Source organism: Durio zibethinus, chromosome 25 (genome assembly GCF_047325235.1).
Source record: "Durio zibethinus cultivar Kanyao isolate XHJ-2024 chromosome 25, ASM4732523v1, whole genome shotgun sequence".
In the NCBI taxonomy this organism is placed as follows: domain Eukaryota; kingdom Viridiplantae; phylum Streptophyta; class Magnoliopsida; order Malvales; family Malvaceae; genus Durio; species Durio zibethinus.
The window spans coordinates 14,689,079-14,761,167 of record NC_143186.1 but is presented as its reverse complement, the minus strand read 5'-3'; the positions used below and the strand labels follow the sequence as shown (position 1 = coordinate 14,761,167).

General features: G+C 30.7%; 2 protein-coding genes across 13 annotated transcripts; both read left to right on the top strand.

Moving 5' to 3' along the window:
* Window positions 1-16,620: 16,620 nt before the first annotated feature.
* Window positions 16,621-25,617, top strand: LOC111275861 (putative disease resistance protein At1g50180). 12 transcript variants are annotated; one of them, XR_016333456.1, is made up of 5 exons: window positions 16,621-17,939; window positions 19,600-21,489; window positions 22,113-22,159; window positions 22,550-22,778; window positions 22,940-23,286. XR_016333456.1 is itself a non-coding variant. In XM_022861438.2 (3 exons), exons 1-2 carry the CDS (start codon window positions 16,910-16,912, stop codon window positions 21,474-21,476), a joined length of 2,907 nt encoding a protein of 968 aa, XP_022717173.2. In that variant the 5' UTR covers window positions 16,623-16,909; the 3' UTR covers window positions 21,477-21,489; window positions 22,940-23,286. The 12 variants fall into 12 exon arrangements, 1 of the variants encoding a protein (XP_022717173.2); XR_016333455.1 differs by having other exon boundaries at window positions 22,550-22,794; XR_016333457.1 differs by having other exon boundaries at window positions 22,550-22,822.
* A 4,447-nt stretch (window positions 25,618-30,064) lies between these two features.
* LOC111276236 (putative disease resistance protein At1g50180) lies at window positions 30,065-58,042 on the top strand. Its single transcript, XM_089754039.1, has 4 exons — window positions 30,065-31,364; window positions 32,295-32,622; window positions 55,580-57,445; window positions 57,549-58,042. The coding sequence occupies exons 1-3, from the start codon at window positions 30,504-30,506 to the stop codon at window positions 57,430-57,432; spliced, it is 3,042 nt and encodes a 1,013-aa protein (XP_089610165.1). The 5' UTR covers window positions 30,065-30,503; the 3' UTR covers window positions 57,433-57,445; window positions 57,549-58,042.
* The last annotated feature ends 14,047 nt before the right edge of the window (window positions 58,043-72,089 follow it).

Sequence of the window (72,089 nt, the reverse complement as noted above, 5' to 3'; positions counted from 1 at the left end):
GAAACAAATGGTGAAAACTGGCAGTGAAACTGAATACTGGTGGGAAACTTGTGAATTTTAAAAGTCAAAACTTTTGGTAACAAAGTCCTCTGTTTATTTATTTTGTTGGAAGTATATGCACCCTAGTCCATTTACTTTTTATGAGTAAAGTTCAATAGGAATTTCTATGCATCTAAGTTTTCTGGAAATATTTCCTCTAGTTCCCATTTGCTTCCTGCGGATATTTGCATGCTTCTAACCTGTTAAAACAGTTTCATGTAACGTTTTGGAATTTGATTTAGTACTTAATACATTAGTTCCTGGTAAAAAGTATTGGAGATTGTTTATTGCTAACGTCCTATAAATATTTGCATGCTTCTAACCTGTTAAAACAGTTTCATGTAACGTTTTGGAATTTGATTTAGTACTTAATACATTAGTTCCTGGTAAAAAGTATTGGAGATTGTTTATTGCTAACGTCCTATAACATTCTATATTTTCGCTTTCCATTATGTACTTATGCCTTCTAACGTCATTATTGAATTGAGCATTCCAGTTGCCTATTCCCAACATTGCTTGTAATGCTGTTTCCTGGTAACATTTCGCATGCACGTTGTTATTCAGTATGCAGCTATTGCATACTTTTGCATTCTTAGCTCATCCGGTTATGCATGAACATATTTCTCTCTGATCAGCGAGCTGAGAAAACTTTAAAACGGATTATTGAAATCATTTTTTCAGAACATCTAGCTTTAACAAGAAATTCAACTTTCTAATGATTGAAATCAGTTATAAAATCACGTAGTCTATGGTGTAGAATTTTAATCACTGACCAGAAAACTTGGAATATGTCATCTGCAGAGCACTTCTGTTTGCATATATTATACAATTGAGGTTGCAATAGACTTTATACCTATCTGTAATGTTTGATATGATGCAAAATTGATAGTTAATTTCTCAGTATTTCACAATTTTTGCTTCAAGTACAAGGAATCATAGATATCTCTAGTCCTTGGATGAACTGCTTTCTGCTTTCCTCTACCCACATCGCTAGAACCTTCAATGAAATTCCATTTTGGCATACAAATCTGGATTAAGGCTCCCATACTTAAGCATATCAGACTATGAGTCTAACCTAGCAAAGAAAAAAAATCCATAGTTCATAAATATTGGCATACTCCCTGCTATCAACATATGTTAAAAACATGGTAGTATGGAAGAGGTAACTCAATTTCTTATTTAAATACTTCTCGTATCCTTGTACAAATGTTTACCCTTTTTACATTGTTATGGCAATAGGCAAACTAGCACAAGGTTTTTGGAGTTATCTGTAACTTTCTTAGATGAACTAGAAAACAACTAGGTTTTGTCGTTGCGGATCAACTCCCAGCTCTTTTCTACCTTGTAGTAGACAGAGAACAAATTTCCCAATGCCACCCATTCCGAAGAATGAACTGTTGCTGCCACCAGCTTCCTCATAACTGCCGTCCATGCATCATTTGCTAAATTGATCAAAGCTCTGATTTCTCGTCTTACAGCTGCATGCCTCCACAAATAAAGAAATGAAGAAACTGGAAGTGGGGATGAAGAAGAGGAGGATAGATGCTCTTTTATTAGAGATGGTAGAAGTTCCCGAGCTATGTTTCTTTGAGAAACTCTCTAAAATTTTTCACACAATTTAAAAAGCTTCTTTCTTTTCATCTTATCTTATGATTCAATTATATCTCAAGTTTGGCATCCAGGCATATGGCATTTGTGAGGGCATGGCACGCACATGGCTTTATGACAATTGCCGGCTATCTTCTTCTGACATTTTTTAACCTCATTGATAGATTCATCGATCAATGTTTCCTCACTTTTCAATGGCAGCTTTGGGTAGGGACAACAGTTAGGTAAACAGTATTAGGATCAAAGCTCACTTCCTCTGCAACAATGGTGTACCGATGATCCATTATTGGGATATAACAAATGTCTATAATATATGTCACAAAACATTTTGAAAATTGAAAATTGAGAGAGGGTAGGGATCAATGGAACATCTTGCAATAAACCCTCAATCTTGATTAGTCTTGTGCTTTAAATAACTGTTAATGACATTTAAAGTGTCTATCATGCCACTTTTAAGAGTTTTATACATCATGTGTTACAATGTGATTATATGATATTGTCACTGGATTTGACTTGAAAGACATACTGTGTATATATTTTAAAGTAAATTTGATAATTTATGTATTTTACTTTATATTCAATAAATATAAAATATGAAAATTATTGTGTTAAGATATCTATTCACATAATATAAAACGTATTTCTTAATTTTTGTCAAATACATTTAATTTTTATTAAAATTTTAAATATTAAAAAATTAAAATTAAAATATAACAAATTTGTATCAACATATTAATATAAAATATATTTTTTAATTTTTATCAAACACATTTACTTTTATTAAAATTTTAGACGGTCAATCTTTTTTGGTATTGTCAAGTCTACTTCAGGGTTCATAAAGTTACAAAATTGAATCCTAGTGCATGGACTTTGGGCTTTTAGCCTTTTCCTTGTAAAAGAGAACACACACAAAAGAAAATAGCATGGACAGTGATTCAAAAGTTCGTCTACGTCTCCAAATCCAATATAGCAAAACTCTAGCCAAAGACCAATCCCTAGAGGAACACTGAACTTGATATGTTTCCCTGTATCAGAAGAGTTTTATGCTTCCCGAAAGAGGGAAAGGTGCTCCATGAAACTAAATCAGAGATAGAGAAAATCACAACCCGAATCAGAGAGTTAACACCTCAACTAATGGCATATGATGGAACAAAGTTAGGGGATAGAGAAGGATCAAGTTCTTCAGGCGGGAGTCAAGGAGGCCTTATCCTCGTGTTATCGAAGATAATATTGTTGGATTGGATGATGATATCGAGAAATTGGTCTCAGTTCTTGTTGATGAGGAAAGTCATAGCAGGGTTGTTTCTTTATGTGGAATGGGTGGTCTGGGAAGACCACTGTTGCTAGAAAACCAGATCACCATAGCCAGGTTAGAGGTCATTTCAATCACTCGGATTGGGTATACATTTCTCAACAGTGCCAAAAAAATAAAAAAGAAAAGTTTGTGAAGACATTCTATCTATGGATGAAGATGGGCGAGAAGAAGAGGGATGAAGCATTAGCAAAGAAGTTGTTTAACTTCTTGAAGGAAAACAAATGTTTGGTAATGCTTGATGATACTTGGAGCATCCCTGCTCGGGATAGTACAAAACATGTTTTTCCAGCAACGGACACGAGTACCATGATGTTGCTCACCTTTTACAACAAAGAGGTAGTTTCGCATGCAGTTAGAATACGTAATTGGAGTGCTTAAAATGTGAAGAAAGCTGGGAATGCTTTCTAAAGATTGGGTTTTTTTGACAAAGATTCTTCAGGTAATATCTTTATTTAATCCTATCTTGAAATGCATAGAATCATTCTTCCCTCAACAACAAAACCTTCAATCATTGCATTTTTTTTTCTTTTTGCAGGAAAAAAAATAGGTCAAATTATGCCAGATTCCTGTATTATACGACGTCTTGAATTTTAATCATTCTATTATAATTCATAAAAATTTAGTCCATTTATTATTTGGATTTAACAATTTTAGTCTAAATATAAATGGTGCCAATCTATTACTGTTAAATTCGATAACCTGCTGACGTGTACATAATCGAGCTTACGTGATTGGATGATTGGTTAAAAAATTTATAATGCTGACGTATAAAAAAATTAATGTCACGTGGCAAAAGAATTTCCACTCACATTTCAAATTTTGTTTCTTTTATTTTTCCTAAATCACCATAATTTGGTCAAATTATGCTACAAATTCTTGTATTATTCAAAATTTTAAATTTTAGTTAATTTATTATAATTTATACAAATTTAATCCTTCAATTATTTTTATTTAACAATCATAATTCAAACATAAATGATGTTAATTTATTACTATTAAAATCAATGACAAAGAATTTAATCCGTTAACATATATGTGGATCAGGCTTTCATAGTTGGACGACTGGTTAAAAAAATTTGTAATACTAACGTGTAAAAAAATAATGTCATGTGGCAAAAAATTTTCCAACTCAAATTTCAAAATTTGTTTCTCTTATTTTTCCTAAACCAGAATAATTTCCTTTAACAACAAACATAACTTTTTCCTTTCTTAATTAACTTTAAAAAAGAAAAAACCCTTAAATCTGTATCCATCTAAATAGTAAACCAAAATATGAAAATAAAACCCAAATCCCTAACCCCATTTCCTAACCAGTTGAAGATCCCAATATTCAGTAATAATAACCCCAAAATATTTAGCAATAATAAAGAGTATTCGACGACTTCTGGTTTCGGTTTCTAGTATCTAGCTCTTAGGATTTCAGATTAAGGTGTATACTATTAGGGATTTGGGATCTTCAATTAGTTAAGAAATGAGATTAGGAATCTGGGTTTCCTTTTCAGATTTTGTTTTACAATTGAGGTGGATACAGATTTAGGGTTTTTTTTTTTTAAAGTTATAAGAAGAAAAGTTTTATCTTTTGTTAAAAGAAATTATGGTGGTTTAGGAAAAATAAAAGAAATAAAATTTGAAATATGAGTTGGAAATTTGTTTGCCATGTGGCATTATTTTTGTAAAATTGTAAACCCGTTTAATTAATCATCCAGCCATGTAAGTTTGGTCCAAGTACTCGTCAAAAGATCAAAATTTATGTCATCGATTCTAACGATAATAAATTGATACGGTTTATGTTTCGACTAAAATTATTAAATTTAAATAACAAATAGATTAAATTTATATAAATTACAGAGAAATTAAATTTAAAATTTTTCTATAATACAGGATCTGCGGCATATTTTGACAAAAAAAATTATGCTTTAAACCATAGTTGGTAGAAAAACACCTATTGTAAACACCTATTGTATCATAAGTATACAATGAATAAATTATTACACCCAATCTTAATGGTTCAATTTGATGAAAAATAAGGTCAAAATGTACTAGAGGTCTTTATATTTTAAGAAAATTAAAAATTTAATCCTAGTATTATAACTTATATAAATTTAATTTTTGTATTATTTTGATTTGATAATTTTAATTCAATAATTAATTTTGTAGACATCTAATTTGGTTTAAGTTCGAATTAATTGAGCTTGATCCAAATAGGTAAGTCCATTTGTATTTTTATTTGTATTTATTTATTTATTAATTTTCTATTAATATATATTTTATCTATTATTATTATTAGTTTGAATTTATCTTTTTCTTGATCAATTTTTGACTTAGATTAAGATAAAAAAAATTGGAATGTATTCTGCTGTGAATTTGGGACTGTCAGAGTTGAGATTGGATTCAAAGATTGAATCCAAATCTCAGAAGGAATTAGGATTGATCAGAAACTCTTCTGATCAATCCCTATAAATAGGTCCATAGATCACACATAACAGACACAGAGAAAAAAACACAAGGAGGAGGTGAAACAAAAGCAAAAAATGTTTAGAAGCAGTTTAGAATTTAGAAAATTTTTTCGAATTTTTTTTGGATTTTTTTTCTGGAAAATTTTAAGAATCCGACGAAATTTTCTGGCACTAGTTGAATTTTTAGACTACTTTTCTAGCACCAGTTGAATTTTTCGACGATATCCCCAGTTTTCGACTAGCTGCCCAGTTTTCGGCATAACATATCCAAAAATCGTTGAGCTTTTCGGTGAACTTTAGACGAAAAACCCAAATTTTGATCAAAAATTTCAAAATATGGTGAAATTCAACCGGTGTTCTTGGGGTGCCAGAGAGAGAGACAGAGAGAAAAGAAAGGGCAGAGAAAGAGCGGGGATGAGGGATCTGAGGAAAAAGAACTTAACTCAGCCTTTTATACCCCCTACGAAATGACGTCATTTTAACCTTCATAATCCTAAAAGATCCGTGCATTTTGCTATCGGATGACCTGACCCCGAGTGTGACCCACTTTTGGTTGACCCACGTTTTAGCCATCTTTAGTCGAGCCGAGCTGAACTGAGCCGTTTTCCTCGAGTCGCATTTTCGAGCCGATATTTGTGCCTAGAACCGAGTCGCGCCAATCCTTCAATATAGCTGTTTCATTTTTTTGTATTTTTGTTTATTTTCTTTGGTTTTTTTGTATTTTGTATTTATGTGTTTGTTTATTTTTTTTAGAATATTTTTTGCATGAATAAATAAAAAAGAATAGAAAAAATATAAAATAAAAAAATTTAAGAATAATATTTTTAGGAAAAAGTTGAAAGTATCAATTTTTCTTAAAAATAAAATTTTAAAAAATATTTTTGGGAAAGGTTGAAAATAACCGTTTTCCTTAAAAATAAAATTAAAAAAACGTTTTAAGGAAAAGTTGGAAGTATCAATTTTCCTTAAAAATAAAAATTATTAAGAAAAGCATTTTAAGAAAAAGTTAAAAGTATCAATTTTTCTTGTACAAAAGTAATGAGTTTTTTTTTATGAAAAGAAAAGGATTTATATCAAGAGTTGAATCATTATTTCTTTATATTTTATTCTTTTCTCTTTCTTTTCTTGAATTTTTTTTAAATGTTAAATAATACAACGACAAAATCTCTGCAAGTGAAACAATAGTTTTCTTGCATACTCTTGAGGTGAGAGAATTTTTTTAATTTTCTGTCAAAAGTATTAGAGTTAATTAAGAATAATTTTCAATAATTAATTACTTAGTAAAATTTTTAAGGCTTATCGGATAACACAAAATCAAGCTGGTACTATCTTTCGATGGGCGTTGTGAGGGTGTTATAACCTTTCTCACATGTAACTGAACTATCAAACTCTGTTCTGGTTAATAGACTTGATCCTATTTTTTTAGGGACCTTTAGTCAAGCTTAGGTGTTCCTTGAAATAATAGATTCCTTAGGTGACCAATCGTACCTAAACAAAAAATATTGGTGGCAACTCCTCAAGTTAATGTCTAGCGATAGATCCTCAGATCTAGACGTTATGACAGTTTGGCGACTCCACTGGGGACAAGCCGAGAGTCAGGCCAGTAAATAAATTCATGTTATCCAAAAGCCTAATAAAATTGAACCTTTTGTATAGATTTTTTATTCATTTATATTTATTTACTTTGTTAATTATGTCATTCATATGTATGTACATAACATGAGCTCTATACCCAAGTTCTGTCCCTTTAGGAGGGAGTAAAGTACCTATTGCTTTCATAAGGTTTTAATACCTTCGCAGTGGCTAGCGAAATACTCCCACTCAAATTGAATCCCTTTTCGTTGGTAGCCTGTGATGGGTGAGGATTGGATTGCCTTACTAGTCTATGATGGACAATGATGTAAAGAATAATTTAGGAACCTTTTATAGGTAAAGTCACCTAACCTTACATATAGCGTTCACTTAAGAAGCCAGCCTTATGATAGAGCCCTTCCTACCCAATTGATGGATGTAACCTGAAACTAAGACACAAGAAGAGTGTTTATCTAATCATTTTTATTATCTGACTTTATGCATCATTTTTATTATCGTATGTACCATTATGCATCCGTATCACTTTTATTTCATCCATAAAGCTAACCATGTTGTTTGTCTGATTTTGTGCATCTACATTATTTCATTCTATGCATCATTTTTATGATCTTGTTTTAACATTATCATTTGCATCATTTTCATTTCATCCATGAAGATCCATATTTTATTCATGCATCAACATATCCTACATAAAATATAGCATAGCATTTTTAATCATAATTGTGATGCTAAAGATCAAGGATAGCTCCACCAAGCAACCTCACTCACCAATACAATACAAGGGCTCGAGCTAGACAAATGGAGCAAAAAAACTCTCACCGATTTGAAAAATTAGAAAAGGCATAGGAAAAGCTAAAAAATGAGTTGAGTAAGATTCTCGATGCTCTCAACAAGTTAAACAAGGGGAAAAAGAATAGAAAAAACATAAGTCAACAAGACCATCCATCATAAGAGGTGGATGACCCACTATACCCTTCTGGTTTTGGGCCACATCAAGCTCAACCCGCACAAGGTCCATCACCCTAGTAGTTCACATATACTATAAGGTATACATACCCTGAAATACCATCAGTTTCAAATTCACCACAGTACCAGAGCTACATAAATCTTGTCTTTACTGAAAAGATAGTAGAACCAATATCAATCCCTAATTTGGATGATCTAGAGGATAAAAAAAATTGAGACCCAAGGAGAATGAGACTTTAAAAGCCTTAAAAGCTAAACAGAAAATGAACTTGTTAGAGAAAAGGCTTTGAGTAGTGGAATGAGTGAGTTTTTATGGTTCTGTCGATGCTGTTGGACTCTGTTTAGTCCCGGATGTGATTATCCCTCTGAAGTTCAAAGTGTCAGAGTTTGAGAAGTACGATGGTACAAAGTATCTGAAGATTCACATTACTATGTACTGTTGAAAAATGGTTGCCCATGCCAATAATGAAAAGCTCTTGATGCACGTTTTTTAAGATAGCCTCACTAACTCTGTTGTTAGGTGGTATATTCAGTTGGATAGGAATCGTATTCGTTCTTAGAGTGATATGACCCATGACTTCATAAGTTAATACCGGCATATCATAAACTTAGCTCCTAATCGTCTTTCTTTGTAAAATATAAAAAAAGAGAGACTAAATCATTCAAAAAATATGCTCAAAGGTAGAGAGACATAGCTACTCAAGTGTAACCTTCTTTGACTGAAAAAAAGACCATTGTATTATTTGTTAGCACTTTGAAATCTCCATATTATGAAAATATGATAGAGAATACCACAAAGAACTTCATCAACATGGTGATCTCAGGTAAAATAATTGAGAATGCCATTAAAAATGGTAAGTTAAAAGGAGGAGAATCTAAGAAGGCACCTGAAAAGAAAGAGACTGAAGCTCAAGTTGTAGGCTTTAACAGGCAGTTCAGGGGATACCAACCTTATCCACAGGGTTATTCCTCATACTATCTTGCTATGAATAATACCTTATCCTACCCATACCAGCCAACTCCACAACCATCTTACCTATTGACATACCAGTCCATTTTCAGCCCTCAAACTTTCATATACAGCCTTAATATTCAACCTCTCACAAGGCTCCAGACTCATCTTACTAACCCAACAAGTGGTCTACGAGAGCAATGAATTACTTGAGAAAAACTCGTATTCAATCCAATCCTCATGACTTATAAGGAGTTATATCAAGAGCTCTATAATAACCATTTGATTGCCCTCAATCATGTAGAGCCACTTAAGCTGCCTTACCCTAAGTAGTATGATCCCACAGCCTATTACGATTATCACTATAGAATTACTGACCATTCCATTAAAAATTACACTACTCTAAAGCATAAAATGCAATGATTAATCAATGATAGAATGGTAAGTTTTGATCAAGAAAGAGCAATAACACCTAATGTTAGTGGCAATCTATTGCTAAATCACAATATCAATGCTCTGAGTGAAAATCAAGAACATGTTAGTCAAAAAAAACCCAGAGAGTCACAATGAATGGAGGGGCAAGATGTCAATAAAGGTCCTTCACCTGATTACATAGGGGCACGAAAATGAAGATAAGGCTGACTGAAAGTTTCTTGTCATTTTAAGATTTTTTTTTTAGAGTAATGTTAGGTTTTTTTTAGGCAATAGGATTTCATTTGTTATCATTTCAATAAAAGGCAATTTAATGCATTTCATTACATTTTCTTTTTTATTCAACTATTATTCCATGCTTTGTCACCTTTCATAACTTTCAATCCCATTCTTGAATTTCAAATGTTGAACGTTTAGACAATGATAGCAATAATTTTAAGATTTAATTTTGAGAACTCATTCACATTGATTTAAGGAGATTATTTGAGCAAAAGAAGCCAGCTACTAGCAGATGTAAAATTAATATGACTTGAAGAAGTGCAGTCTCTTATAAAGATTCATGAGCTTATTTTTGTTGAATAGATGATATTTAAAGAAAGCATTCACATTTGAGATGAAAAATGACTATCTTTCTTTCATCGTTACCCCTTTAATCCTGTTATAATTTTTTTTTAAAAAAACCCTACCTAAGGATCATTCTCCATATTTGGGGGTAATTTTTTTAAAAAAAGAGCCCAAAGATCATAAAAGATCTAAAAAAAAAAAAGAAAAGAGAGAAAAAATGAACGCCATAACAAGTTGGGGTAAAGTAATGAAAGTCCTTTTGTGAAGAATGAGATGAAAAAGGAAAAGTAGTGAAATGGGGTAAAATGCCAAGTTACAAAATGATCTTTTGGTTTTGAACCTTTTAAATACATGTTTTAAGCTTATTTTATTCATTTCTTTCATGACCCCTTACCATAGCCTACATTATAACTTTTAAAAGTCCATTTAGATCAAATGTGAGTGCTTAAATTGAATGATCATATGTTGGGCTAAGATATGTTCGTGATGGAATGACAGAATTATGCTTCATTGCTCTAGAGATTGATGTGGAAGAGATATCCATAATGGGTGAAAGAATGAAGAAAATGAAAAAAAAATGAAAAAAGAAAACAAATGAAAAAAAAGAGAAAAAAATGAAAAAAAGATGAAATGAGAGAGAATGAGACTCAAATTGAAATTTCGAAAGGGTGATTTGGGTAGATAAATCTCTGAGCTGAAAGTTGGATGAATGTTCAAATATATAAAAGATCAATGCATCTAAAAAGTTGAGGCAAAGTTTGATGAGCTCAAAATGATTTTAGCAGTCAATGGAATGAGTTTTTGAAAAAGAATTTTGGATTAATGTTCAAAATTATCTGAATATACCACTCATCCCAATGACAAACATCCAATTTGTTTCTTTCTCCATTTGTTTTTGTACCAAACTTGTTTTCACTGATTACCTTTCTCCTAATTCACCCAATGCTATTTTATTTTCACATCTCCAGAATGAATTAAGAAAATGTATGATTGCATTATCTCTGTCATGATTTGAAATGATGATGAATGATTGATAATGTGCATAAAAGATTCTTGCATTCCTTTGAAAGAAATCCAAGATAATAAGGCAAAAATGATGAAGAGATGGCAGAAACTTGAAAAATGACACATGGGATGGCCAAATGATGAACATGGGAACAGATTACTTAACAAAATAAATATAGGGCAAAAATCTAGAAAGATGATGTGATCAAGAAATGTATATGATGATGGATTAGTTGACATAACTTATGAGTTGTGGTTAAATAATGAGAATAGTATGGGTCAATGGATGAAATTTATGCTAAAATTACTAGTACTGAAGAGCCTGTAATCACGATTAAATGATATAAGGCAATGGACAGAACTTGTCTTGGAATTGTTAGTGTTGAGAGGCCTATGAATGATGATCAAGTGATGAAAATGACAAGAATCAATTGGCGAAACTTATTCTAGAATGCTAAGAAGCTAGAGTTGGAAAAGAAAGATGAGAGATAGTGGAGTCTTGAGGACCATATTACCACGTTTTAATTAAAATTTCATGACATTGACATCTACATTACATGCATTACGTTTGCATTGTTGTTTGGAGATTGTTTGAAACTTCAGTTTGGATATGCATTTGCATCAGCCACTAAGCATTTTGATTATGGCTTAGAATATGGCATTATGAGAATCTAGGTTGTTGCATTTGTATTATTGATCATAACATTCATTACACATAAAATTTTGACTTTGGTGAAGGTTTGAAGCTCAACTTAAAAAAAGTTTTGAATATCAAATAAGAATCTTTGAATCTTTAAGGTGTGAAACCCAAATTTGTCGAATATGAATCTTTGAACTCAAATGAGAATTTTTGAGTTTCGAATGAGAATCTTTGAAGTGTGAAACCTAAAATTTGTTAAATGAGAACTTTTGGATGTGAATCCCAAATTTGTCAAACGTGAACCTTTGAACCTGAATGAGAAGCTTTGAACTTTTGAATGTGAATCTCTAAAATTCAAATAAGACTCTTTGAATGTGGAAGCAAGTTTTATAATTTGTGAATGTGAATCTTAAGATCTTACAAATTTGAATTCTTGTGAAACTGAAATTTTAAGAGTCAAATTTCAGTAAATTCTTATGAAGCTGAAAAGTTTTTGTGAATCTAAACCTTTGAATTTTGAACTCAAATTGTGAATCTTTGAGTTCCCATTACAAATTTCATGATCCATAACTCCTTTGGACATGATTGTCAAGGAACATTTATTTTTTCAAAAGTCATGGGTGCCTCTATTTAAAGGAGCAATTTATTTTTCAAAGTTGTGGTGCCTCTGTTTAGAGGAGCAATTTACCTTCAAAAGTTATGGTGCCTCTATTTAGAGGAGCAATTTATTTACCCCAAAGTTCTGTTACCTCTATTTAGAGGAGCCATTTATGTTTCCAAAAGTTATGTTGCCTCTATTTATAGGAGCAATTTATTTTTTTAAAGTTGCTGAGTCTCTGTTTATAGGAGCAATTTATTTTTTCAAAGTCGTTGAGCCTCTGTTTAAAGGAGCTTTATTTATTTCTCCAAAGTCGTTGAGCCTCTATTTAAAGGAGCTATGTTTATTTTTTTAAGTCGTTGAGCCTCTGATTAGAGGAGTTATGTTTATTTTTTTTAAGTCATTGAGCCTTCGCTTAGAGAAGCTTTGTTTATGTTTTTCAAAGACGTTGAGCTTCTGCCTAAAGGAGCTTTGATCAAAATTTTAACACAAAAAAGGTCAAGTGGAGTCTTGAATAAGTGTTTACGTCTTTGCACAATTCTTGTTTCACATAAAATGTGCAAAAAGGGGTAGCTGTAGACACCCAATTTGGTTCAGGCCCAGATTAATTGGACCTGATCCAAATGGGTAAACCCATTTGCATTTTTATTTTTATTTATTATCATCATTATCATTATTATTTATTTATTTATTAATATTTTTTAATTATTTATCTATGAATATTTTTTATTATTTATTTATTAATATATTTTTTTATTTATTAATTATCTATTAATATATATTTATTTGTCTATTATTATTATTATTATTATTATTTTTGACTTTATATTTTTCTTGATCAATTTTTGGCTGGGATTAGGATCAGAAAAAAATTAGAATGTATTCTGCTGTGAATTTGGGGGCTGATAGAGTTGAAATTAGATTCAAAGATTAAATCCAAATCCCAGAAGGAATTGAGATTGATCATAAATTCTTCTGATCAATCTTTATAAATAGGTCCATAGATCATACAGTACAAACACAGAGAAAAAAACACAAGAGGGAGGTGAAACAAAAGCAAAAGTGTTTAGAGGCAGTTTAGAATTTTTAAAAAATTTTTTCAAAATTTTTTTTGGAGTTTTTTTTTCTAGAAAATTTTCAGAATCTGATGAAATTTTTCGACACCATAGAATTTTTCTGCTACTTTTCTGGCACCAATTGAATTTTTTGACGATATCCCTAGTTTCAGGCCAGTTGCCCAGTTTTCGGCATAACATCTTCAGAAATTGTTGAACTTTTCGACAAATTTTTGACAAAAAACTCAGATTCTGGCCAAAATTTCTAGAATCTTATAAAATTCAACCAGTGTTCTTGGGGTGCCAGAGAGAGAGAGAGAAAAGAAAGGAAGAGAGAGAGCGAGGATGAGGAGGGATCTGAGGAAAAAGAACTTAACTAAGCCTTTTATACCCCCTATGAAACAACGTCGTTTTGACATTCATAATCTCAAAAGATATGCGCATTTTACTATCGGGCGATTCGATCCGAGCGTGACCCACTTTTGGTAGACCCACGTTCTAGCCAGCCTCAATCGAGCCGAGCCAAGCCATATTTCTTGAGCCGTATTTTTGAGCCAATATTTATGCCTGGAGTCGAGCCACGCTGCGCCAACTCTCCAGCCAAGCCATTTCGATTTTTTTTTGTTTATTTTCTTTGGTTTTTTTTTTGTATTTTGTATTTATGTGTTTGTTTACTTTTTTAAGAATATTTTTGCATGAATAAATAAAAAAGAATAGAAAAATATAAAATAAAATTTTCAAGAATAATATTTTAGGGGAAAGTTGAAAGTATCAATTTTTCTTAAAAATAAAATTTTAAAAAAATATTTTTGAAAAAGGTTGAAAATAATCGTTTTCCTTAAAAATAAATTAAAAAAAAACATTTTGAGAAAAAGTTGAAAGTACCAATTTTCTTTAAAAATTAAAATTATCAAGAAAAACATTTTAAGGAAAAGTTGAAAGTATCAATTTTCTTTGTACAAAAGCAATGAGTTTTTTTTATGAAAAAAAAAAGATTTATATCAAGAGTTGAATCATTATTCCTTTCTATTTTATTCTTTTTTTTCTTGAATTTTTTTAAAATATTAAATAATCTGACGATAGAGTCTCTGCAAGTGAAATAATAGTTTTTTTGCATATCTTGAGGTGAGAGAATTTTTTTAATTTTCTGCCAAAAGTATTGAAGTTAATTAAGAATAATTTTCAATAATTAATTACTTGACAAAATTTTTAAGGCTTATTGGATAACACAAAATCAAGCTGGTACCATATTTCGATGAGCGTGGTGAGGGTGTTATAACCTTCCTCACACGTAACCGAACTCTCGAACCTTATTTTGGTTAATAGACTTGAACCTATTCTTTTAGGGACCCTTAGTCAAGCTTAGGTATTTCTTGAAAAGATAGATCCTTATGTGGCCAATCGCACCTCAACAAAAAAAATTGGTGACAACTTTTCAAGTCAATGTCTAATGATAGATCTCCGGATCTAGACGTTATGACAAATTCTATCAATTTTTTGTTATGAAAAATATTGATATGATTGTTGACTTTACTCATATAATATTGACTTAGCTAACATGATGTTAACTTGCTAGTGTGACAATTGAGATTAATAAAATTAATTGTTAAATTATGTAAATGATTTTTATATTCATATGAAATTTAAAATTTAATCCTTATACTCCCACGAAATTTAAAATTTAGTTTTTGTATACACGAAATTTAAAATTTAATCCCTTTAGTACAAAAAAATATTTTGCATTTTTAAAATTTTTAGATTTTAAAATATTAAATTTTAAAAATTACCACAACATTCTCTTATAATATTTTATCACAATAATGGAAATTTTATTAGAATATTCTTTCACAATTTTCATGTATTGTCATTAAATCTATCACAATTTTTTTTCACCCTTGTAAAATATTATTACTAATTTTGTCACTATTTTATGTTACATTCCTTTATAAAATATAAATTTGTTATTAATTTTGTTACACTTTTCTATTACAATTGTAGTATATTGTGATCATATGAAAAAATCTTATATCAATCTATTAAAAATTTATCATAAATTTGTTAATATATGATACAAATCAATCACTATTTAATTTTAATAAACTATTATTTTTTATTAATTTATTAAATAAATTATAATTATATCTCATAAATGTAAAATTATCCATGAAACAATGTTCTTATTCCTTTAAATCAAACCTTATTTAAATGATTTTTTATAATTAAATCTAGTTTAAAGATTCTAAATAAATTAAAGTAATTTAATAAACTTAATGTGTATTAATTTTAAAATTAATCATATTATTTATTTTAATATAATTATTTAGATAAGTTTTTTTTTTTTTTGTGAAGACACAAAAAATTCAAAATTCTCATTGTAATACACAATATTGATGTTTTGATTTATCAAAAAAATCATTTTTTCTTTTTGTTTTATTAGGATTTAAAGTTTTTCCTTCCCAAACAAAAATTTATATGTTTGAATTTTTTATTTTGTTTGGTTGGATGGAATGAACACTTCGTTCATAGTCTATTTTAGATTTATTACAATGCAACTTAATTTAATAGTTTGGTTCATATAAATTTTGTTATATGATATATTTAAACTAATTAAATTAATATTAGCTTTGATATATTAATTTTAATTATTAATATTATAATTGATTAATATAAATGATAATAATATTATTATTAATATGATATTATAAATTAATTATATATAATAAAAATAATATATTTTCAAAATATTTTTATATTAAAAAAATTAAAATATTTTTAAAATTTAATATTTTTAAAAAAATTAAAAAAATTAAATTAAAGGGATTAAATTTTAAATTTTGTATGATATAAAGATTAAATTTTAAATTTTTTATAAATATAAAAATTATATTAAAATTTTTGTATAAATATAAAAATCATTTTCATAATTTATCAATTCATTTTCTTTATTTAAATTATCATATCAATAAATCAATATCATATCAATAAAATCAATATCACATTATTACAATCAACGGTCACGTCAATGTTTTGGAGGATAAAATTTTAACAAAATTTGTAAAAAAAACTAAAATTATTAAATTAAAATAATAAAAAATTAAATTTTTATAAATTGTAGTACAATAACTAAATTCCGCCAAGCACATAGACCCGGCACATTTTGACCAAAAGATAAAGATAACTGGTGATGATTTCTTAGTCTTCCACTATCTCCTTATTATAACTCTACTTTTGAAGATTAATTTATTGAAAGTTTGTCTCTATCCTTGTTCTTTTTCCCACAACTTACCCTGAATTTTCAAATTTAATATGAATACAGTGTTTGAACGCGTTTACTCTGCACTTTAATAAAGATTAATGGCGATGTTTTCTTAGTCTTCCACAATCGCCATATTATAAATCTACTTTTGAAGATTAATTTATTCACTGTTTGTCTCTCTCCTTTTTCTTTTTCCACAACTTTCCTTGAACTTTCAAATTTAATATGAATACAATGTTTGAACGCGTTTACTCTGCAATGCTTGAACGCGTTTACTCTGCACTTTTTCTCTGTTTCTTTTGGTAAAAGCTTTGCTCAGTTTTCACCTGTTACAACTTAAGAGATATAGTGAGAGAACTCATTCACCATTGTTAATCAAACCATACAAAACAAAGTTTTTTTTTTTTCTTTTCCTTTTTTCAGGATTTACATGGCTTGGTCTGCTGTCTCATCTGCTCTCCTAAGAATTAGCGATCTGATAGCTCAAGAGGCAACATCCCTATGGGGAGTAGAGGAGCAAGTTGATCGTTTGCAAAGGGAGCTGAGATGGATGCAAAGCTTCTTAATTGATGCTGATAAAAGACAGGGTGAGAGCAAAAGGATTCGTCTTTGGGTCTCTGAAATCAGAGATCTTGCTTATGATGCTGAGGATGTTGTCGAGACTTTTGTTCTGAGGATTGGGTCCAAAAGGGAAGGAGCTTGTTTGAATTTCGTCAAAAGATCTGCTTGTATCCTGAAAGAAGGATGGATGCTCCACAAAATCAGGTCAGAGATGGAGGAAATCATAAGCAAAATCATTGAATTGACGCGACGCTTGCAAACGTATGGCATAAAGGAATTAAGTAATGAAGAAGGATCTAGTTATTCCCATGAAAAGCAGGAGTGGAGGCAGTCTTATCCCCATGTTGTTGAAGATAATATTGTTGGATTCAGTAAAAAAATTAAGAAACTGGTCTCGATTGTTACTGACGAGGCTGGAAGGAGTTACCAAGTTGTTTCCATATGTGGAATGGGTGGTCTAGGTAAGACTACTCTTGCTAAAATGGTTTACCACCATAGCCTGGTGAGAGGTCATTTCAATCACTTGGCTTGGGTCTATGTCTCTCAACAATGCCAGAGAAGAAAAGTCTGGGTTGACATTCTATCTGGTCTTGGCATTATGGATAAAGAGGACAGAGAGAAGAGGGATGAAGATTTAGTAGAGAAGTTGTTTAGCTTCTTGAAAGATAAAAAATGTTTGGTGATAATTGATGATCTTTGGAGCATTCAGGCTTGGGAAAGTATAAAAGCTGCATTCCCACTGAGGGAGACAAGTAGCAAGATATTGCTCACTTCACGCAACAAAGAGGTAGCTTCACACGTACATAGAAGAGGTTATCTGTATGAATTGCAGTGCTTAAATGAAGAAAACAGTTGGGAATTGTTTCAGAAAATTGCATTTCCCGACAAAGAGTCTTCAGGTATATAATATATATCTTTCCTGAAAATTACGCATGTAGGTTCATTTGCTTTATTACGGCTCCGATTGATTCGCTGAAATTGACTTTAAAAAATAACTTTTGATAAATATTTGTATTTTAAAAAAACGGAGATTTTTTGTTATTTAAATGAATTTTTGAAAAATAATTTTTATTATTTAATTATTTTTTGAAAAATTTATTTTATTTTTTAAATAATATTAATATATCTATTAACATATTAAAAATTATTTATTATTAAAATATTAATATTAAAAATAATTGTATTCTAATAATAATATTTAATATTAAATTATTATATTAATATAAAATACTAAAAATAAACTATTTATTATTCTTTATATTAATATTTTAAAATACTTAAAATACTATTGTTATTCTTAAAATATTATTTTTATTAATTTAAATGTAATATTTATTATTAAAATATTTATACTATTAAAATATTTATATTTTATATTAAAAGTATCTATTATTAAATCATAACAAAATTTTTTTAATTTATATTTATTTTTAAAATAGTAATATAAATGCCTTAATAAATAAAATATAAAATTATACATTTTAAATTTAAAAAATTAAGAAATTATTAAAAATATTCATATTAAGAAAATAATATTATTATATTATTTAACATTAATTATTAAAATAATAATATAATACTATTTATTAATGAAATACTAAAAATATTTATGTTTAATACTATAGAAAATAAAAATTTTTAAAAGTGAAATATCAAAAGACTTTTAATGTTAATATTTTAATTTTTTTAATTAAAATTAAATGACATATTTTTATTAATATAATATTTTAAATCGAATCAAATTAAGTTCAAACTTAAAATATTATGTTTAAAGTCTTGAATAAAATTATAAAAATATTTAAAATTAAAATATTAAAAGACTTTTAGTATTAGTATTTTAATTCTTTAAGTAAAATTAAATAAAATATTATTTATTAATATAATAATATTTTAGATTGGGTTAAATTAAGTTTGAGTTTTAAAAAATCATGTATAAGGTTTGATTTAAGTAAAATTAGACTAAAACACATTGATAATTAATTTTACTTATAAATAGCTTTTTTTCGGAATTGTGTTTCATTTTTCAAAAGAGTAATACAATTTTCAAAAAAATAATTTTATTTTTCATTGATCAATAAGTCATTTTTCGTTAATCAATTAATTTTTTATCTAATAAACACTGAAAAATACATAAATAATTTTTTGCGAAACAAACGAAACCTTCATCTCATAACGTTTGCATCAAATAAAAAATTATTTCTCTTTGTCAATTGTGAAATTATGGTTATTATGTTTTAATATCTGGAAAGACCGGCAACAATTGTTTTTCAATTATGGGTAAAACTAGGATTTAGATCATCTTATTTGAACTTTGATGGATGTAATGCGTTTTTAAATGTCTTGTTTACTCTGCCATCTTTTTTGTAACTAGTACTTTAACTATCAAACATATTTTCTATTGCTTTTGTATCTTTTAAATTTTGACCATATTTGTTTAGAATTTCAATGAAGGCAACTGCCAATGACCTGTGCACAAGAAAAAAAGTATAAACTTACCATTTATACCGACTAAGTTGATATGATGCAATACTGATTAAATTATTTTAAGTTCTTCTACAGGAAATGGAGTTGATCCTAAAATGGAAGTGTTAGGGAAGGACATGGTTAGACATTGTGCAGGGCTGCCCTTAGCCATCATTGTGTTGGGAGGAATTTTGGCCACAAAGAATTCATTAAATGAATGGCAAATGGTGTCTGAAAATGTCAAGTCATACTTGAAGAGTGGCAAAGGCCAAGGAATTGATGATGTGTTGGAATTGAGTTATGAGGATCTGCCACCCTATTTAAGACCATGTTTCCTTTACTTAAGTCATTTTCCTGAAGATTATGAGATTCGTGCGGATAGATTGATTCAATTATGGGTGGCAGAAGGTATTGTTTTATCGTCAAAGCATTATGAAGGAAATGAAGTTATAGAAGATGTGGCAGAAGGTTACATAATTGAGCTTGTAGAAAGGTGCATGATTCAAGTAGGAAAAAGAGATGCATTATTGAAGATCAAAACTTGTCGCATGCATGATATCATGAGAGATCTCTGCTTGTCGAAGGCAAAACAAGAAAATTTTCTCTACGTCATTGATCACTCAAGTGAAAATCAACGTTGCACTAATTCTTTCTCATCTACGATTCGTGGTGTCCACAGGATTAGCGCACATGTATTTCCAGGACTCCAATGCATTAAAAGTCTCCATCTTAGATCACTTTTGTTCTTCTTTGAGATCAGTTCTCCCAAGCAAATTAAAGCAATTACGAATCCAAAGATGTTAAAGATGGTAAATTACATTTATGGACGTGGAGAGGACGTGAACATTAACCTAGTGTTCGGGATCTTCATATTTCGGCTAAAATATGTATTGTGGAGATCTTGGGCATACATGTTCAACAATTTCAGATTGCTCAGAGTCCTATCTTTTGAGAGGAAAATATGTGATGCGGGATTGAATTTATCAAGTGATATAGGTAATCTAATCCACTTGAGGTTCCTGAGTTTAAAGGGTTTGGAATTCTATATCTCAAAGTTGCCATCATCTCTAGGCAACTTAAGATGTTTGCAAACCTTAGATCTAAGAGTTAATAGATTTATGAGGCTAAACGGAACCTTTGGTAGACCTGTTCATGTACCTAATGTTATATGGAGGATGAAACAATTAAGACATCTATATCTCCCCAAGCATTGTGACCCCGAAACCAAGTTGAAGTTGTGTACTTTGAGAAACCTTTTAACACTTGTGAACTTCAACACGAGGAATTGTTGTATTGGAGATCTTCTTAACATGATAAATCTTAGAAAGTTGCTGATATTTGGGCCATTCAATATTAAAGATTTTGAGGATTTGGGTGAGAATATTCCTCCTATACTCGGAAATAATAATACTCTTCGGTCCTTATTTATAAGGAGTGATGACAGAATTGATTCAAGGCATTTGACACGCCTCCTCTCCGATTGTGCTAATATCTATGAGTTGAGTTTAGTTCTGAAGATAGGGAAGTTACCAGAGCACCATCATTTCTCTTCAAATATTGCTCACATATACTTGTCTCGGTGCAAACTTGATGAAGATCCAATGCCAACACTAGGGAAGCTGCCTAACTTAAGGATTCTCAAATTCAATTATGAAGCTTTCACTGGAAAGGAAATGGTTTGCTCTGCACAATGTTTTGCTAAACTTGATTCTCTACGCCTTCGTGGGATTTACAATTTGGAGGAGTGGAAGGTGAATGAAGGAGCCATGCCTGCTCTACGCCATTTGGAGATCTATAACTGCTTAAAACTAAAGATGCTTCCAGATGGATTGAGGTTCATTACAACACTCCGGCAATTGAAGATTAATTGGATGCCAAAGGCATTCAAAGATAAAGTTGCGGAAGGAGGAGAAGATTTCTACAAAATCCAACACGTTCCTTCTATCATATTTCAAAATTGTGATAGGATATAACGATGCTTGTCAGGTAACTTTGTAATCTCTGCTTTAAAAATTGCTTGTTCTTTGTAATTACAACTCTTTTGCTTTTGCATATCATTTTAACTACAAAAATGTGTGAAATTGATACTCTGTTTTTCAATAAAAATTTTAACTTCACGTTAAGTATATTCGTGAGTATAAATAGTTAATCTCAAGTTAATATACAATTGGGACAAAACTAATATTTATTATCCTTAATATTTCACTGTTATTATAATTATTATATTTTTGGATAGGCAAAACCAGAGTGTATGTTGTTCTTTTGCAAAGAATTGTAAATTTTATTTTACATTCTGTTATTTTCTTTATTTTCTGCTAGAAGTATGGCATTGTATCTCAATTCTATATTATTACATGCTAGAAAAAATTACAACTGCACTAAATCAGAAGTTTTGTTTTTTATAGTATAATGTCAAATTTGGAAATTGATTATTCTTTGTAATTACAAAATGTTGCGTTTATTTAACTTCAATTAGCTGGAATGTAGCAAGGCATGCAAGTATTTGAATTAATGGTAGGTGCATGTATTTTTATCTGTACCGAAATAAAAAGAAAAAAAAAAGGGTAAAGCTACGCACAATGTAGTGGAATTGATATTCTCTTTTTCAGGGAAAAGAAATTGAGTGTTGTGGATGGATTCAGATGCACCAACAAAGGTAAGGAAAAATGGAACCCTTTTCCAACTAGCTTTCTTAAACCATGACTAACAGCTGCTGTATTTCAATTTTGGATGTATATATTTGATAATGTTTTGGTTAAAGATTGAGTTTTGGAAGCTAAATTTGCATCTTGATCATGGTTAACTTTAAAAGTTGACGATAAAATATAATTAAGAGGCAATAGAGATCAAAGATAATCATCTCATTTTTGTTATCCTAAATTTTAATGCCTTAGACCTTGAGCATAAATCAGTAGTTCTCTTATGCTGAATCTTGATTTTTTTTTCTTTTCCTTTGCATTGGGTTCTCTTTCTAATTTGATCCTGTTAGGATTTGAATTCTTATCACTAAAATTTTTTATTTGTATTACTATGTTTTTGTTGCAAGATTGAGTTTTTGTCTGAAAGAATTTCAGCATGCTGTATTCAATAATCAAATCAAGTTCCATTGGGATCTTACACAGAATTTCAGCTATTTTCATGATATATATATATATATATATATATATTCACTTTTTCCTTTTGGGAAAAGAAGGCTCCTAGCATTTCTTCACATGCTCTTCATAAGGGGACCAAGTAAAGTTGTTTCAACAATAAACAACTGTGGAAATCGTCTGGTATCTTCTATATATTGTATGGATTGTTGTTGACATGGGATATGGTTTGACGTTGTTTCTTATTTTATTTAATTTCAAAGTCTGTTTCAGATTTTTGGCTTAGTGACTATGGATTAGCTTCTATGTTTTTACCAAGGCATGATTATTTTTCCTTGTTGCAGGAAAAGTGGGAGATTTGACAATGATACTCTCTGATCTGCTTTGGCATGATATGATAGAAGGTCCTGATACACACAGGTTATGTGTTCCATATGATAACTGAAACCAAAGTTCAACAAGGGGGCTAGAAAAGGGATCATGCCGCTAGGGATCTTGGTGCTTATTATTCCTGCCGCACATCCTTGCAAGAGCCTCGTGTATGTCTTATTTTTGCTTCTTTCTGAATGATTTTGGAAAAAAGGTCTTGAATAAGAAGCCAGTAGCTCGCACTGCTGTTTATGTTATTTAGCAAGAACATGATGTTGATGACTCATTATTTGATCCAGTAAATATTTTCACTATTCTGCAATGAAGCATTACATCCATGGAATGACTCTTTGATACCAATATATTATTTACAACAATCTGTATGTTCACATACAAACACACACAGAAAACATGCTAAATTATGGAACTTCATGGTGTTTAGGATAATACTATCAATAGTCAGTTCTTCATGAATGATGCTGTAATTAATAGCAACTATCGAAGAAGACAATCTGACCTTCCCTCAAATTGATTCTTCTTACGTGGAGAATTGCATGTCCAATTTCCCTTTCACTTCTGTATTATTCTGTTTTTTTTTTTTCTTTTTTCGAGAAGCTGCTAGAAACATATGTACAATTTTACTGTTGTGCAGTAAGAGTCATTTTGGAGGCAGTTCTGAATGATCAATATTCACCTAATAAGGAAAGAAATAGAATGGATGAGATAAGATAGGGAAGCATGGATTCTTGGGATTATGATTTATGATGAAATATGAAACCTGAAGGGGGAAACAAATGGTGAAAACAGGCAGTGAAACTGAATACTGGTTGGAAACCTGTGAATTTTAAAAGTCAAAACTTTTGGCAACAAAGTCCTCTGTTTATTTATTTTGTTGGAAGTATATGAACCTACTTTTTCTGAATAAAGTTCAATAGGAAGGACTATGCATCTAAGCTTTCTGGAAATATTTCCTCTAGTTCCCATTTGCTTCCTGCAGATTTTTGCGTGCTTCTAACGTGTCAAAACAGTTTCGTGTAACGTTTTGGAATTTGATTTAGTACTAAATACATCGGTTCCTGGCAAAAAGTCTTGGAGATTGTTTATTGCTAATGTTCTATATTTTCGCTTTCCATTATTCACTTATGCCTTCTCATGTCATTATATAAGTGAGCATTCCAGTTGCCTCTTCCTAACAATGCTTGTGATACTGTTTCCTGGTACAATTTCGCATGCACGTTGTTATTCAATATGCAGCTATTGCATAGTATTGCGTTTTTAGCTCATCCAGTTATGCATGAACATATTTATCTCTAATCAGCAAGCTGAGAAAACTTTAAACTGATTATTGAAATAATCAATCTGTCTTTTGCAGAACATCTAGCTTTAACAAGAAATTAAACTTTCTAATGATTGAAATCAGTTATAAACTCTCCTAGTCTAAGGTGTAGAATTTTAATCTCTGACCAGAAAACTTGGAATATGTCATCTGCAGAGCACTTCTGTTTGCATATATTATACAATTGAGGTTACTATAATCTTTAGACCGATCTGTGAAGTTTCATATGATGCAAAATTGATAGTTAATTTCTCTTTATTTCACCATTTTTGCTTCAAGTACCAGGAATCATAGATATCCCTAGTCCTTGAATGAACTGCTTTCCGCTTTCCACTACCCACGTCGCTAGAACCTTCAATGAACTTCCATTTTGGCATGCAAATCTGGATTAAGTTTCCCATACTTGATATAAAACTACAAGTCTAAACTAACAAAGAAAAAAAACACTGTTCATAAATATTTGGCATAATCCCCCCTATCTACATATGTTAAACATGGTAGTACGAAATATGTAACTTAATTTCTTACTTGATTACTTCTCATAGCCTAGTGCAAATGTTTAACCTTTTTAGATTGTTATGGCCATAGGCAAACTAGCTCAAGGTTTTTGGAGTTTTCTGTCACTATCTTCTTAGATTAACTAAAAACAACTAGGTTTTGTCGTTGCAGAACAACTACCAGCTCTTTTTTACCATGTAGAAGGTAAAGAACAACTTTCCCAATGCCACCCATTCCAAAGAATGAAGTGTTGCTGCCATCAGTCTCCTCATAACTGCCTTTTGCATGCATCATTTGCTAAATTGACCAAAGCTCTGATTTCTCACCTTAAAGCAGCATGCCTGCATAAATACAGAATGAAGAAGATGCTGGAAATGGGGATGGAGAAGAGAAGGATAGATGCTCTTTTATTAGAGATCGTAGAAGTTCCCAAATTGGGGAGCTATGTTTCTTTGACAAACTCTCAAATTTTCACACCGTTCAAACGGCATCTTTCTTTGCATCTTATCTTGTGATTCAATTATATCTTAAGATTGGCATCCAGGCATATAGCTTTTTGTGAGGGCATGGCATGCACATGGCTTTATGACAATTGCCGTCTATCTTTTCTGACCTTTTGTAACCTCATTGATAGATTCAGCCATCAATGTTTCCTCACTTTTTAATGGCGGCTTTGAATAAGGACAATATTTAGGTAAAGGCACACAGTTTTATGATCAAAGCACACTTCCTCTGCAACAATGGTGTACCAATGATCCATTATTGGGATAAAACTCGTTGCTTCTTAATTGTTTAATATCCTTTTAGTTGTTAGCTTTTCATTGTTCCATTTGAATCCAAGATCTTTTAAAATTATTACAAGTATGATTTTTCTATTAAACATCATTAAGCAATTTTAATGGTATCTTTGGATCGGGACAATAGCTTGGAAAAAGGAAACACATCAAAGCTCACTTCTTTATGTACTGATACTCTAAAATATTTTTGGATAAAATGGATTATTGGTTCTTAATTTTTCTTAATATCTTTGGATAATTTATATATTCGTATTTATTTATTTTATATTAAATATATATAAAATATAAAATTATCATATCATAATTTATATAAATATATTAAACATAATTTTTTTTTTATCAAATTCATATTACATTTTCATTTTTTTTATTTTAAATTACCATGTCAGACAATTCTTTTAATTCAATCGTTGACCTTTTCGTTGTCCAATTAAATCCAAACTTTGGGCTGTTGGATTTTGCCTTGTAAGACAGAACACACATACAAAAATGCAAAACAGCTAGACTTTAATTGATTAAAAGGTTAGTGTCCATGTCCAAATCCAAAATATCAAAACTCTGGCCCAAGACCCATCCGAAGATGAGCCCTGCACTTAATATGTTCCCTTCTATAAAGTGAACAAACTTTCTTGTCTCCCCTTTTATACTTAATAAAAAATTGCCATTAATCTTATCAATTCGAGAAGAAACTTAAGAAGGTAGTAAGGCTGTTTGTATTGTATAATTAGAAATCGGCAAAGTAGAAAGGATTGTTTATGAATTTTTTTAAAAAGAAAATCTAAGTTCATAAAGTTTAAAATTTCAACAGTAATTAAGCCCCCTGATCTCCCATCAACTGGGCTATAAACCACTCAAAATTCCCAAAAGGCCATAAACTCCAAAGATCATAGGTAACCAATTTCGTTTCCTGGATGAGCACCATTTCACCATTTTGAGTTCTAATTAATTTCCTCACTGCTTTGGCTTTCGTACCCCCACACATGCTGCGAACATTCCACAACACAATCCTCATTTTAACGCCCTCAATCCACACAGAAATCCTAGGAGTAACCACCCACCCCAGTAATAAATTCTTCACAATAACACAATAAACTAAACCACCAACAACGAATAAAACAAAAAGATTTAGAGAGAATAATACCGCGACACTCGATCAGAAACCAGATCTTTCCATCCTCTTCAATCTCTTAATTCAGGTTCTACTCTCTTATGACTGATAAACCAAGCTGCTTGCCCATTTAAAATGTTAATTATTTTGATATGTAATAATTTTCAAAGAAAACAAGTAATCACAAATTTTATTTTGATTTGGAAGTGATGTGTTTTTTCCCTTTATCTTTCTTTCTTTCTTTCCTTTTGTAGATGAAACTAGTATCTGATTAAATATAAATCCTATATGTTTAATAAAAAATACTGACTTGTTCAACTATCTTTATTTCTTTTGTAAGCAGTAGGTACGCAGGATGAAAAATCTGTTTTGCCCATAAGGGAAGCTTCAAATCCTCAGAACTTTTCCTTTTCTCTTATAAGGGGAAAAATACAATTTTAGTTTTACTTATTCCTCTATAATTATTTACATAAACTAACCATAAAGGATGGTAAAAGAAAAAAAAAAGTAGATTTCATCAATTTTTTTATGAAGCACGCCACAATCTGAAAATAAGTGAAAGGTTGTAGGTGCAAGAATTTAAATCCCAAATTTATTGAAGTTTGAGGATTTATTTTCTCTTTCCTATTATTTTTAAGAGAAAAATAAAAAACTAAAAAACTAAATCGTGTATGTCATTTTACTTAATTTGGATAATATTTCAAATATTTTGCTTTTTCAAATATCACACTAATTATTTTTTTAATTTTGATTTGGAAGTGATATGTTTTTTTTCCCTTTATCTTTCTTTCTTTCCTTGTGTAGATGAAATTAATATCTAATTAAATATAAATCCTATATGTTTAATAAAGAAAACTGACTCTCTTAATTACCTTTCTTTTTCGTAAGCAATGGGTATGTAGGACGCAATTTGCTTTTACCCATGAGGAGAGTTTCAAATCCTCATAACTTTTCCTTTTCTCTTATAAGTGGAAAAAAACTACCCTTGTTTTACTTCTTCCTCTATAATTTTTTGCGTAAACTGATCAGAAAAGATGGTAAAAGAGAAAAAAAGTGGATTCCATCAATTTTTTTATGAAGTAAACATCAATCTGAAAATAGGTAACAAAGTTGTAGGTGCAAGAATTTAAATCCCAAATTTTTAAAGTTTTAGGATTTGTTTTCTCCTTCCTTTTATTTTTAAGTGACAAATAAAAAATAATAAAAAAGTAAAACGTTATATGAGTATGTCATTTTTTTTAATTTGGATACTATTTTGGATATTTTGCTTTGCCAAATATTGAATTAATTAGCTTGTGATCAGTACAATGCAGGAATTAATTAATTTATTTAATTTAAAATTATAATTATAAAATGATATTAGATTTTAAACAAACATATGAACAAAATATAAATGTATTATTCAAAATATTAAATTTCTTTTTTTTTGAAATTTTTAAGTGGAAATGGATGATCGATCTCTTCATAAACAACTTTTAAATTTTGTGTAATTATCATTTTTAAACTTGAAAATAATGCATTTAAATTTACAAAATGATGGAAAGTTTTGAAAAATAAACATTTCCCTAGGCTTAAGGATATAAATTGGATAATGCTTAAAAATATAATGAAGTATAAATTAATTAAATTATCATTCATAATATAATTTTATTTTCACTTTAATTATTTTATCTTTTATATTTGAATATTTGTATTTGATGAAAAAAATTCTTATATTACAAAATTATAGAAAATAATATTTTTTTATTATTTGAACAATTTGATTCAAAAAGTAAAAAAGTTGTAGATACTATAGATAATTATCTTGAAAAGCCTTATAAATTTTTTTTTCATCTCCATCTCAATGTTAAATTATTAATATAAGATGATAAAGTTTAGTAACAAAGCATATATACTTATCATCTTATAAAGATTAATATTTTCAATAAATAAAAGTAAGCAATATTATATCATTTTCATAGTTTATTTTCTTACTTGTACCCCAACTCAATCTTTCCACTACTGCATTTCATGGATACAATAGTTAGTAATACATAACAAACAAAGAAAACTCCGTAAGATTATTTTATTATTACATTGTAAAGATCAAATGCATTTTAAGTTTTAACATCAAAATGAACATATCTCAATTTCTACTTTTTACAATAGTTTAGTTAAATAAAATGCAGTATTTAAATATTGCCATTATAATTTTTAATTAATTTTTATCTTACAAAACTATTGTTCTACTTGATGAGACGCTCAATTTTAAAATTTCAATTCTTTTAACTTAATATAGGACTTATTATTCTTGAAAGTAAGTACTAGAAAAAGGCCATTGTAACGCAAAAATATCACAGATTAATGGCAAAACTATAATTATTGAGCAAGTAGAATGAAATTGGTAAAAAGTCACACTGGTATTTTTTTAGAGGGAATATCAATTGCCAACAAAAACACTCAAAGCTGTGGGTTGGGTGTTTTGTAATTAACATCCCTTTCAACTATTAAACAGTTCTTAAGAATCAATATAATAATTTCTCAAAATAAAAAAGAATATATGCAATTGATAGTGAATGAAAAAAATGAAGATGATATTTTATTTGATACAATTACACTAATACCATAGGTATGTACAATTGATAGACTAAATGAGTAATAGTAGAAATTCAGCACAAAGAATATTTCATCAAGATGGAAGATGGCATCTATTAAATAGTAAAATAAATAATATTCAGTCTTTTAAAATTTATTAGAAAATTTATAAAAATAAATTTATATTTAAAATTTTTAAATTTAAAATAGATATATCTAGATTGTTAAAGATATATTTAAATTATATATATTTTAAAAGAGATCATATATCTAGATTGTTAGAGATATATTTAAATTATATAATTCTTTTTAAATTTAAAAAGAGATATATAGATGGTTTAATAGTTCATTTAAAAAAAATAACAAAATTATTGATTTTATTCTAAATGTATTTGAAAAAAGTGAGTTTGGGATAAGTTTTTCTGATTTAAATTAAAATAAAACTCTTGAAATATTAAAATTATTCTAATTTTTAAACTTTCAAATATTTTTTAAAGTGAAATATTTATTGAATGGGATTATTTGGTTAAAAATTTAAATTAAATTATTATCTTAGATGTAAAAAATATAAGTTATCTAAGTAAGCATCCACATGACATATCTTATCAGGCATCCATATATTTTGTAATATAATATATATATATATATTAGATTATATTTTTATTTATTTTTTATCTTGTTTTGAAAGTGATCTGTTTTTTTCCCTTTATATATCTTTCTTTCTTTTCTTTTGTAGATAAATTAATATCTAATTAAATATAAATCCTATATGTTTAATAAAGAAAACCGACTCGCTCAATTATCTTTATTTCTTTGGTAAGCAATGGGGGTATAGAAAAGCTTCAAATCCTCATAACTTTTCCTTTTCTCTTATAAAGGGAAAAAGAGTGACTTTGGTTTTACTTATTCCTCTTTAATTCTTTTCTTAAACTGGTTGTAAAGGATGGTAAAATAAAAAATAAAGAGTGGATTACATTAATTTTTTTTGAAGTACTTACCAGGACGAGAATAAGAATTTGCATGTCAAATTTATTAAATATTAACTGTGATTGCATAAACAATTAAATTAAAGCTCAGCTCGGTTCTCCGTCAATTTATTTCTTGCTTCTTTGGCTTCCTTCAAAATCAGTTGCCTAACTGATTGGGTAAGAATCCAATTCTAAGGGACTTTTTCAGTGCACAAGTAATCAAGAATTCTACGATTACAACCATGACCAATATATATAATGGAAGTAACCAATGTTACAAATATCGAATACAAAAAGAAAAAAAAAAGATTGTCTTTGGTCACCAAAAAGAAATTGAGCGACATGGCTTTGTCTGCTTTATCCTCTGCTACCTCGAGGATTGGTGATTTGCTGACTGAAGAAGCGAAGTTCTTGTGGGGCGTGGAGGAGCAAGTTGAGCGGTTGCAAACGGAGCTGAGATGGATGCAAAGCTTCTTGAGTTTAAAAGATGCAGATGCGCGACAAGGTGAGGATGAAAGGATACGAATGTGGGTTTCTGAAATTAGAGAACTTGCTTATGATGCTGAGGACGTGGTCGAGGCTTTCGCTCTCAAAATTGGATCCAGAAGGAAAGGAGGTTTCTCCAATGCCATCAAAAGATATGCTTGCATCTTGAAAGAGGGACGGTTGCTCCACCAAACCAGGTCAAAGATAGAGAAGATCATAGCAAGAATCACTGACTTAACACGACGATTGCAGACTTATGGCATCAAAGAATTAAGAGACAGAGAAGGTTCAAGTTATTCTAATGTCAGGCGAGAGTCAAGGCGGCCTTATCCTCATATTATGGAACATAACATTGTTGGCTTCAACAATGAAATTAAGGAATTGGTCTCTGTTGTTGTCGATGATGAGGAAAATAGTCATCAGATTGTGGCTATATGTGGCATGGGTGGCTTGGGGAAAACCACTCTTGCTAAAAAGGTTTACAATCATAGCCAGGTTCGAGATCATTTTAATCACTTTGCTTGGGTCTATGTTTCTCAGCAATTCCGAAAAAAGGCTGTATGGGAAGAAGTTCTATCCAGCTGTAAAAAGACGTTAAAGGAGGACAAGAACAGGGATGAAAAATTTGCAAAGGTAGCGTTAAATTTTAAATATTTGTTTTGTATGAATGAAAATGAATATGAGAAAAACCGATAACACAATAATACAAAAATATGTAGTTTGGCCTGACCTTATGAAAGAGTCTGAAGGACTTTTAGGTAGTGTTTGGTGTCTTTAATATGGTTAATATAGTAATACAATCGTTGAGATAATTTTATTATTAAGGTAATTTTATTATTGTGAATTAAAATCATTTTTTTGGTTAACAATTATTAATTTTTAAGAATTAAAAATTACTGTGATTAATATAATTAAAAATAAAATATTATTTTATTTAAAAATATGAAAATAATATGTAATACTTGTATAAATTAATAATTAATGCTGTTAAAAGAGAATAATTTATAAAATATTAATAATATTTTATTTATTTTATAATAAAATATATTAAATTAATAAATATATTTATTAATATGTAAATTAATTTTTATAGTATAAATTATGTGAAAAAAATATTTGAATTAAAGAATAAAACTAATATATTAAATTCATAATAAGAGAAAAACAAAATGTTATGTTATATATAAAATATATTAAAAAAACACAAAATACTTTTGAACTTGTAATAATAAATATTAATTTTAAATATTCAAAATCATCGTTGCTTAAGATCATCGAATACCTATCAAACATAATAATTTAAGCATAATGTATACTATCAAACATAATAATTTAAACATAATGTATAAATCACTATATTTTTTTGGAGTAAGCACTCTATACCAAACATTATATTATATTTATATAAAGGACTCTCACTAATTATAGAAATAATCTCATGCGAAATTTTAATCGTATAGGAATTCTCAATATTATTTTTATTACAATATCATAACCCTTAATAGTTAGGTCTCACTTCATAATTATAGAATATTACATGATATTACTTGATTCTTTCAACAGGTACCAAGCTTGGTGAGGAGGTGGAATGAAACGGACAACGAGTCTGGTCATGAAGATTTAGCCAAGGAGTTGTGTAACTTCTTAGAGCATTACAAATGTCTGGTAATACTTGACGATGTCTGGAGCATTGAAGCTTGGGATAGTTTAAAAGCTGCGTTCCCATGGAAGGAGAGCAAGACAAGTAGCAAGATATTGCTCACCTCGCGCAATACAGAGGTAGCTTCAGACGCAGGTAGAGTACGTTACCTTCTTGTATTGAAGTGTTTAGAAGAAAATGACAGTTGGGAATTGCTTCAAAGGACTGCATTTCCTGACAGAGATTTTCCAGGTAATATTTATTTTTCAATTACTAACTATGAATTTCATCTATCTTGAGCACTTGTCTGCATATTGCTAGCTAGTAGAATCTCCTCATTTTTCTCATTTTCCCCTCAAATACTATTTCAGACTTGATAGCCTGTAAAAACCACCTCGTTGCACCTCAAACCATTAGCCATCTTTCTTTGATTACTCAAAAATAAAAAAAAATAAAAAAAGAGAACCCTTTGACATTGTAAAACAAAGTCATTAATAGAATTAGAAATCACCCATAACAGCCCACACCACTCAAAACTGATAACCAAATCTTCCATAATACATCACAGCAGCACAAAAAATGAAGGCAATTTTAATTATACAAAATACACCACAAGCACAAGAACTGATCAACATAGAAAGGAACACCTTTGGTTGTGTGGTCCCAAGGCAGCACTTAGTCTTTTAACAGAGAAGCATCTACTTTTATCAGCTTCCCACTGTAGACACCGATTTTATCCAGATCTACTATTTTATTTTTTTTTTTATAATAATAATAATATTTAACAAAACAAAACAAAAAAGAAAAAAAAACAAAATAGAAAAAAAACAAAACAAGTAAACAAACAAAAAAAAAGAAAGAAGTCAAGGAGTTGGTGCGATGCCGAGCTGCCTCGACCAACTCCTTATCAGCAACCCAACCAGCCCTCCCGACCAGCTTCCTGCCAGCCACCCTACAGCTACCAACTAACCACCCTACAGCCAGCAAAATCCCACTCAATTGAAACTCTATAAAATCAACACATAAACTTCAAAAAAAAAAAAAAAGACAAAAAAAAAAAAAACGGAAAAAATTTTTTCAGGTGAGAGCTCTGAAACAAAAAAAAAGGTTGAGGAACGAAAAATTTCGATCTACCCACCCAAACACCCAAAATACCGAAACACAAAAACCAACCCAAAACAACCATAAACAGAACCGCCACAAAAAAAAAAAAAACAAAAACAAAAACCAAAAAAATAACACAGTCCTCGCCTACGGCGAGGAACCTCAGCGCCGAGCCACCTGCAAAAGCCAAGAAATCATCAGTTTCGCCAAAAAAAAAAAAAAAGAAAAGAAAAATCGAAAACTTCAAAACCCGATCTACGCGAATCAAGGCCGTTTTTGGTGAAAAAGAGGTCAGATCTGTGCTCAGGGGGTCGAGAAGAGTTCGTGGGAGAATTTTGGTGTTTTTCCGACCACCGGATACGACGGTCGGCGACCGGCAAACGGCGGCGGCACCGACGGCTGGCCGGCGTGCGGCTGAAGAAGAAAAGAGAAAAAAAAAAAAAGAGGGTTGTTTTTTTTTCTGAAGACCGAAAAAATGACGCAAAAATTTTTTTTTGACTTTTATATATATTATCAATAGCCAAAACGACGTCGTTTCAATAAAACCAAAAACGACGCCGTTTTAACCAAAGAAGGATCCGCGCGTTGACCCGAACCCGACCCGAGATCCGCGTAACCCGACCCATCGACCCGTTCCAGCCAGCCTTGAACCGGTTCATACGAACCGCCTATCGACCGCTGAACCGGTCAGATCGCCCGAACCGTCGATCCAACCGCCGAACCGGTCAGACCGCCCGGACCATCGTTGACCGGACCGTTGACCGGTCCGGTTCAGGTAAAAAAATTTTTTTTTTTTTTGAATTTTCTAAATTTTTTTTATATTATTATTTTTGTTATTTTAAATATATTTTATATTTATGCATGATAAATTTATAAGTTTGTTAGAATAAATGTTTAATTGTTTTAATAATAATAAAATTAAAAATAAATAATAATAAAAATATATTAAAATGTTTTAAAAAATAATAATAATTTTCCCTGCCTAGATGTTGGAGGGAATAAAAATATTTTTCTAAAACAGTAATTCTACCTAGATGTTGGGGAATTATTGTTAATAATAAATAAACATAAGAAATTTTTAATTAATTTTCAAAAATTATTAAAATCGAACTTGCTTCAAAAATCCGCCTAGATGTTGGAGATTTTTAGAGATGTTCGTATTTTCTTAAAAACGAAACCTTAAGCGCTATTTCTTAATCCTAGGTTTTTAAAACCCTTAAAAATCCAAAATCCATTAAATCCAAAACCGCTCGAAATCCAAAATCCTTGAAGTCCAAAGTCCGAAAAATCCTAAGGACACGTGTGAAAATTCTATTGGAAGCAATTTGTTCCCGAATGCCGCCTAGATGATGGGGTATTTAGGAAATTTTACTTCATTAAGTCTTTTCACACGAGTTCATAATTCATATTAATAATAAGATTAATAAATAAAAAAATATAATAAAATTGGGATTTTAAATATAAACAGTCGCACCTAAGCTCTGCCTAGATGTTGGAGAGTCGAGGTGGTCTCATTATATTTAAGAATCCAACTCTTAAATTGCATTTTATTAAAAATAAGATTAATAAATAAAAAGTATAATAAAATTGGGATCTTAAATATAAACAGTCGCACCTAAGCTCTGCCTAGATGTTGGAGAGTCGGGGTGATCTCATTATATTTAAGAATCCAACTCTTAAATTGCATTTCATTTTACATGATATTCATTAGCATACATACGTTATCGTATTATCATCAATAATTGTCTGCATTATTCTCTCTTTAATTTACTCATGGTACTCTGTCTAGATGTTGGAGAGTCACCAACAATTTTCTGTAAAGAGTGTTATTTCATTTTAAGGATTGTTGTGTTAAATCTTAAGCGAAAAGGGTTACTTTAAATTCTGCCTAGATGTTGGAGAATTTTAAGATAATTCTTTAACTTAAAGATTTTCTCAATATTCCTAAATAAAAATTTTAGCAAAAAAAAAAGAATATTTTTTTTAAATAAAGGAAATTAATGTCAAAATTCAAATTAAAACCATTTTTATTCGACATTGAAAATAGCGCATAGTTGAATGGTACCAATTTATGGACGTTGTGGGGGTGCTAATCCTTCCCCACGCGTAACCGACTCCCGGACCCAACCTGATTTTTCGTAGACCGAAATATATCTTTTTGATAAACTTTAAACAACCCGTTTTTATAGTTTTATTAAAAAGATAAACTTTTGGGTGGCCAATCACACCCTAATAAAGATTGGTGGCGACTCCCTCTTTTTTTTTTTTTTTTTTCTTTCTCAATTTTAAAACAACTCGTTTTTACGTCTGGCGGTCTCAAAACCGTTACGACAGCTTGGCGACTCCACTGGGGACTTATTTGAGAGTCAGGCCAAAATTTTAATTATGCGCTATTGACAATGGTTGGATTTAATTGATTTTATTTGATATTTAATTTAATTTCTTTTATTTTAATTTTTTTTTTTTGAAAACAGTCATGTTAATAAATGAAATAAATTATGTGCTAGTTATTACTTCATTTTGATTTTGGTTTTTGATTTATTACCTTGCACACATTTTGCATATTCACTTGCATACATGAGCTCTATACCCGGGCTCCGTCCTTTTAGGAGGAAGTGAAGTAGCTACGCTCTCGTGAGGTGATAACCTCCGCATTTGCTAGCGAAACACTTTCACTCAGATTGAACCCGTTCCGTTAGTAGCCTGTAATGGGTGAGGATCGGGGAGCCTTACTAGTCTATAATGGACGATGATGTGAGGAATAGTCTGGGAACCTTTAGACATGCAAATCTTAACCCAGCATATAATGAGCCGTAAAGTCCAACTTTAGGATAGAGCCATACTGTCCCTTTTGTGAAAAGATTACCTAAATTAGGACACTATGTATATTCTGTTATGCTTGTTCATTCATTTACTCAGTTTTATTTATTTGTTTTATTTACATTATTGATTTGTTTTATTGTCTTCAATTTTGTTGCATGCATCATATAGGTACCATTTTTAAAAGGGTATTGTTTTGGACCAATCTAAAAAAAAAAAACTTTCAAAAAACCTAAAGGATGTCATCTGTGTGTAAGAGCTACTTAGAAGTCAAGAGCCATTCAGAAGGTATTCAGAGGAAAGAAGGAGATTGCTTAGTAGAGGGTCACATATCGGTGCTACTACAGTCAGTGCATGTGGATCTCAGTCAGAATAATATATCAGAATTGGAAGCCATTTGGAAACAGTGGAGAATAGAGAAAAAAGAATCTTTTTCCAAGAAATACGGGGATGTGGCACTGCTTATGTCTGTGAAGGTTGATGAACAGCTAATGAGAGCCGCAATACAGTTCTGGGATCCATCTTATCGATGCTTTGTATTCAACCAAGAAGACTTGGCTCCCACGATCGAAGAATATTCTTCTTTACTCCAGATAGAGTCTACCAATCAAGACAAGATCTATTGGAAAGAGCATAAGACCATTGGATATAGAAAAAAATTAGCCAAGATCATGCAAGTGGAGGTTGAAGAGATAGACAAGCACAAGAAAGAAAAAATAGGGTTGACATTATTCCATCAGCTTTTCTGCTCGAGTACATAAGAAAGTATATTGATACCGATCAGGGGTCGGATGTGTTTGCTTTGGCCATCTATGGATTGATGATATTCCCTAAGGTTTTAGGACATATAGAAGCATCAGTGGTTGATTTCTTTAAGCAATTAGATAAAGGTATAAACCCTTCACCAACTATTTTGGCAGAAACTATTAGATCACTTAATTTTTGTCGAAGAAAGGGTGAAGGACGATTTATGGGGTGTGCTCAGTTACTATTTATCTGGCTCAGAAGCCATTTTTGGGGAAAAGAAAAGACATCATTTCGACCATTCTCCGTACATTTCAGTCCTATCAGGGAGTTTATGACTAAAGAATGGAGAAAAGATTGGACAAAAAGTCAGTGGTTGGCATTCTTTTTAAAGCTCACTAGCGAAGATGTAACATAGAGGGCACCATGGATGCTTCCGATGGCTATCTTATATAGTTGTGGAAACGAGTCATGGGTACCTCTATTAGGAATATGGGGGGCAGTGAGTTACGCGCCCCTTATGGTTCAAAGACAATATGATTCACGACAGTTCATCCCTATGACTCATAGGCTTGGTTCACTCGAGTTTGAATATGGAACACCCGGTTATATGAAAAGTGTTCGTGAAATCATCAAAGCATGGAAGCAGGTCAACCGAATGAGCCCAGCTAGACTCGCTGATAATGTTGCTGAAGGTTACCTTGTGTGGAGGATGAAAAGAGTTAACGAAATTAGGCCTCTACCAGCTGATGTTTCAGAGAAGTTGTCGGCTCCTATTTCAGTATCGGTATTGTCGACTCTTGAGATCGCCCAACGAGAGTTTGAGATTGAAAAGAAAAGGTTAAAGAAAGAAAAGGTGGCTATGATGGATCAAGTTAACCAATTAAGATATGATTTGATGATGAAAAATGATGCAGTACAGAAGTTGACTAAAGAACGAAAAGTATTGAAAGAGGATCTGCAAGATTTGCATCAAGAAAATAAGAAATTAAGGTTGGATAGTAGACCTTTGAAGGGATCCAAGAAGGATGTGGAAGAACTACGAGACATGGTGGAATATTGGAAGAACAGAGCTCGAGAGAACAAAGAAATGATCTTCACACTCACCAAAGAGCAACATGAATGGAAAGAAAAACTTTCAGGGGCCTCTGAAAAGGTAACAAGGCACCAAAGAGAAAGTGAAAAGCTAAAAGCTGAGCTAATGAGGGAACAAAGCAAGAACTCCGATTTGCAAAGCAAGAAAAAAGCCTTAGAGCATGAATTAATGAGTTTGGAGCTTCAATTGACAAGCAATCAGAGGCACATAAATGAGATTTTGACTGAATGGCAAGATAAAGAAGATTATTGGGCTCGCACTTGTAATATGGAGGTAGATGCTCGAGAGATGTGGAGAGCAGAAAGTTTAGGGAGGCAGCAATACATCGAACACCTGACTGCTCAAATCTACAAGGCTGTTCAAAAAGCAGGCAACATGGTTGAAAAGGCGAAAGCACTGGAACGAGAGATTGTACCAACCCAAGGCCACAGTCAAAGATTATTGCACTTTTTTCATGAAGCTAGGGAGCAATATGCTCAAATCAAATGTTTTTATGGCTTTAATGCAAGAATGATTGGATGATGTGTAAAGACTCCCATGGTTAATGAAAGTTTCTTTTTGTTTCGATCGATCCAAGATAATACCCTAATTTGCATTTCATTCATTTCATGCATGCATTTTTATACTAACAATAATATCAACGACATTATATCATGCGATCTAATTCGTGGTTAATAAACTAAGGTTCAAGGATAGCAAAGCCAAGGAACCACAACCCGTCAATTTCACATAGATATAATACTCGTTCCCAGACTCGAGCCATGGCAGAAGAGAATACAGCTAGGTTTGAAAGGGTCGAAAGGGTACAGGAGGAGATACAAGAAAGAGTGATAGAAATACAACAAAGAATTGAAGCACAAATGGCTGAATTAAGACAACTGTTGATTGGATCAATGAAAGGAAAAGGAGTCGCTGGTGTATCTAGGACAGGAGATGAGGTTAATGTGGAAGAGCCATTATACCCTCCGAGATTCACTCCACCTCAAGTTCAGATTCAAGTTCCTCGGGGTATACACATACCACCACCAAGTGCGCAGCCGTACCCCTATGTCAATCATTCTGCAAATCAGTAGCCGACCCACTTGAATGCCAATTCGGGACCCATCCCAGTCGATCCCATCATGGTACCAAATCTTGACGACCCTGTTGAGCAAGAGAAGTCTCACGAAATGTCAGAACCTGTTATAAATTCAAAAATTCAAGATAAATATGACCAGCTTGAAGAGAGGCTTAAAGCGGTTGAAGGTAATGACACTTATGGGGTTATTGACGCCAACGAGCTTAGCCTAGTGCCTGACTTGGTTATCCCACCAAAATTTAAGACCCCAGATTTTGAAAAATACGATGGGACAAAGTGTCCATCTGCTCATATCACCATGTTTTGTAGAAAGATGACGGGTTATACCCATAATGACAAACTATTGATACACTGTTTTCAGGATAGTTTGACTGGTTCAGCAGCTAAATGGTACGTGCAATTAGATCGAAATAAGATCAGTTCATGGAAAAACTTGGCCAAAGTTTTTCTTGCTCAGTATAAGCACGTCTTGGATACAGCCCCTGATAGACTGTCATTACAAAATATGGAGAAAAAGTTGACGGAAACCTTCAAAGAATACGCACATCGATGGAGAGATGCAGCAGCCCAAGTACAACCACCACTGACTGAAAAAGAGATAACCGTGCTATTCGTCAATACACTGAAGGCCCCGTATTATGACAGATTGATGGGAAATGCCACGAAAAACTTCTCTGACATGATAATTTCAGGGGAGATGATAGAAAATGCTATCAAAAGTGGTAAAATTGAAGGGTCTGAAAAGAAGATAGCTACATTAAGGAAGAAAGAGCATGAGGCACATGTTGTCACTCACACAAATCCCCCACACCATTCTTTTGTTTCATATAACCCACACCCCCATTACTACTCTACCATAAACCAAATCTCTCAACAACCATACCATTACCGAGCCCCCCAACAATCGTTACCCAGATCAAGTTTTAGCCCTCAACCATCCAATTACACCCCAGCACCTCCAGCTCGACCATTTACTCGACCAACCTACCCAAACAGCAATCAAAGAAACTCACAGAATAATAACAATCGAGAAAGACCTCATTTTGACCCAATTCCCATGACGTACACAGATTTGTATCCTCGACTTGTTGAAAAACATCTGCTTGCTCCTGTTATTATTGAACCTTTGAAACCTCCGTTTCCCAAATGGTATGACCCCAATGCACATTGTGATTATCATTATGGGAATCCAGGTCATTCCACTGAGCATTGTATTGCTTTGAAGCATAAAGTGTAGGGGTTAATCAATGAAGGAGTATTAAATTTTGATACCAGCCAACAAGGGACTCCAAATGTCAATGGAAACCCTCTACCAAATCATACCAGACCATCAATAAATGCTTTGATTGATGGGCAAACAAGTTACGTGAAAAGAAGAATAGAAGAGGTCAAAACTCATATGGCTAAAGTGTTTGAAACCTTGGTCAAAGCTGACATGCTGAAGTCGATAGAACCTCAAAATTACTCTGAAACGGTTAACTCAACTGAAAGCTGCCATTATCACAGAGGTGCTCTGGGGCATTCTATTGAAAACTGTCACCAATTCCGTCAAGAAGTGCAAAAATTGATGGATGAAGGTCGAATAGAGTTTTACCAAGAGAGAGAAGAGTTGGTGAAAGTGTCTACCATTGATTCAAAGTATAAGTTTGGACGTAGACCAGTAACTATCTATTATGATGAAAAGCCAACATCGAAGCTAGAAAAACCTGTCTCTCGACCAGTGGTGACAATTAAAGTTTCTGGCCCTTTTCCATATCAGAATGATAAAGCAGTACCTTGGAAGTACGATTATGATGTCGTAGTCAACCCAGATAATGCCAACATAACGGGTGTAGGAGGCATAACTCGAAGTGGGAGGTGTTATACCCCAGAAGCTCTAGAAAAAGCTAGAAAGGAAAAAGCCAAGGTAGGAGAAGAAAATGAAAGTCATAGTGATCTTGACACAACCCTAGAAAAAGAATGGCAGAAGTCAGTATCTGAAAGTGAAGCAGGTGAATTTTTAAAGTTAATAAAACATAGCGAGTATAGCGTGGTAGAACAGCTTAACAAGATGCCAGCTAGAATTTCGCTATTGTCATTATTGCTCAGTTCAGAGTCACACCGTAATGCTTTGCTGAAAGTGTTAAATCAAGCATATGTGTCTCACAATGCTTCTGTTGAATATGTGGAACAGCTTGTTGGCAATCTGATGATTTCAAACTATATCTCTTTCAGTGATGAAGAGATTCTTCCTGAAGGTAGAGGAAGTACCAGGGCTCTTCACATTACTGTGAAATGTAAAAGTCATATAATGGCTAAAGTTTTGATTAATAATGGCTCATCCATCAATGTTATACCTGCGACTACTCTGGCAAAACTCCCTGTTGATGGATCTTATATGAAACCTAGTCATATGATAGTGAGAGCCTTTGATGGAACCAGAAGAGAAGTGTTGGGAGATATAGAAGTGCCATTACAGATTGGCCCATGTACTTTCAACGTGAAATTTCAAGTTATGGACATCTCTCTTTCATATAGTTGTTTATTGGGTAGACCGTGGATCCATATGGCAGGTGCTGTCCCATCCTCATTACATCAAAAAGTTAAATTTATTGTTGAAGGGAAGCTAACATGTGTGGCAGGAGAAGAAGATTTATTGGTAACTCAACCGATAAATACTCCTTATGTGGAATCAGCAGATGAAGCTTTAGAATGTTCTTATAGATCTTTCGAGATTGCCAATGCAACATATATAGCTGAAGGATCTAAATTATATTTACCACACTTATCTGCGACTACTAAAATGGTAGTCAAACAGCTTACCAAGATGGGATGGTGACCTGAAGTCGGACTTGGGAAGAACCTGCAAGGAATTACGAAGCCATCGGCCATATATGAAAAGAGAGACAGGTTTGGTTTGGGATATAAGCCAACAAGAGGGGACAGAGTAAGAATGATGAATGAGAAAAGAGATAAGAGAATAGCTAATCTTAAGGGATATGAGCTGGAGTCAGAGCCGATAGTCATTCCTTACCTTTATGATTCTTTTCACTCGGGAGGATACATTTATTCAGATTTACCGAGAGCCCCAAGTGCAGGATTCATGGAAAAATTTTCAGAGCTGGCCATTCAAATGGTGGATGATGGAGAAAAGAAGAGTCGAAGTGAAGAGCTATTCGTGTACCCTTATCCTTCAGATTTTGAGTTGGATAATTGAAAAGTTACAGAGCTACCTGTTGCCTTTAAAACTTTGGAAAAGTAATGTGAAACTTAAAATCTCTAATTACTTTCTACGAGTATTAGGAGATCTTTTATGGTGTGTTTATGTTTGTCATTTTAATAAAAGACTTAGAAGATGCATCCGTATTTTTTCTGTCATTTTTATCTTCGTTTTACCTTTCATCCTTTTCTTTCCTACATTTTCTTGCCATTCCATTTTTGTGTGCCAATATTCTCTCTATATTACCCTTTTGCAGGGTCTCAAACAATGAACATGAGGATAATCATGGCATTAATCTCGGATTTGATTTTGAAAATTTAATTCATGTTGATGAACTTGATAGTGAGGAAGATTCAGATAACTATACACTGCCTCTCGATTTGTTAAAATTAATAGAACATGAAGATAAGCCAATTGAACCCCACCAAGAAATTACTGAATCAGTAAATTTGGGAGATGGTGAGAATAAAAGAGAGGTCAAAGTTGGTACATCTCTTTTACCAACTGAAAGACAGAAGCTAGAAGAGTTGCTACGAGAATATGTAGATGTGTTTGCATGGACTTACCAGGATATGCCAGGACTCAGCACTGATATTGTAGAGCACAAGTTACCTTTAAAACCAGGATGTAAGCCGATGCAGCAAAAGCTAAGGCGCATGAAACCAGAGATGCTGCTGAAAATTAAAGAGGAAGTGAAGAAACAATTCGATGCTGGATTTTTAGAAGTGGCAAAATATCCTGAATGGGTAGCCAACATAGTGCCAGTTCCTAAGAAAGATGGAAAAGTGAGAATGTGTGTTGATTATCGAGATTTGAATAGAGCAAGCCCTAAGGATAACTTTCTTTTACCTCACATCGATACTCTAGTGGATAATACTGCTAGGCACTCCACATTTTCCTTTATGGATGGTTTCTCAGGTTATAATCAGATCAAGATGGCTCGAGATGATATGGAGAAAACTACATTTGTGACCATGTGAGGAACATTCTGTTACAAAGTCATGCCTTTTGGGTTGAAAAATGCTGGTGCTACTTATCAAAGAGCAATGGTGACTCTTTTTCATGACATGATGCATAAAGAGATAGAAGTGTATGTAGATGATATGATTGCAAAATCTCGTGAAGGAAATGATCATATAGTCAGTCTCAAAAAGTTGTTCGACAGGTTGAGAAGATTTCAGTTGAAGTTGAATCCTGCCAAATGTACATTTGGAGCCAAATCAGGAAAACTATTGGGCTTTGTAGTCAATGAAAAAGGAATTGAAGTTGATCCAGATAAGATACAAGCCATTCAAAACTTATCTCCTCCTCATACCTCAAAAGAAGTGCGAGGTTTCTTAGGGAGATTAAATTATATTGCTCGCTTCATCTCTCAACTCACTTATAAGTGTGATCTTATTTTCAAGCTTCTCAGAAAACATGATCCTGGAGAATGGAATGATGAATGCCAAGAAGCTTTTGATAAGATCAAAGAATACTTGTCAAATCCACCTGTGTTGGTACCACCAATGCCAGGAAAACCTTTGATTTTGTACTTGACAGTGCATGAAAATTCAATGGGATGTGTGCTGGGGCAAAGAGATGAAACTGATAAGAAAGAACGAGCAATTTACTACTTGAGCAAGAAGTTCACTGATTATGAGTCAAAGTATTCACCATTAGAGAAGATGTGTTGTGCATTAACCTGGACAGCTCGAAGGCTTAGACAATACATGCTTTATCACACTACTTGGCTCATAGCAAAGCTGGATCCTATTAAGTATATCTTCGAAAAGCCCTCATTGACAGGAAGAATAGTACGGTGGCAGGTTATGCTTTCAGAATATGATATCATTTACGTGACTCAAAAAGCTATTAAAGAGAGTGCAATAGCTGAATTCCTTGCTGATCGTGCAGTCGAAGATTATAAGCCAATGAAATTAGATTTTTTTGATGAGGATGTGATGGCCATTGAAGAAAATGAACCTGTTGAAAAATCATGGAGGATGTATTTTGATGGAGCTGCTAATGCTTTGGGTCATGGTATTGGGGCAATTTTGATATCTCCTGATGGATATTATTACCCCATCACAGCCAGATTAAATTTTAATTGCACAAACAATGTGGCTGAATATAAGGCATGTGTTATGGGTCTACAAGCAGCAATTGAAAAGAAGATCAAAGTGTTAGATGTGTTTGGAGATTCAGCTTTAGTCATTTATCAGTTACGAGGAGAATGGGAGACAAGAGACTCTAAACTGATTCAGTACCATAAATACATCTCTGAGTTGGTTAAGCAATTTAAAGAAGTTCAGTTTAAGCATCTACCTAGAGAGGAAAACCAAATTGCTGACGCACTGGCTACTCTAGCTGCAATGATCAAAATAGATGCAAGTATTGAAATCCAACCCATCAAGCTGGATGTGAAAGATGTACCAGCACATTGCTCAGGTGTTGAAAAAGAAATTGATGGAAGGCCATGGTATCATGACATCATGCAATACATTAAAAGCCAGCAATACCCAGAACATGCAACTGAAAATGATAAGAGGACTATTAGAAGATTGGCTATGAATTTCTTCATTGACGGAGATATCCTTTACAAAAGAGGTCGAGATCAAGTGCTCTTAAGATGTGTAAATGCAGCTGAAGCAAAGAAGATTATTGAAGAAGTGCATGATGGAGTTTGTGGGGCACATGCAAATGGTCATATGATGGCTAGACAAATTATGAGGGCTGGCTATTATTGGTTGACAATGGAGAGTGACTGTATTGATTATGCTAGGAGATGTCATAAATGTCAGATTTATGCTGACAAAATTCATGCTCCACCATCAACATTACATGTTTTAGCTCCTCCTTGGCCATTCTCAATGTGGGGCATGGATGTCATTGGCCCCATCACTCCAAAAGCTTCGAATGGGCATAGATTCATTTTTGTGATGATTGATTACTTCACCAAATGGGTAGAGGCTGCATCATATGCTAGCGTGACCCGATCTGTGGTATGCAAGTTCATGAAAAGAGAGATAATATGCAGATATGGGCTTCCGGAGACAATTATTTCTGATAATGCCAAAAACTTAAACAACAAAATGATGAATGAAGTATGCACTCAGTTCAAGATCCGCCATCGTAATTCGACACCATATCGTCTAAAAATGAATGGGGCAGTGGAGGTTACAAATAAGAATATCAAGAGAATCTTGGAGAAAATGACTGAAACTTACAAAGATTGGCATGGGAAGTTATCTTTTGCCTTGCATGCTTATAGAACATCAGTCAGAACGTCTACTGGAGCCATACCGTTTTCTTTGGTATATGGTATGGAAGCTGTGCTACCAGTCGAAGTGGAAATTCCCTCACTGAGAGTCCTGATGGAGGTGGAGTTAGAGGAAGCAGAATGGGTCCGAAATCGCTACGAGCAGTTAAACCTTATTGAGGAGAAAAGACTGTCAGCACTTTGTCATGGTCAATTATATCAAAAGAGGATGATGAGAGCACATGACAAGAAAACTCGTCCCCGTTGCTTTAGGGAAGGAGACTTAGTGCTAAAAAGATTCCTTCCAAATCAACATGATAATCGAGGGAAATGGACACCAAATTGGGAAGGCCCGTATGTGGTGAAAAAGGCTTTTTTTGGCGGGACATTGATTTTGGCAGAAATGGACGGAGGTGATTTGCCTACCCCAATAAATTCAGATGTTGTGAAGAAATATTTTGCTTAAAAAAAAAGAAAAAAGAAAAAATGATGACTTATCTAAGTTGAAAACCTGAAAAGGCAACTTAGATGTGAAGTAAAAGCATCATCAAGAAAAGATCTCACAATGCAGGGGCAAGTGTAGTTTGATGAACTCTGAATAATCAAGGAAGTCATCTGATTTAGTTTTAGAGAAAGAATCTGAGAATATTTTGTTCATGATTATCTTGTGATCATTCTTTTGACACATTTATTTCAATTCAAACACTTTGACATACACTTGTTATCAGCCATAAGAAATACATTATCCTTCATTTGAAATAATGCCTATCCTTTCCTTTATCCTTATTTGATATTTTTTGTCCATCAGAGAAATGTGTGATTGCATTTTATTTGTCTTGAACTTAAAATGATGAAAAGAAAAACAAACATGAAAGATCTCAGCATTACTTTTAAAGTTGACAAAGGCAAATGAAAAAGGATGAGAAACGCATGACAAGACATTAATGTTGCAGACTTTTGAAGAAAAAATATTGTGGTCAGATGTTGAAGACAGATTGGTCATATAAGAATTTGGATAAAAGAAGCTGAAAGCGAGAGATTTTGAGAACCTTTTTACTACAATGAACGATTTTGATTGCATTACATGCATTGCATCATGAGCACTCAGTACATGCATCCATGAGAAGTTGTAACAAAGATAGAAAATTTCCTTTTCTTAATGAAAAAAACAAGATTTTGGTAAAGACAATGATCAAACAAAGGAATTCAAAAAGAGAGGAATTTACTTGTTCAAAGATGAAAACTCAAATTTGAAAACAAATGAGATTTTTTTAAAGTTGTGGAGCCTCTGTTGAGAGGAGCTTTTTCAAGAAAGAATTTTAAAGTTGTGGAGCCTCTGTTGAGAGGAGCTTTTTCAAGAAAGAATTTTAAAGTTGTGGAGCCTCTGTTGAGAGGAGCTTTTTCAAAATGAAATTTTAAAGTTATGAAGCCTCTGTTGAGAGGAGCTTTTTCAGAAGAAATTTTAAAGTTATGAAGCCTCTGTTGAGAGGAGCTTTTTCAGAAGAAATTTTAAAGTTGTGGAGCCTCTGTTGAGAGGAGCTTTTTCAAAATAAAAATTTAAAGTTATGAAGCCTCTGTTGAAAGGAGCTTTTTCAGATGAGATTTTTAAAGTTGTAGAGCCTCTGTTGAGAGGAGCTTTTTCAAAATGAAATTTTAAAGTTATGAAGCCTCTGTTGAGATGAGCTTTTTCAGATGAGATTTTTAAAGTTGTGGATCCTCTGTTGAGAGGAGCTTTTTCAAGAAAGAATTTTAAAGTTGTGGAACCTCTGTTGAGAAGAGCTTTTTCAAGAAAGAATTTTAAAGTTGTGGAGCCTCTGCTGAGAGGAGCTTTTCCAAAATAAAATTTTAAAGTTGTGAAACCTCTGTTGAGAGGAGCTTTTTCAAGCAGAAATTTTAAAGTTGTTGAGCCTCTGCTAAGAGGAGCCCTTTTCTGTAAAACCAAAAAATAACACGATTTATTTTCGGACAAAATCGTTGTCTTTGTCTTTGCCCTATTCCTGATTCTCAGAAACGTGCAAAGAGGGGCAGCTGTAGACACCGATTTTGTCCGGGTCTACTATTTTATTTTTTTTATAATAATAATAATATTTAACAAAACAAAACAAAAAAGAAAAAAAAACAAAATAGAAAAAAAACAAAACAAGTAAACAAACAAAAAAAAAGAAAGAAGTCAAGGAGTTGGTGCGATGCCGAGCTGCCTCGACCAACTCCTTGACCAGCTCCTTATCAGCAACCCAACCAGCCCTCCCGACCAGCTTCCTGCCAGCCACCCTATAGCTACCAACTAACCACCCTACAGCCAGCAAAATCCCACTCAATTGAAACTCTATAAAATCAACACATAAACTTCAAAAAAAAAAAAAAGACAAAAAAAAAAAAACGAAAAAATTTTTTTCAGGTGAGAGCTCTGAAACAAAAAAAAGGGTTCAGGAACGAAAAATTTCGATCTACCCACCCAAACACCCAAAATACCTAAACACAAAAACCAACCCAAAACAACCATAAACAGAACCGCCACAAAAAAAAAAAAAACAAAAACAAAAACCAAAAAAATAACACAGTCCTCGCCTACGGCGAGGAACCTCAGCGCCGAGCCACCTACAAAAGCCAAGAAATCATCAGTTTCGCCAAAAAAAAAAAAAAAAAAGAAGAAAAATCGAAAACTTTAAAACCCGATCTACGCGAATCAAGGCCGTTTTTGATGAAAAAGAGGTCAGATCTGTGCTCAGGGGGTCGAGAAGAGTTCGTGGGAGAATTTTGGGGTTTTTCCGACCACCGGAGACGACGGTCGGCGACCGGCAAATGGCGGCGGCACCGACGGCCGGCCGGCGTGCGGCTGAAGAAGAAGAGAGAAAAAAAAAAAAAGAGGATTGTTTTTTTTTCTAAAGACCGAAAAAATGACGTAAAAAATTTTTTTTGACTTTTATATATATTATCAATAGCCAAAACGACGTCGTTTCAATAAAACCAAAAACGACGCCGTTTTAACCAAAGAAGGATCCGCGCGTTGACCCGAACCCGACCCGAGATCCGCGTAACCCGACCCATCGACCCGTTCCAGCCAGCCTTGAACCGGTTCATACGAACCGCCTATCGACCGCCGAACCGGTCAGATCGCCCGAACCGTCGATCCAACCGCCGAACCGGTCAGACCGCCCGGACCATCGTTGACCGGACCGTTGACCGGTCCGGTTCAAGTAAAAAAAAAATTTTTTTTTTTTTTTTGAATTTTCTAAATTTTTTTTATATTATTATTTTTGTTATTTTAAATATATTTTATATTTATGCATGATAAATTTATAAGTTTGTTAGAATAAATGTTTAATTGTTTTAATAATAATAAAATTAAAAATAAATAATAATAAAAATATATTAAAATGTTTTAAAAAATAATAATAATTTTCCCTGCCTAGATGTTGGAGGGAATAAAAATATTTTTCTAAAACAGTAATTCTGCCTAGATGTTGGGGAATTATTGTTAATAATAAATAAACATAAGAAATTTTTAATTAATTTTCAAAAATTATTAAAATCGAACTTGCTTCAAAAATCCGCCTAGATGTTGGAGATTTTTAGAAATGTTCGTATTTTCTTAAAAACGAAACCTTAAGCGCTATTTCTTAATCCTAGGTTTTTAAAACCCTTAAAAATCCAAAATCCATTAAATCCAAAACCGCTCGAAATCCAAAATCCTTGAAGTCCAAAGTCCGAAAAATCCTAAGGACACGTGTGAAAATTCTATTGGAAGCAATTTGTTCCCGAATGCCGCCTAGATGATGGGGTATTTAGGAAATTTTACTTCATTAAGTCTTTTCACACGAGTTCATAATTCATATTAATAATAAGATTAATAAATAAAAAAAGTATAATAAAATTGAGATTTTAAATATAAACAGTCGCACCTAAGCTCTGCCTAGATGTTGGAGAGTCGGGGTGGTCTCATTATATTTAAGAATCCAACTCTTAAATTGCATTTTATTAAAAATAAGATTAATAAATAAAAAGTATAATAAAATTGGGATCTTAAATATAAACAGTCGCACCTAAGCTCTGCCTAGATGTTGGAGAATCGGGGTGATCTCATTATATTTAAGAATCCAACTCTTAAATTGCATTTCATTTTACATGATATTCATTAGCATACATACGTTATCGTATTATCATCAATAATTGTCTGCATTATTCTCTCTTTAATTTACTCATGGTACTCTGCCTAGATGTTGGAGAGTCACCAACAATTTTTTGTAAAGAGTGTTATTTCATTTTAAGGATTGTTGTGTTAAATCTTAAGCGAAAAGGGTTACTTTAAATTCTGCCTAGATGTTGGAGAATTTTAAGATAATTCTTTAACTTAAAGATTTTCTCAATATTCCTAAATAAAAATTTTAGCAAAAAAAAAAGAATATTTTTTTTAAATAAAGGAAATTAATGTTAAATTTCAAATTAAAACCATTTTTATCCGACATTGAAAATAGCGCATAGTTGAATGGTACCAATTTATGGACGTTGTGGGGGTGCTAATCCTTCCCCACGCGTAACCGACTCCCGGACCCAACCTGATTTTTCGTAGACCGAAATATATCTTTTTGATAAACTTTAAACAACCCGTTTTTATAGTTTTATTAAAAAGATAAACTTTTGGGTGGCCAATCACACCCTAATAAAGATTGGTGGCGACTCCCTCTTTTTTTTTTTTTTTTTTTCTTTCTCAATTTTAAAACAACTCGTTTTTACGTCTGGCGGTCTCAAAACCGTTACGACACCCACACTAGCGGTCTTTCCTATAGCCTAACAGAGACACTACTGCTTACCTCTTAAATTGAAAAATCCAATCCCATCTTGATTCACCATCTCCACCACTTTACCATCTTTGCTTTAAAGCCACTGAAAATAGCTTTGAAAAACCTATCTTTTAGAGCCCCATCACCCAGCCATTTATCAAGCCAAAATAATATATTTGACCCATCACCAATAATCCCCAGCTAGCCAAAGGTAAATTAAAATCTCCAACAAGGCACCAGTTCCCTTCATTACTTCTTTTCGCCTCCATCCACTCCCCCCATAAGTTGTTCTTGTCACTCACACTACACGGAGCACAGACACTAATCGCCACCCACTCAAAATGATAAACCTTCCAATTCCTTTTAACAATTCACTATTTCTCATACATCTTGACAGGTTTTAGTGAAAATGTCCTTATCCCATACTATAATCAACCCAACAATATAGCACTTGAAGTTGTGCCTCAAGCATTTAAATTGCGGTATCAATCACGTTTTTTGTTGTGTCACGTTTATCATGGTTGCGGATATAATGAAAACTTTCGCGATCAATGCGGCTATCACGATCATGAATTTTTTTTTTTTAAATTTTACTCAACTTGCTATAAAATATAGTAATTTTAATTATTAATCATAAAAACTCTTATTTTATGATTTTTAAAGTAATTTATATCATGTCATGTGTTTTATTTATTTAAGAAAAATATATTTATAGTAAAATTTTAATATTTAAAAAATTACTCATATGATAATTAAAAAATAATAAGAGATAAATAAATATATAAAAAATAAATAATCATAACGAATTATATATTTAATTATTTAATTACTGTACTTATCAAATTATTACAGAACTATATTATGCATAAATCAACTAATAAGTTATTAGACATCCATAAAATAAGTAAGAACATTATTATTTATGGGTCAAGAGAATTACTTTTTATGAACTTACAGTAAGTCAAACTTAACAGCCTCCATGTTAAGAGCAATCTTCAACAACAATAGTTTCAAGTCTACTTTCTCTACCTCTTGACTAAGTTGCAGAGACCCACACAACTTTTCATTCTCTCACTTTGCATTCAATAATTTTTTTTTCTAGACCTTCATTCTCATCCCTATCTCACAGCTCTTTTTTTTTTTTTAACGTGTGCTATCTACTTATCTCTCTCAACCTCAAGTCTCACTCTCATATTTTGTCTCTTATTTTAAGTCCGAACAACTCTTTCTCCCTCCTAGCAGTGCACCATAGCTCAATCTAATTCCTAACGTATAAAATCATGTCAAATTTGGAAATTAAAAAAAAAAAGAAGTAATTTGAGTGCTGAATTAATTGTTTACCTTAAACTATATGTGCTTGATCTTTATTAAAGTTAAATTTGAGAGAATTGATATATCTGAAAGATTAAGTTTTGTGAGTTTTTTTTTTTCTGAATTTGTAAATTATTATTTATATTTTGGCTTGCTGTTTTTATTTTAAGTATTTAACCAAAGTCAAATGAAAAATTTTTTCTTAAATTTTTGAATGAAAAAAAGAGTAGTGGGCAATAATAAACCGTTACCACCGCTATTCAACATTATACCGTAATTTGCAATCGCAATATACTATTACAGATGAGATTCAAATTCTTCTCTGTTTTTTCTTCAAGCGGTGGCAAATAGTGACACTACCGCAAAAATATGGCCGCTATACCATTGTCCGACCACTATTTAAATCTTTGTTGTGCCTTGTCGATTTACTCTTCCTCGCGATGAATAAATTCTTAACAACCACTAAACTTTTATCAGCTGGGCTATAAACTACTCGAAATTCCCAAAAGGCCATAAACTCCAAAGATCACAGGTAACCAATTTCGTTTCCTGGATGAGCACCATTTCACCATTTTGAGTTCTAATTAATTTCCTCACTGCTTTGGCTTTCATACCCCCACACATGCTGCGAACATTTTCACAACACAATCCTCATTTTAACACCCTCAATCCACACAGAAATCCTAGGAGTAACCAACCACCCCAGCAACAAATTCTTCACAATAACACAATAAACTAAACCACCAACAACGAATAAAACAAAAAGATTTAGAGAGAATAATACCGCGACACTCGATCAGAAACCAGATCTTTCCATCCTCTTCAATCACTCAATTGCCAGGTCCTCCTCTCTTATTACTGATAAACCAAGCTGCTTGCCCACTTAAAATGTTAATTATTTTGATATGAAGTAATTTTCAAAGAAAACCAGTAATCACAAATCTTGCAAAACCAGTAATCACAAATCTTACTCATTTCCACTAAATGGTATTTCAAATTTATCTCCATCCCTTTGTATTTAACAGTAAAGTAATCACATACCTTAACTTTTTTAAAAAATAAAAAATAATTTTTTTTATTTTTTAAAAAATTTATATTAATATATATGTTTTACATATAAATATGTTAGTTTTAATTAATTTAAAATAAAATTATATATTATTCAATAAAAAATTATTTACTAAATGAAGAGAGATCCACTTGCATAATGTAAAACTAAAAAAAATTAATTTCATCATTGGATATATTAAAATAAAATGGTTAAAAAGATATATAAAATTTATTTTTTCAAAATTTTTAAAATTTTTACGTTTAGATCAAGTTTCGGACCGATACGTTACAACAAAAATACTAAATAGTTTTTAACTATTTAATGTATGAAGTCAAATTACTTTTAAAAAATATCATTTAATAAAATTAATCTTATAATATTACCTATTTACTCTTTCTTTTTTAAATTTTACCAATTGAAAATATTTATAAAACTGTATCTATCTTTTATAAAAGATTATAAAATATCTATTAAATATTTATTTTTAAAAGTGTACCAAACAACTTTTATATTATAAATTAAGTATTTAAATTATTAATAATTAAAATTTCAGTATTTAATTTTCTTGGTTGAATTTATTTAGTTTATCAAGCGGCTCTTAAGTCACTAAATATAACTTTCTTAATATATATATATATATATATATATAAGTAATAGATCAACCTTATTAATATATATATATAAGTAAATTAGCAAAATTCAAAGTCTTTCAATTTGAATTGATTCACAGTTTATTTCAGAGCTTATGAGAGGTCCAATCATAAACCATACTTTTCATGAAAGTCTTTCAATCAAGCTCCTAAATGAAATCTAAATATATATATATATATATATATATATATTCTATTAGTGTGACATCCTAATTTTATATCAAGATGTTTTAAATATTTATTATAATATATAAGTAAAAAATTAAACTTACACTTATGAGATTTTTTTATAAGATAAAATTATAAAATTTTCATATTAAAATAGATAATATCTTGTAATTTAAATTCAAATCTCTACAATTAGCAACAAAAAGGAGGTAATATTGATGAGTTGATGAGAATGTTAAAAGCTTGAAAATTCCATATTTAGTATATCATAAAGATAATATATAAGTAGCTAAACCAATATATATATATATATATATATATTTATGGGAACATTAAACCAAAAGAATTCAATAACAATTTGATCTTCATACTTTCTTTTAAAAAAAATAAAAAAAAATTTAGCTAAATGAAAAATCATAAAATATATAATATTTTTTAAGGTGAATGGATTGAAAAACATATGACTCAGTCAAAGAAAATTTAGGTGGAGTACCTATAACTATTTAAGACTTTATGATAACAATTTTGTGGCATTAAAAACCGCGCACAGAGCTTATAGAACATGTGCTGTACTGTATTTTTCTGACTTTGAGCGCATTTGATAAAATCATTGAAAATTTAAATTTTGATTTTTTTTTCAATGTGTTTGATAAATTATTTTTAAAAAATCACTTAATGAAAGATTTTTTATAAAAGTGTTGAAAATATTAAATAATTTTTAACTATTTAATTTATTAAGTTTAATTATTTTTAAAAAGTATTATTTAATAACATTAATCTTATAAATATTAACTATTTACTCTTTCTTTTTTAACTTTTATCAATTGAAAATATTTATAAAATTGTATCTATCTCTTGTAAAAGATTATAAAAAAATCTATTAAATATTTATTTTCAAAAGTATATCAAACAATTTTTTTTATCATAAATTCAGTATTTAAATTATTCATAATTGAAAATTCAGTATTTAATTTTTCAATATTGAATTTATTCAGTTTGTCAAGTAGCCCCTAGTCACTAAATATAACTTTCCTAATATAAAAAATTGAGTAACAGATCAACCTTGTTAGAACTGTTAGAAAATCAAGATCTTCGAGTAAAAAGCCACCCATTTAAAACTATTTCTCATAAGATGTTCAAACAATTAATTTTTTAGATAGTATTTGATATTATTTTTAAGATTATCATGATAATATAATCACTATAGTGATCTTACTAATAAAGTGATTTTATTATTTGGGATTTGAAGTCACTTTATTTGGTTAATAATTATTGATTTTTAAAACATAAAAATCATTTGTGTTTGGTATTATTAAAAATCAAACATTATTTTGTGTGAAATTATTAAAATAAACTATACATATTGTAGTAGTTAAACAAGTTAATGACTTTAATATTGTTTAAAAATAATAATTTGTAAAATTTTATTTATTTCATAATAGAATATAATTAAATTATTAAATTAATAAATATATTTAATGATAGATAAACTAATTTTTATAATATAAATTATGTAAAAAAATTGAATTAGAAAGTAAAATTAATCTTTTAAAATCATAACACAAGAAAAACAAAAGATTATATTCTGTATATAAAATTTAAAAGAAATCAAAAGAAAGCATACAAATGATTTTTGAATTTGTTAAAATAAATATTAGTTTAAAAATATAAAAATTTATAATATAAAATAATTATATTTTGAGAGGAAATATTTTTAATTCTCATATTAATTGAGTAATATTAATTATTATTAATTTACATATTATTCACCTTCATATGAAAGATTTTTACCACTTTATATCATAATTATATTGTCTTCTAAAATAGTGATTTAATCACCTTTGGTGATCCAAAATTATAGTCACATAGGTTCAATAAATATTTACCAAACATGATGATCTTATTACCATTTAAAAATCACTATAATTTTTGAAGTGATTATCCCATCTCTTTTGTTATTATACAGATTTTGGACTTGATGGAAAAAAGGAAGAGCTAGGGAAAGACATGGTTGAACATTGTGGAGGGTTGCCATTAGCCATCATTGTGTTGGGGAGAATTTTGGCTACAAAGAATAATTCATTCGATGTATGGCAAAAAGTGTCAGAAGATGTTAAGTCATATTTGAAGCGAGGCAAAGACCAACGTCCAGAGGATGTCTTAGCCTTAAGCTATGATGATTTGCCACCCTATTTAAGACCATGTTTCCTTTATTTAAGCCATTTTCCGGAGGATTATGAGATATCTGTGGCTAGATTGATTCAATTATGGATTGCTGAAGGTATTGTTTCATCAAAGCAAAAAGAAGAAAATGGAGGGAAAATACTAGAAGATGAGGCAGAATGTTACTTAAATGAGCTTGTAGAAAGGTGCATGATTCAAGTACGAGAAAGAGATGAGGCAACCTTAAAGATCAAAACTGTTCAGATGCATGATCTCATGAGAGAACTTTGCTTGTCAAAGGCAAAACAAGAAAATTTCCTATTCATTATGGAAAAGTCAATTTCATATCCACAAGGCAATAATGTTCTGTCATCTACAATTAGTAGAGTTCGAAGAGTTACCGCCCATCATTTTCTTCGGATTCAGCGCATTAAAAGTCCCCATCTTCGATCACTTTTGATTTTCGATGAATTCATTTCAGAAGAATCACTTAGATGGCATTTGCCTCTGACAATGAAGAATTACATCGACAACCACGAAAACGACAATCGCAATCCACTGTATTATATCGTGCTGCTTCTGGGATTGTTTCTACTATTGCCTAAAATAAGGGAAATTTGGACATACATGTTCGACAAGTTTAAATTGCTTAGAGTCCTAGACTTTGAAGGACATGGTGGTTTTGCAGGACGCAAGTTTCCCAGTGATGTAGTTGATCTCATCCATCTGAGATTCTTGAGTCTAAGAGATCTTCAATTCTGTAGGTCAAAGGTGCCATCATCTCTAGGCAATCTTCGGTGCTTGCAAACCTTGGATTTAAGGTTTAAAGGAGGATTCTTTGATTCTATTCATGTCCCTAATGTGATATGGAGGATGGAACAACTAAGACATTTGTATCTCCCTCAGAAATGTAAACGTAGAACAAAGTTGAAGTTGGGCACTTTGAGAAACCTTCAAACACTAGTGAACTTCAACACCAAGAGTTGTTATGTAAACGATCTTCTCAACTTGACAAATCTCAGGGAGTTGGAGATTCGTGGGCCCTTCAATATTGAAGATTTTAAGGTGGATTCGGACAATCCCGCGATCATTGGAAGTAAATGTCTCCAATCCTTATCTATTTTCCATGAAAGAAAAGATTCAAGACATTTTGCACTCCTCCTTTCGAGTTGTGTTTGTAAGTTGAGTTTATATGAGGATATAGGGAAGTTACCAGAGTACCACCACTTTTCTAAAGATATTACTTACATCTACTTTTACCGTTCCAATCTTGAAGAAGATCCAATGCCAACGCTGGAGAAGCTGCCCAAATTAAGGATTCTCAAATTCAGTCATTTAGCTTTCAAAGGGAAGGAAATGATTTGCTCTGCAGTAGGTTTTCCCAGACTTGATTCTCTGAGCCTAGTTTACCTTCCCAATTTGGAGGAGTGGAAGGTGGATCAAGGAGCCATGCCTGCTCTACGGTTTTTGGAGATTGCACACTGCAGAAAAATGAAGATGCTTCCAGATGGATTGAGTTTCATTATAACCCTCCAGAAATTGGCAATTGAAAGTATGCCAAAGGCATTCATAGATAAAGTGGGGAAAGGAGGAGAAGATTTTTATAAGTTCCAACATGTTCCTTCTATCACATTTCAAAATTGTGATGACCAATAATGATCCTTGTCAGGTAATTTTATTATCATTGTTTTAGAAATTTCTAGTTATTTGTAATTACTACTATATTTTGCACATATAAATCCTAATTTTGATTGGATACTTTTCTATGGAAGGACAATTGGCATCCTCATGGCCCCAGGCCTCTCAAAGTATAGCATAAGAATCCTTCTTGACTCTGGCATCCATAACCAAGTAATAGTTAGCTGTTGTGATTAGCTGAACGGAATTGACCAGTACCACCAAGATCTAGCAGCTTTAGAAGCGTACGAAACAGCCATTTTGGTCTCATTACACCCACAGCAAGGAAATCAAATTCTGGAGCTGCTAATAAAGGCACAAACAGGAGAAAGTTGATTGGCAAAACTTGATGTGGCTCCAACTTCCAAGATCATGTCCCATGGCGTTTAATTTTTCTTCATTTTTTTTTTTTCAATTCTGTCGGGGAAAACTAAGAATTATTAGATCTTTTGGTATCTTTTGAATATTGTCAATGTTTGTTTGGGGTATGTTCATTGTTAACAACTCAAGCATACCAACAATAAAGCTAATTTTATTTTATCTAATTTATGTAATTAATTTTCAATAATGAAGCACATTTTTTCATTATTACACTTTTGATAGATTTAAAAATTTGAAATACGATGATACGATATAAAAATGATATGAATAAAAGATACAAAATTAATATAATTTAAAATAACAAAATTATAAATAAGTTTAATAAAATTAAAAAAAAATTATGTTTTCGTGTGAATACGAATTATAATATATAATTTTTGTACAAAATTTGACATGAATACAATATTTTATATGATATAAAACACTAATTGTTAGGTTTTAACTTTTGATTATTAAGAAAAACAATTAATATGATGTTAATCATCCATAATAGATAAAATACTATACCATAGATTATACAGTGTATGAGTGTGTTTAAAAATAAGTGGTGAGTAAAATGAAACGGATCAAAGCTCATTTCTTCATGTATTGATACTCTATAATCTTTTTGGATAAAATGGATTATTGTTTCTTAATTTTTGTTATTATCCTTAGTTTTAATAATTCGTATATTTATATTTATCTATTTTATATTAAACATATGTAAAATATAAAATTGTTATGTCATAATTTATATGAACATATTAATACAAAATATATTTTTTAATTTTTTCTAAATTAATAATATTTTTTTATAATTTAAATTATGTTATTTTTTATTTTTTTTATCCTATCATCGTCACCTGTTTAAAATTAGCAGACTATCCTTTTAATTTAATCGTTAACCTTTTCATTGTTCAACCGAATCGAAACTTTGGGTTGTGGCCTTTTCCTCGTAAAGGAGAACAGCATGGACTTTGATTGATTAAAAGGTTAGTTTCCATCTCCAAATCCAAAATATCAAAACTCTGGCGGCCCAAGACCCATCCCAAGAGGAGCCCTGAACTTCTTAATGTGTTCCCTGTATCAATCTTCTTTGGTGAACAAACTTTGTTGTCTCCCCTATTGTGCTTAATAAAAAATTGCCATTAATCTTATCAATTCGAGAACAAACTAATGAAGTCAATAAGGCTATTTGTATTGTATAATTAAAAATCTCCAAAGTAGAAAGGATTTCTTATGGATTTTTTTTTTTAAAGAAAATCTAAGTTCATAAAGTTTAAAATTTCAACAAAATGAGATTAAATAAATTGAATTGACAAACTCTTACATCCAAGGAGTTTTCGAATTTGTTTTCTCTTTCCTTTTATTTTTAATCTTTCTTTTTATTTTTAAACAAAAATTAAAAAATAGTGAAAAGCTAAAACGTTATATGAGTATGTCATTTTACTGAATTGGAATAATATTTTTTATATTTTGCTTTTTCATATATCGAAATAATTACTTATTTATTTATTTATTTTGATTTGGAAGTGATATGATTTTTTTCCTTCATCTCTCTTTCTTTCCTTTTATAGATGAAATTAGTATCTAATTAAATATAAATTCTATATGTTTAATAAAAAAAATCGGCTCGACCAATTACTTTTATTTCTCTGATAAAAAATGGGTATGTTCAATATAAAATCTGTTTTTACCCATGAAAAGTTTTAAATCCTCAAACTTTTCATTTTCTCTTATAAGAGGAAAAGAACAATCATGATTTTACTTATCCCTCTATAACTCTTTGCGTAAGCCGATCATAAAGGATGGCAAAAGAAAAAAAATGTAAAAAGGTTGCAATTTTTAAGAATTTGAGTCCTACATTTATTGAAGTTTTAGGATTTGTTTTCTCTTTCCTTTTATTTTTAAGCGAAAAATAAAAAAATAATAAAAAACTAAAATGTCATATTGAATTAATTATTTTATTTATTTATTTTTATTTTGATTTGGAAGTGATTTTTTTTTTTTTTTATCTTTTATCTTTTATCTTTCTTTCTTTCCATTTGTAGATGAAATTAATATCTAATTGAATGTAAATCCTATATGTTTAATAAAGAAAACTGGCTATCTCAATTACCTTTATCTCTTTCCTAAGCAATGGGCATGTAGGATGCATGAGCTGTTTTTGCCCATGAAGAAAGCTTCAAATATTCATAACTTTTCCTTTTCTCTTATAAGGGGAAAAGAACAACTTTGGTTTTACATATTCTTATGTAATTCTTTGCATAAACTAATCATAAAGGATAGTATAAGAAAAAAAAGGTAAATTCCATCAATTTTTTTGATGAAGTACGTCGCAATATGAAAATAGATAAAAAGGTTATAGGTGCAAGAATTTGAATATCAAATTTATTGAAGTTTTAAGATTTATTTTCTCTTTCCTTTTATTTTTAAGAAATAAATAAAAAATAGTAAAAAACTAAAACGTCATATGAGTATGTCATTTTACTTAATTCGAATAATCTTTCAGATATTTTGTTTTCCTAAATATCAAACTAATTATTTTTTATTTTGATTTAGAAGTGAATTTTTTTATGCTTTTATCTTTATTTCTTTCCTTTTCTAAATGGAATTAATATCTAATTAAATATAAATCCCATTTGTTTAATAAAAAAATCGACTCGCTCAATTACCTTTATCTCTTTCGTAAGCAATGTGTATGTAGGATGTAGAATCTGTTTTTGCCCATGAGGAAAGCTTCAGATCCTCAGAACTTTTCCTTTTCTCTTATAAAGAGAGAAGAACATCTTTGATTTTACTTATTCCTTTATAATTCATTACATAAACTAATCATAAAGAAAGGTAAAAGAAAAAAAAAGTAGATTCTATCAATTTTTTATGAAGTACACCGCAATCTGAAAATATATAAATAGGTTGTAGGTGTAAGAATTTGAATCTCAAATTTATTGAAGTTTTAGGATTTGTTTTCTCTCTCCTTTATTTTTAAGCGAAAAATTAAAAAAAATAATAAAAATGCTAAAACGTCTTATGAGTATGTCATTTTACTTAATTCGGATAATATTTTGGAAATTTTGTTTTTTCAAATATCAAATTAATTAATTATTAATTAATTTTTATTTTGATATTGAAATGATATGTTTTTTTCCTTTATCTTTCTTGCTTTCCTTTTGTAAATGAAATTAATATCTAATTAAATATCAAACCTATACGTTAAATAAAGAGAACTGACTTGATCAATTACATTTATCTCTTTCGGAAGCAATGAATATGTAAGATGCAGAATTTGTTTTTGTCCATGAAGAAAGCTTCAGGTTCTCATAACTTTTATCATTTCTCTTATAAGAGGAAAAGAACAACCTTGGTTTTACTTATTCCATTAGAATTTTTTGCATAAACTGATCGTAAAGCATGGTAAAAGGAAAAAAAAGAAAGGTGGATTCAATCATTTTTTATGAAGTATGCCACAATCTAAAATTGGGTAAAAATGTTGCAAGTACAAGAATTTGAATTCTAAATTTATTGAAGTTTTAGGATTTGTTTTTTCTTCCCTTTCATTTTTAAGCGAAAAATTCAAAAAAAAGTTGAAAAACTAAAACGTCAAATGAGTATATTTTGGATATTTTGCTTTTCCAAATATCGAACTAATTGTTTATTTATTTATTTATTATTTTGATTTGCAAGTGATATGTTTTTTTTTCCTTTATCTTTCTTTCTTTCATTTTCTAGATGAAATTAATATCTAATTAAATATAAATCCTACATGTTTAATAAAGAAAACCAGCTCGTTGAATTACCCTTATCTCTATCATAAGTAATGGGTATTTAAGATGTAGAATATGTTTTTGCCTATGAGGAAAGTTTCAAATCCTCGTAACTTTTCCTTTTCTCTTATAAGGGGAAAAGAACAATTTTGGTTTTACTTCTTCCTCTATAATTCTTTGCATGAATTAATCATAAAGGATGATAAAAAAAAAGAGTGGTATTTTTTTTACAAAGTATGTTGTAGTCTAAGAATATGAGAAAATGTTGTAAATGGAAGTATTTGTTAGTGCAAATACTAAAAATATGGAATTACTACTTCTGATAAATCTGAAAATTTGAGGAAAAGTTCTAAAGTGTATAATGGTGTCACTTTTCTTAGGGTTTTATTGACTCCTACCATATTATTTACTTTGTAGGTGTGCAAAAGGGTTGCAAGCAAAAATCTTAAGGATACAATAAAGCCTAATGACTGACTATGTTTTACACTGATGATATTAGTCCATCAAGCATTCACCAGCGGACCACAAAATTACTGAAACTTCTATAAAGGTTTTTTGTGGCAAAACTTTTATAAAATAATCTGAAGTTTGAAGAAAGAGGGAGAGTTTCGAAAATTATTTTTGCATATTTTTCAAAAAACTAAAGGAGCTTTTTCTCCTATAGACATAATTGTCTATTATAGAAACTATATGCTTTTGAATAATTGAAACTATTTATTTTGAATAGATTTATTCGTCTATTTTGTATAGACTTAACTGTCTATTCTTATTTTTTCTATCTATTTTGGATAAACTTTAATAAAAATTTATAAGCCTTAAATAAAATAAAATTTTATAAACTTTAAATAAAATAATATTTTATTTATTGTACCACAAGTGCCAAGCACCATTAATTAAATATTGATATATACTAATTATTTAATTAATGCAAGACTAACCAAGCTTGAAAAACCAAGCCCATGGTCCATTAGCCATTTAAGTCCAACTATAGTGGACTTTTACTCCTCATAATTTAAATGAATGTTTATCATTTCCTTTTCCAATGTCGGATTATTTCTCAAATTTTATTTTGAAAATCTCTAACAATCTCCAACCATTTTTAAAATAATCTAAATTTATAATGACCTTGGAAATCAATTGCATAAATGAAAGTATCTTTCGATTTAAACCTTTATTTAGTGAAAATAAGTTAAGGTTAACTGAAAACACATGGTAGACTATGCTTTGAACTAGCTATTCCATTTGATTAACTTAGCTTGTCTTATACAATGATTTCAACACCCAATAAATGTTTGGTATCTAGTGACACATTTATGGTTAGGTGTATCCATATTCTTTTCATGAGTACCGTTAGAGCCAAGCTCTTAAGCTCCTAAAGTGGCCACACTTCACACTCAAATAGGTAGCTCCTATTAAGAATATTCCCTTAACTATAACACTCAACATATTTATGCTATAGGTCTATTAAAAGTATATTACTCATCTTTCTTTTACCATTATGGGTACCTAACACTTTACACGAGATGGCATTAAACATTATCATAATGCTAGTAGTCACAAACAGATGATGTACTTTGTCTTATTGAACTCAAGTCTCAATGTTATACCAAGTGTTGAGTCGAGTTTCTATCATGGGTGACTTTATTTTATGAGCTTGAGCTCTATCTTTATTTAGGTCTTTTTTACCAAGTCTCTAGTAAGACTTTTGGTTAAAGGATCCACCAAGTTTTCACTTGACTTCACATAATTTATAATGATCACTTCATCTAAAATTAATTATTGAACATAGCTATGTCTTAATCTAATATGTCTAGACTTTCTATTATATACTTGGCTATATGCCCTTGCTAGAGTTGCTTCATTTTCACATCAGATAGAAATTAGAGAAATTGGTTTAGGCTATAAAGCTACTTCATGTAATAAATTTCTTTAGCCATTTAGCTTCTTGAGCTATTGCGACTAACGCGATAAACTTGGTTACTATGGTGGAGTTTGTTATGCTTGTTTATTTTTTAAAACCCTAAGAAACGGCACCCCTACCAAGTACAAAGATCCATCCTTGTAAAAGCATGATATTCCATATTAGTAATCCAACTAGTATTAAAATATCCTTCATAACTAAAGGATATCCACTATAGCATAATCCATAATTAATTGTTTTTTTCAAATATCAAAGTACTCTTTTAACTGCTTGCCAATGTAAGTTACTTAGATTACTTGTGTACCTACTAAACTTTCTAATAACAAATGCTATATTTGGTCTTATATAAGTCATTGCATACATCAAACAACCAATTACTCTTGCATATTGCAATTGATCAATTATTTTACCAATAATAGATACTAATTTTAATTGAGAATCCATAGATGTAGATGTCATAACATATCAATATGAAGACTTGATGGCTAGAAATAAAAATTTAAGATCATAAAAAACATGAAAGTCGCTACCAATCTTTTTTAAAGTGTGATTGACCACCCAAAAATTTATCTTTATAATAAAACAATAAAATAGGTTTAAAGATTTATTAAAAAGATAGTTTTAATCTATGAAAATAAGATCGAGTTCAGCAGTCAGTTATATATGAGAAAAGATTAACACTATCACAATGCCTATAGAATTAATACCAATTAATCATACGCTATTTATAATTCTAGTTAAAATTACTTTTTTATATGAACTTTTATTATAATTTCCTTTATCTTTAAGAAATAGAATCAGTTTAAAAAAATTTTTATTTATGAATATAATGAAAATCTTTAAATTAAAGAATTACCTTCAAATTCTCCTACATAAAGGTAGAATTTAAAGATAGTTTGTTCATCTAAGATTTATCTTACCATTCCTTCAGAAATAATAAAATAACATTTTTTGTAAATGATAATCATGATAACTCTCTAAAATCTACTCAAAGTACCAAAAATTATATTTTACGAAATGCTATTTTAATTTTATTTGTTTAAAACTAATTTTTAAAAACTTTTTATATAGTAAAATAAGAAATAATATAATTAACACTAAACATCCATAATTAGAACAAACATATATGCATTATAAATGTGCACATTAATGTTTTAAAAAAAATGGGATGTATTCAAATGATAATCATATATGAATTTAGAAATCGGGTTTTCAAATATAAAGAAATCATTTGGATTCTTCAACATCTAGATAGAGTTTGGGTATGATTTTTTTATTTAAAATCTCGTCTTATTATTTTATTATTTTATATTTGTTATTTTAACTAAACATATTTATTTTGAGTTGTTAAAATATATGAAAATTCTTAATGAAATAAAATTTCTTAAATTCCCCATCATTTAGGTGGCAGTCGAGAACAAATTATTTCATAAAATATTTTATGCAAATCCTTAAAATCTTAGGATGATTTTAAGGTCTTAAGAGGATTTAAGGTTTCACATATGGGTTAAAGTTTCGCCTAGGGTTTTGGTTTTTATAATTTAGAATTTCACCTAGGGTTTTTGAGTTTTATCTAGGGCTTTTAGGTTTCACTATGGTTTAGGTTCTCACATAGGGTTTTGTTTTAAGGTTTACATTTTATAGTTTAATTTTAAGGTTTTGAGTTTTCACCTAGGGTTTTATTGTAGAGTTTCGGATTAGGGTTTAAGGTTTTGCTTTAGGGTTTCAATTTAGGGTTTTAATTTTAGGGTATTACGAATCTCTTTAAAAATTTTCAGCATTTAGGTAGACTTTTGGATCAAGTTTGTATTTTATAATTTTCCTAAAACTTGGATTTTTATATTTGTGTATATTTTTTGTATAAGCTTTTTTTTTTAATTTTCCTTAAAAAAATGAAAAATCATTATACACTCTATTTTTATCTTTTTATTAAAATCTTTTTTTATTATTGTTTATTAATATTTTTATTATTTATTACTATTTAACAATTCCCCAATATCTAGGTGAAGTTTTTATTTTTAGAATACAATTTCGATCTTCCTTCAACATTTAGGCATGAAAAAAAAATCCTAGTTTAGAAATTCTTTATTATTTTCTTTTTCTTTTCTTATTATTTATTTTTAATTTAAATTAAAAAAAAATACCAACTAGGAATAAAAAGGACATAGGCATACTCATTAAAAGGCTAATGCATAGACCAAGTTATTAAGCAACCAAAATAAAATATAAGCTGAAATAATAATAATAATAATAATAATAATAATAATAATAATAAAGGCTCATTTAAACATTCATAAGACCAAAAAATTTTATGATATTTCTTGTTATTACTGTCTTTTATTGTTTCTCTTTTTAAGACATTACTTCATTTTTCATTTTCACATTTTTGAAAAAAAAAAACCTGCAATTTTCTTTTAATTTTTTCATGCACCTTTCCTTAAAATGTCACCATTTCCTTTTGATCTTCATGCACCAAATGAAATATGAACAACTTCATGCAGAAAAAGAAAAGCCTGAAAAATCAACACATGCAAAAGCTTAAGTTTAAAGGTCCTTGGCAAACAATCTTTTTGTGGAGACCACCAGTAAAAAAACAACAAAACATAGACCTTAAACCATTCTTTTTCACAGCAAGTTTTCACACGTCATGTTAGCAACTTTGTTTTTTTCGGCTGAAGAAGACTCGTGCGCTGTGAGTTTCTCACACAACATGCACCATACAAAAACACATAAAGACAACAAAAGAATTAAACAGTTTCAGTCTCACCTTTTTTCCCTTCTACCTCTCACTTCTGTTTCTTTTTATTTTGGGTTGGTTCCCTACTCACCATGTCTGCTGCTAGCATTTTGCTTTCCAATTTCTTCAACCGTATATTTCTGGTTTCTGTTCTGCTGCTACTGCAGTATTTTTTGGTTTTTTCTCTTCCGTTCCTTTTCTCTTTGTTCTCTTTTTTCTGTTTCAGTTTTTCTGCCTCACGTCCTTTTTTCTCTGTCTTTCAGTCTCTAGTGCACGTCTTCATGTGTTTTTCCCACGTTCATGCAGTTTTTTTTCCTAACCTTTTCATGCAGTTTGCTTTCCACGTCCCGCATCCCAGCTGCCTTTTTTCCATGCCGCCTTCAGCTTCCCGTTTTTGAACTTTCCTCCTTTATTCTTGGTCCACTCTTCCCATCTTTTAAGTCCCATGCATGCCACCTTTTAAAATAGGGCTAATGGGTTTTTATTTTCCGGCCACATCTTTGGGCTCCAATACATTTTAATTAATTTTTGGGCCAAGCCCATTTCTTTTCTTCATTTATTATTTTATATATTTTTTATGTTTTCATTTCTTCATCATCATTTATTATTACTATTATTTTATATTCATTTCTTTATATTTTTATTTGGTTTTTACTCATTTTTATATTTTTAATCTCTAATTTGTAATTTTTTTTATTTTTGATTTAATATTTACTCTATATATATTATTATTATTATTAATGGGCTTTAAAATTGGACTTTTATTGAGCCTTTCATTAGGTCACTTTAAGCCCTATACGAAGTACATAAAAGTAGATCGTATATTGAACTTGAAAAATGAAGAGCGGGCTCAATTGTAAATCGAGCCCAGTTAAAAATATTAAAATATATTGAATAAAATTAAGTGTCTATAGCTGTCTTTCTTTACATATTTTTGAGGATCAAGAATAATGTAAAGACATAGACAACAATTTTGTCTGGATACTGCTATCTAAAAACCCCTATTTTTGTTTTTTTTTTTGTCTTTGTGTTTTTTTTTTGTGTTTTTTTGTTAAAGAATAAAGAACAATTGGGATAACATCGTAAGTTTAGAAAATAAAGAACGACTAGGATAACATCACAAGTAAGAAATAACGAACAATTAGGACAATATCACAAGTTAAGAAAGAAAGGACAATCGAGACAATACCATAAGTTGAAAATAAAAGATGATCGGGATAACACCATAAGTTGAAAATAACAAATGACCAAGACAACTTCACAAGTCAAAAATAATGAATGACTGAGATAACACCACAAGTAAAAAAAATTGAGATAACATTACAAGTAAAAAATAACAAATGATTGAAATAACACAACAAGTTAAAAATAAAAGATGACCAAGACAATACTATAAGCCAAAAATAACAAATGGTCAGGAAATATCATAAGTCAAAAAATATTGAATAACTAGGACAACACAAGTCAAAAAATAAAAAATGATTGAGACAACACCATAAGTCAAAAATAACGAATGATTGAGATAACAAATAATGAAAAAAGAAATTGCTAATATGTGTGGTGAATAAATAATCTGATAATATCTATCAAATGCTACATGTATAAATTGATGTGATTAGAGGAATTAGAGTTTGAATTAACATGATACATATTTAAAAGTTTATGTGTAAATTATAAATTTTATTTTTTTAAACTATCAATTTGTATTTTTTTTCTCAAGTTCAAATATTTAATTAACTTTTCAAGAACTAGTTAATAGATAATGTGTATTTTCTAAAATTAATCAGTTATATATAGTTTTTTCTTTTATATAGTAACACTAACTATATATTTACATTAGTATTATGTAAAAGACATAAAAAGTATATATTTGAGTTCCATCTGCAAAAAAGAAATAAATACACCAATATGATAATTAATTATGAAATTCAATTTTAAAAATTAAAATAAATTAAAGTGAAAAATATTGTTATTATATACCCTCTATAAAGTATAAGGTGCAACAAACAAATCCATAGAATTGGTATACTATGTCATTTAATTGAATAATTTAACTTCACTTGATTAATGTTAAATTAGCTTTGTCATATTAAATTAAATGTAACAAAAATATAGGCATGTTTTTGAAACACTGAACATATACTATGTATAATTTAGCTAGATCAAATATTTAGTCAACAGTCATATACCTATTAACAGAGTGTTAGACTCTTAATTTTTGCGATTAGGACTCAAATTATGATATTCTCAAATATTAAATGCATATGTAACATTAATAATCAAATTAAGAATTTAAGAAATTTGGATCTATATTAGATAACAAAGATGAAAAAAGTCAATCTTAGCTAGTATTCCAATAACTTAAAAAATTTAAGGTAACAAACCAAAGCCATTATGTGTTTGTATGATCAAGAAATCAAACACTAAGACCATAATAAATAGAAAAAGCTATAATCCATCTATGGTTAGAACCTAAACCAAATTCAGAACCAAATGTAGAAGAAATGTGTCCCAGATTATTGCAAGCTTTGCCTGAACATGATTTATCTCAATAAGATCATTAAGGAAAGTTTGAGAAAACTTAGCTAGGATTTGTTATGGCAAGTTGCAGGCCACTAGGGTTTCTTTTAGGCTGCCCTTTGCTTTTCTTAATTTAGTTTTATCCCTTATCGGCATCATCCTTTGGATTATTGGGTAAGTTATTTCACTTTCATTTTTCCTTTCTCTATTCTTTTTTATATTTAAGGTAGTGAGAAATTCCATTTTTTATATTTTAAAAGAAAAATTTACAAATGCTAGAGATTAAACCCTAATTTTGCGAGAATTTACTTCCTAAGAGAGGTGATAAACCATTTGAGTTAAATTCTCACTACATGGGTTTAGGTTTTTAATGGCATTTTTTTTAACGTTTAGTGGCATTTATAAACTCACTAAAAGATTTACAACGTTTGCGAAAAATGTCAGTCATAGTACCAGCTATACACGTCACAGAAGATAGCGACGTTTGTATCTGAAAAATATCACTATATTAATGATGTTTGAATCTAGAAAATGCTATTAATATAGCAACATTTGTATTTAGAAAACGTCGTTATATTAACAACATTTGTATTTAAAAAATGCTACTATTTTAATGACATTTTTATTTTTGAAATGCTACTAATTTAGTGACATTTTTATTAGATAAACACTGTTACTTTGGTAGCGTTTGTATAAAAAAATACCACTAATTTAGCACATTTTCTAGTAAGAGTGCCACTACTTTTAGTGATGTTTTATAGTACAAACGCTATTAAATTATTCATTTAGTGACATTTTTTAACGCAAACATTGCAAAATTAAAAAATGCATTTTTTTTAATAAAAAATTTCTGTTAATATTTATTATTTTCATAAATGAGCTTAAATTTAGAAACTAAAATTAATATAAACTTAATTCATTTTTAAATATGCATGTAATTAATACAAAGTTTAATAATTAGTATAATAACATTCAATTTTTTTAATACATTACAAATAAAAATTAAAATGTATGAAATTGATGACTGCATAGATCTTGAAGGCTACCAATTGATGAAGAAATTTTTTCACCTTGGTCACTAGTGTGCTCAAGAACCTACTAAATAATATCATATAATTTTTAACACTTCATTGTAAGTTTTTTTTATATTAAAAAATATAAATATTTACTAAATATAATACCTGAATTAGTAGACCACTGAGATTAGTTCCTGAAAATTATTGTTGCACAAAATTCATAAGATAATCAAATTGATCATGCAACAACTAAAATTTTACACGTTCTTGCTCCATTCTAGTATGTTCTTCCTCAATTTTGGCACATTCTTGTTCTCTTTCTGCTTCCAATTGTTGGAAATATTATTGTATAGTTTGTAACTCCTCTCTTAATATCGAAATGTTTAACGAAGACTAACTTGCTAAGAATGTAAATTGCTGATAGCTACGTCTATAGTATGTAGTGTTGGGAATATTGACTCAAATCCCATAAGAGATTTGTTTGAGATTTGTTTGAGATTTGTCAGATATTGCTTGATGGACAAGAAGACTTGCAAAAGAAGAATTTCAAGAGAAAGAGGATTCTTAATAGGTAAGTTTGACTTGCAAGAGAAGAATTCTAAAAGGAAAGAGATTCTTAATAGGCAAGTTTGACTTACAGGAGAAGAATTCTAAGAGGAGAGGGATTCTTAATGGCCAAGTTTGTATGGTTATAAATAGGTGAAGTCTCTACAGGATTAGGTATGAGAAAAAGATGTAAGAGAGTTGTAGGATTTTGTGGGATAGACACCCCATAGGAGTATTGAGGTTCTACGTCTTATGGGTGTGTATGTTTGTTTGTGAGTGGACTAGAGAAGATTGAGAGGGTCCATATACGTATGATGTATGAGAACATATGGGTATGTGTTTGGTTATGTTGAAAGGGTGCACAAGAGTTTGGGTTTGTGTTTGTTTGGGTTGAGAATACTCCATAGGACTAGAGGAGATTGAGAGTGTCTTATGAGTATTGATTGTTGAGTGGGGTTGATGATATGATGTATGTTTGTAATTCTCTACAACTAGTGGATCTTTTTTCACATCCGTAGATGTAGGTCAGTTGGACTGAACCACGTTAAATTGTTGTCTCTTGTGTGTTTGATTTCACTTCCGCTGGTGTGATTGGATTGGAGGCTTTTAGCCCAACAAATGGTATCAGAGCTGTGGTGTTCCCCAACAAGTGTTATCAGAGCTGAAGGTTCAAAACGTGAGAAGAGTTAAAGATTCAAGATATGGAAAGAGCCGAAAGTTCGAGATGTAGAAGAGTTGACAATTCGAGATATGAGAAGAGCCATGGTTTGAGACATGGGAAGAAGCAAGTTCAGAAAGCTCTATTCAAGAGAAGAGTTCGAGTTTAAGTTTTGAAGATTGAGGATTGGTTTGTATGAAGCGTGAAGACACAAGAGAAGAGAAGATGATTGTAAGACTTTCATTGCAAGTGGAGCCAAGCATGTCTAGCATGAAGACAGATGATTGATGAAATTTTAGTCAATGTGGTGATTGTTGGAAATATTGACTCAAATCCCATAAGAGATTTGTTTGAGATTTGTTAGAGATTTATTTAAGATTTGTCAGATATTGCTTGATGGACAAGAAGACTTGCAAAAGAAGAATTTCAAGAGAAAGAAGATTCTTAATAGGTAAGTTTGAATTACAAGAGAAGAATTTTAAAAGGAAAGAGATTCTTAATAGGCAAGTTTGACTTACAGGAGAAGAATTCTAAGAGGAGAGAGATTCTTAATGGTTAAATTTGTATGGTTATAAATAGGTGAAGTCTCTACAAGATTAGGTATGAAAAAAAGATGTAAGAGAGTTGTAAGATTTTGTGGGATAGACACCACATAGGAGTATTGGGACTCTATGTCTTATGGGTGTGTATGTTTGTTTGTGAGTGGACTAGAAGAGATTGAGAGGGTTCACATAGGTATGATATATGAGAACATATGGATATGTGTTTGGTTGTGTTGAAAAGGTGCACAAGAGTTTGGGTTTGTGTTTGTTTGGGTTGAGAATACTCCATAAGACTAGAGGAGATTGAGAGTGTCTTATGAGTATTGATTGTTGAGTGAGGTTGATGATATATGTATGTTTGTAATTCTCTACAACTAGTGGATCTTTTTTCTCATCCGTGGATGTAGGTCAGTTGGATCGAACCACGTTAAATTGTTGTCTCTTGTGTGTTTGATTTATTGTTTGATTTCACTTTCGCTGATGTGATTGGATTGGAGGTTTTTAGCCCAACAAATGGTATCAGAGCTGTGGTGTTTCCCAACAAATGGTATCAGAGCTGTGGTATTCCCCAA

What these genes read in the sequence shown, in the direction of transcription:
- LOC111275861 (XM_022861438.2), top strand. Translation starts at nt 16,910, where the DNA reads ATGGCTTGGTCTGCTGTCTCATCTGCTCTCCTAAGAATTAGCGATCTG. An exon ending in TCCCGACAAAGAGTCTTCAG is followed by an intron (nt 17,940 to 19,599) that starts GTATATAATATA and finishes GTTCTTCTACAG; the next exon opens with GAAATGGAGTTGATCCTAAA.
- LOC111276236 (XM_089754039.1), top strand. Translation starts at nt 30,504, where the DNA reads ATGGAAGTAACCAATGTTACAAATATCGAATACAAAAAGAAAAAAAAA. An exon ending in GGGATGAAAAATTTGCAAAG is followed by an intron (nt 31,365 to 32,294) that starts GTAGCGTTAAAT and finishes TTCTTTCAACAG; the next exon opens with GTACCAAGCTTGGTGAGGAG. An exon ending in TCCTGACAGAGATTTTCCAG is followed by an intron (nt 32,623 to 55,579) that starts GTAATATTTATT and finishes GTTATTATACAG; the next exon opens with ATTTTGGACTTGATGGAAAA.